Source organism: Rhipicephalus microplus, chromosome 5, assembly GCF_043290135.1.
Source record: "Rhipicephalus microplus isolate Deutch F79 chromosome 5, USDA_Rmic, whole genome shotgun sequence".
NCBI classification, from domain to species: domain Eukaryota; kingdom Metazoa; phylum Arthropoda; class Arachnida; order Ixodida; family Ixodidae; genus Rhipicephalus; species Rhipicephalus microplus.
In genome coordinates, this window is record NC_134704.1 from 23037337 (window position 1) to 23101220 (window position 63884).

At 46.9% G+C, this 63884-nt stretch overlaps 3 protein-coding genes across 3 annotated transcripts; 2 read left to right on the forward strand and 1 right to left on the reverse strand.

The window, feature by feature from the left end:
• Nucleotides 1-7367: 7367 nt before the first annotated feature.
• Nucleotides 7368-12320, forward strand: LOC119174895 (uncharacterized). Its single transcript, XM_075894975.1, has 2 exons — nucleotides 7368-7507; nucleotides 8347-12320. Exon 2 carries the CDS (start codon nucleotides 8403-8405, stop codon nucleotides 12108-12110), a length of 3708 nt encoding a protein of 1235 aa, XP_075751090.1. The 5' UTR covers nucleotides 7368-7507; nucleotides 8347-8402; the 3' UTR covers nucleotides 12111-12320.
• Nucleotides 12321-12725: 405 nt separating this feature from the next.
• LOC119174894 (prefoldin subunit 3) lies at nucleotides 12726-39130 on the forward strand. Its single transcript, XM_037426019.2, has 6 exons — nucleotides 12726-12912; nucleotides 13012-13136; nucleotides 13281-13347; nucleotides 13990-14088; nucleotides 24676-24814; nucleotides 38814-39130. Exons 1-6 carry the CDS (start codon nucleotides 12838-12840, stop codon nucleotides 38885-38887), a joined length of 579 nt encoding a protein of 192 aa, XP_037281916.2. The 5' UTR covers nucleotides 12726-12837; the 3' UTR covers nucleotides 38888-39130.
• A 2855-nt stretch (nucleotides 39131-41985) lies between these two features.
• LOC119173970 (c-Myc-binding protein) lies at nucleotides 41986-47758 on the reverse strand. The gene is made up of 5 exons (XM_075894997.1): nucleotides 47596-47758; nucleotides 47026-47107; nucleotides 45669-45717; nucleotides 44796-44922; nucleotides 41986-42989 (listed from the first exon to the last, which is right to left on the reverse strand). The coding sequence occupies exons 1-5, from the start codon at nucleotides 47608-47610 to the stop codon at nucleotides 42939-42941; spliced, it is 324 nt and encodes a 107-aa protein (XP_075751112.1). The 5' UTR covers nucleotides 47611-47758; the 3' UTR covers nucleotides 41986-42938.
• Between the last annotated feature and the right edge of the window lie 16126 nt (nucleotides 47759-63884).

The following is a 63884-nucleotide window of genomic DNA, read 5'->3' on the forward strand; positions in this document are numbered from 1 at the left end:
CTTCTTATCTTTACCGCCGGAGACCAAATGACAGTTCATTCTTGATTGATTGATTGATTGATTGATCGATTGATTGATTGATTGATTGATTGATTGATTGATTGATTGATTGATTGATTGATTGATCGGTAGGGTTTAACGTCCCAAAACCACCATATGATTATGCGAGACGCCGTAGTGGAGGGCTCCGGAAATTTCGACCAGCTGGAGTTCTTTAACGTGCACCCAAATCTGAGCACACGGGCCTACAACGTTTCCGCCTCCATTAGAAATGCAGTCGCCGCAGCCGGGATTTGATCCCGCGAACTGCGGGTCAGCAGCCGAATAGCTTAGCCACTAGACCACCGCGGCGGGGTGACAGGTCATTCTGAAGAGCATGCTATTGTTTCACTTCATTCTTGCATCCATTCCTGACCTTGTTTTCTTTCGCACTCGGCCAGCGGTAGGGGAAAGGTGTGTTGGGGGGGGGGGGGGGGGGGGGGGGTTAGATGACACTTTTCAAGTGACAGGAACGACACAAAGTGATGTTATAGTGCGTATAATATATACGTATATATAGTGACGTTCTGACGATTGTTGCCAGCCCGCTCGGCAGTGAAGTTGACACCTGCTGTAAACAGCTTGGCCACCCTGGAGTTTCTAAATTGCTACAAATTTATTTCACATATTCATTTTACAACTGAGAGTATCATTCGACTGCCGTTGTTTGAAAGTTGGCCACAGAGTGCGAAGAGAGCCGGCCACTCTCCCTCTGGTTTTTGGGCGCTGTTGTCAGATAGCAAGGAAACGCAATGCCCGGAGGCACTTTGCCCCAGTCTCTCGCGTAACTCATCAACCCATCATCATCCGTACGTCCGTAACAACGCCGTCCGGCCCCTCAAAGGGGTAGTACGAGACCTGTTCGTAGAACATTGCAAAAGTGTCCCAGTACGCCATTGCGAAAGCAGGCGCCGAAGACCCGAGCGAAAAGGGATTATTTTCAACTATCCCAAAAACGAGTAGGCGAACAAAAAAAATCACAGCATATCCATGGAGTGAATGATGATTGGTGGGGTAAAGAGTTCGTCAATCCGCCCGTGCTTTCGTCCACCCATTCGTTCTTGCTTCGTCCATGCGTCCGTCCGTCCGTTCATGTGACCATCGGTGAATACGTCCGTCCGTGCGTCCCTCCATTCGTTCTTACTTCCGTCCGTTCTTCCGTCTGTCCGTCCATGCGTCTGTTCTTGCGGCCGTCCCTCTGTCTGTCTGTCCGTCCGAACACACCTCTGTCTGTGCGTTCATCAGTCCATCCGTCTATCTGCATGTCCGTCCGTCTATCTAGTGAACACTCCAAGTACAGCCATCGCACATCTTTTCATCAAGTATTCATCATATACAAGTGCCGCCATCCAGCCGACATTGTAAGGACAACTTTTTCGTGTATGTGCCGCCGGTGGCTACATACACCATCAGAGGATGGACAGACCCACAGCCTAAAAAGCTTTGCCTCTAAAAGATCCGAGTACGAGTGCTGAATGACGGGTAACAGACGATTGAAGTTCATGGGATGGCCTCAATCGTCCACGTCCGTGATGCACCGGCGGGGGGGAGAGAAGTCTTAAAACAACCCTTCAAGTATTTGGTGCATATGAGTTAAATTCTAGTGACCGTATCCAGAGTGACATTCTGATGTCTTGCACGTTGAACGCACACCTTGTGCAACCTTTTACGGTTTAATGACCTACTTGTGATCTCTTCCGCTTTTTTTAATGATTACCACACGGTCGACGTGCGTGTGACATATCACGTTTGATGACGTTTTGAGCGCCCAAGTGTGCGGCTGTAGAAGTGTAAATAGATGTCTTAATTGCTGGAAAATAACGCCATGCGCCTTCTTCAATAGTGCGAGCAATAATTTAGTTCTGGAAAAATATTTATATAGCGATATATGTCAACGCCTCTTTTATTATTAGAATTGTCTTCGTATTATGACGCTGGGTCATCGGGGAAGCGATATACACTGATACCATCAGCATAGCTCGATAATTTATACAGCATCAGAAAACGCAGAGCGGAATGTGCCATGCAGCGTATACTATGTTTAGTGAGTTCCGTGCAGCAGAGCCAAGGCTACGTCACCCTAAGATCAGGTTGTTGCGCAGCGAGATGTAGCGCCCATTTTCGGAACCCGTTGTTTGTACTCGCAAGTGGTCTTGTCGGAAGAATTATGATCAACACATGTGCCAACCATAATTTAATGTATGTTCGTGCATGTGTTGATATGTGCGTGCGTGTATATATACACGTACTAACAAAAAAAACTTTCGGGCTAGTGGTTTGAATTCCTCCCCCTCCTGGCTACGCAGCCCCGCCGTGGTGGTCTAGTGGCTAAGGTACTCGGCTGCTGACCCGCAGGTCGCGGGATCAAATCCCGGCTGCGGCGGCTGCATTTCCGATGGAGGCGGAAATGTTGTAGGCCCGTGTGCTCAGATTTGGGCGCACGTTAAAGAACCCCAGGTGGTCAAAATTTCCGGAGCCCTCCACTACGGCATCTCTCATAATCATATGGTGGTTTTGGGACGTTAAACCCCACATATCAATCATCAATCCTGGCTACGCAAGTGCCACGAATGATTGGCCCTTTCGTACTAAATGGAACGTGATAGGTTACTCTCGCACTCAGTAACACCGGATTTACAAAGGGACAAATGTTTTCTTTGTGTGTCTATCGCCCGGCACAGATTTAAATATCTCCGACTGGAAGTCCTTCACGTGTCCTTCGCTTTCTCGAGCCTGTATTGCGGCCCGATGCGGTAATCCCTTTAAAATACCCTTTCTCGTATTTCTTTGTCTCCTGTCCGCTTCGAGCAGAAAACAAAGCGCCGCCATCGCCCAAGAGAAAGAAGCCTGCGCTAATGGCTTTCTGAATACTCGGGGCTGCGCCTCAGCGGCTTTAAGCCCGCGTGCGCACGTCCATCTAACCTCGCGTCGACGCGATCATTGTGAACGTTGCGTCGGCCGCAAGCCCACAACTCGGGTACGCTGCGTGCCGTGCGCGTCGCCGCCATCCGCGCCGAGCGTCGTGCCGACGGGAGAAAAGAGCGCCGAGAAAGCGTGAAGAGACGAATCGACAAACAAAGAATACCAAAAGAGCCGCAAACTTCGATGATGACGGCACGTTACTGCGGCCGCGCGGGAAAGAAAATGGCAGCGCTTCGACTGCGGCGCGCCCCGACGGCGTTCGGAGCAGCACGGCGTCGGGCCGTTAACCCTAATCATTCTTGGTCAGAAAATGATGCCGACGCCGTCGTAATATCCTTCCTGCCTCCGTCGCTCCTCCGGTTCTCTCCCCCAATCGCGAGTTTGAGAAAGACAACGTGACGTATACGTTGACATGCGCTGCAAGTCGCGAGCGAGCGTATCCAAAAGCCTATAGCGCCGGTTGCGGCCACGGCATACAGTAACATAGCCTCGGTGGTTTCGCACAAGGGCCGCGTCGTGGGCTGGGAGGAAGGAGAGCCGCGTTTTTCTCGGCGACGGCAAATACGAGCGGCGTCGCACAGAGCGTCGACCGTCGGTGGTTGATCGTCGTGAAGTGTGAGCGGGGAAATTAGCGTCGTGCGCCCGGATGTCGCCACCGAGCGCAGTGCATCAGCAATGACTTGACGACTGGTGGAAAGGAGGCTTGCCTCATTTCCGGTTACACAACAGTCTTATAGGGGCCTACGCTCCCCGGTAACCCGATGATGCACGCTGCAGTATTTCTCGTTCACTGTCTGCATTGTTACGCGTGACAGTAACATTTCCACAGGATGGTAGATGCCGTCCGCACTCTGAGCTATGACATCGGATGGCAAGACTGAGACCTCATGTACTTCCTATGTACATAGACCCACCAACAAACGTTTCACGGTACTTGCGCAAGATACGGCGGGCAACAATATCGGCCTCTGAATGAAAATTTCAGCTCTAATATATACAGGTTTCATTTCTATATCAATTGCATCATCTACAAAGTGCACTGGTTACGTCGCTTGACGGCACGTCTGAAGCTAAACGCCTTCATAATTATGCCACTAGTCCTAATACATTGAAGAACTACATCAAGGCGCGCGCCTGTGATCCGGGGGTGCGGATTGCCATGAGCATATATAGACGTGCGCACGAGGGGGGCTAAAAAGATGTGCGCACGAGGGGGGCACGAGGGGGGTGCTAAATTCGCCCCATACATTATTGACTTAACAGGGAGTGTAGCAGCTTCAACTAGTTGGTATGACATGACGATAGTTATAGCGCAAGAACAGAACGACGACAAAGAGACAAGAAGGACACGAGCGCTAACTTCCAACATAGTTTATTGCGCAGAGCGCGAAAACATATAGGGGAGACAGTAAACCATGTGGTACAAAAAGCAATAATGAAAAAGCGGAAAAAAATTGGCAGATTCCACGTACAGTGGGAGTCGATCATATGCGAAACACGAATGAGAAAGGTTTATATTTCACTTTAAAGTCAGCAGAACGATACGAGGTGGAGGTAAATGATGCCGTACATGACTTCCGTTTCATGATTATCATGTTTGGATGCGTCGTTTACCTTCGTCATCTATTCACGTCACGTGATACCAAATTTATTATGTGTGGTGCTAGCGAAACGGCTGCGAGCCCGCTATGAGCGTGGTATGTTGTCACGTTCTCACATGACACGCGTGTCAGGATTGTCATGCTTGCACCAGTAATATACTTTCGTCATCCATTGACGTCACGTACCACCAAAGTTGGTAAATGTGGAGCTTGCGAAACGGCCGCGAGTGCACACCGGACGCGCTGAAACTCGCATGCGTCAAAGCAACTCAGAGCGTCACGCGCCTGCGAGTATATGGCAGGAACGCCACCTGGTGTGGCAACGCTAGCGTGACGTCACGAAATGAACGCCGGCGAGCACGCGCAACGCATCACGTCGAAATGCATTGGCACCTTGACTGTGGCATGTAGTCATGTTCTCACATGACACGCATCTCGTGATTATCATGTTTGCACCAGTCACATACCTTCGTCATTGATTGACGTCACGTAATACCAAATTTGGCATATGTGAAGCTAGCGAAACGGCCACGAGCGCATCATGAGTGTGGCATGTAGTCATGTTGTTACATGACACGCATGTCGTCAATATGATGTTTGGATGTGTCATTTACCTGTGTCGTCCGTTCGCGTCACGTAATACCGAGTTTGGTAATACCAAGTTTGGTAAACGGCCGCGAGTGCATCATGAGCGTAGCATGTAGTCATGTTGTTACATGACACGCATCTCATGTTTATCATGTTTGCACCAGTCACATACCTTCGTCATTCATTCACGTACCGTAATAACAAATTTGGTATATGTGACGCTAGTGAAACGGCCGTGAGCGCATCATGAGCGTGACATGTAGTCATGTTGTTACATGACACTCATGTCATGATTTTCATGTTAGGGTCCATCGCTTGTGTTCGCCATGCAATCATGTCATACCATACCAGTTTTGCAACATGCCATGTGAACGAAACCACCCCAAGAGCTGCAGGACCATGGCATTTAAATCATGACATTCATGACATGCGTGTCATGATTTTCACGTTGTGACTAGTCAAATATGTTCTTCATTCAGCCAAGTTATGTCATACCGAGTTTGGTATCGATGCCATTATCGAAACGGCCAGGATAGCTAAAAGTCATATGCGGCTAGATAGATAGATAGATAGATACGCTCAATGTCGCCGAAGTTCGCAAATGAATGCTTGGCATTTAAAAACAAAAGCACAAAAAAGGGCAATGAAAAGTCTATAAGGAAACGAAACAGAAAAGTAAATGTAGTATAATTACTTGCACGCACCGAAACCTTCGAGGAACCTTAGTAACTTCTCGGACAGGGCACGGAGGGCTTGCTAATGCATGACACCTGTGCCCGTGCCATCTGCGCGGCCTCGACGATGACTCGGGTGCGCTCATCCCTGTGCTTGTACAGCGTCACTGTGTCCTTGAAAAGGAACTTCATTGGAAGCGACACTGCCTCTGCGCAAAGCTTGAAAAAGGGCACACAGTTGCACTCAGTGCAGTGCTGAGCAAGAAAACCATCCTTCCCGTTTCTAACATTGTTAGCGTGTTCTCTCCGTCGATCGTTTAGACACCTTCCCATCGTTCCGACATAACAAGCACCGCAGGAAAGGGTGGTAGTGGTTAGAAGATGAGAAAAGGCACCTAATTTCTGCAACCCGGTCGGGAGCACGGCGCAGTGCCTCCGCAGGAAAGGGGGGTCCTATATACAACTTCCCGCCATTGCTCTTTGTGCCACATGTTTTTTGTCACATGGTTTACTGTCTCCTCTATATGTTTTCGCGCTCTGCACAATAAACTCAGTTGGGAGTTAGCACTTGTGTCCTTCTTGTCTCTTTGTCGTCGTTCCGTTCTCGTGCTATAACCATCGTTAACAGGGAGGGCTGCGCCATGCCCCTTACCGGGCTGCAGAAATTAGGCACCTTCTTCCTCTTCTAACCACAGCCACTACCACCACGCTGCGGCTGCGATGAACCTCTCAACCCATTCCCCTCATTCTCAGCTCCTCCTCCCCCCCCCCCCCTCGATGGGAGACCCTCCGCAGAGGAGGTCGTGACCCTCCGCACGCCAAAGACGGGCGCGAGCGAGCCGCTGGGGGATAACGTGAAAGTTTTTTTTTTTTTCTTTACAGAAGCACCCTTGCCTACACGAAAGGCAAATGGCACTCCCCATTCTACTGGTTCCCAAGTCACGCACGTTTCTAGAGCACTGCGCCGTGCTCCCTACCGGGCGGCAGAAATTAGGCGCCCTTTTCCTCTTCTAACCACTGCGACCGCCACCATTCAGTTGTCTGCCCACTCATTGTGGTGGTTGGTTCTTTGGAAGGTGCGAGTCACCTCCGCCAGGCAGACAACCTGTCTGGCTGACGGCGCCGCATATTTCAGCCCAGCCTGCTAGAAAGACCTTCACCCTTTTCGTCCCCCATCGTTCCCTTTCGGCAAAAGCGTTGTGAACATTTCACTCAGTAGCTTCCGTCGTTACCTTTCCCCAAAAGCTTCCAGAGCTAGAGCATTAGATAACGTATCAAAACTACTGCGCACGTCTTTTGCTTCTAATTTTGTCGCACCAAAAGGCCCTACGCCGCCCCAGCTAGCGCAGCACTGAAAGCACCCAATAAGACCTGAGAGCACGCGTACCAAGAAGCAAGAACAAGTAATGAGGCAAGGATTCTGGTCATTTTGCTTGTTTGGCACTTTTCTGTAATCACGAAGGCAGCGCCCCCGCTGAGAGTGGCGCCGAAATTCAGAAAAACGAAAACACGATGTTGGTAGTTTCTTCGCTTCGACTGAGTGAACACACGTGTCATTGTGAAGTGTGCAGTATTGGTCGGCGGTGAATGCCGCTAGTGGGTGCTTGTTTCTTTTGTGTGTGGACAAAGATAGCATGAAGACACCGGTGAGCCTGTTCAAGTGATTTCGGTGTTCAAAATCAGGTGAGTGTGATGGTGTGAGAAGCGATAGACCAGCTTCGCGTGATTGCATATGAACGCCGTGGTAGCTATTTGGTGTCATGGATGACAGCTTCTCGCTGTCATAAATATTTTTCGCGGCCTCATCACAAATAGTTGCATGACGAGTAACTTACTGGGTGTGCTAAAATGTTTCTCGGGATTTTTCGTTTTACCTGCTGCAATTTTGTGCTAATGAGTGGTTACCGTGCGAAATCCGCCGCTATTCGGTGGTACGCGTTTTCATTTCTGGTCATGCCTTTCAATTTGGATTTGGGAACTGTCTTTGTCGTACGTATCAAGCGTTTGACGTTCACGCCTGGAGCACCTTTCTTAATTATCAAGTTGGCATTCTACAGTTGCAACAATTTGAAGCCAATACACGAACGCCTTGCCCCGCCGTGGTGGTCTAGTGGCTAAGGTACTCGGCTGCTGACCCGCAGGTCGCGGGATCGAATCCCGGCTGCGGCGGCTGCATTTCCGATGGAGGCGGAAATGTTGTAGGCCCGTGTGCTCAGATTTGGGTGCACGTTAAAGAACCCCAGGTGGTCGAAATTCATGGAGCCCTCCACTACGGCGTCTCTCATAATCTTTTGGTGGTTTTGGGACGTTAAACCCCACTTGTCAATCAATCAATCAATCAATAAATCAACACGAACGGCTTGCTGTGCGGGTTGCGTGGTGTGTTGTTGCTTGTCCGTATGTAAAGGTCGCTTACTGCGTGTTGACATGTTGAATCGAGATATACACTTTATTTTATTTTAACATAAAATTGAGGTAGCTTTATATCTGGTTTACCTCTTTTTTTTTTAATTTTCTTGCAGACTCACGAGTCACAACTTCAGAGCTGAAGCTGCAATTTGGGCCAGATACGTGAAACATGAACGTCGGACATTTAGGGACCCCATGCCGAAGGACAATCGCTCGAAGATTTTGTAGCACGCCAATCAGGACATCTGACACCGCGGACAGTGAAGTGGCTGATGGAGACGTTTCCTCGTTTCTTTCCACCTTAGACAGTTTTGTGGAACAGTGCGACAGTTTCCTTCCTGCATGCCCGCAAGTCACATCTGAAAACGATGCTGCTGGAGTACGTGTAGAAGATGGGGAATATGCTTCTGGCAACGCAAGTTGCTCTCATGAGTGTTTTACCGAGTATTGTGAAGGACAAAGCTTGCCGGTGCGCGCATCTACCGCTCCGCAAGGTAACTACGTAGAGGATGACAGAATAGGTCCTTTTGGAGATGCTGATGACGTTCTAGCTCTCAGTCGTGAAGATGAGTGCATGGAAGATACCCTGTTGGAACAATATTCCTCGTCTTCTCAGAATTCGACTTGTTCCTCAACTAGGGCTTGTAAGGGCTCCATTGAAGATGCCAATGAAACTCTGGCCCTCAGCAGTGAAGATGAGTGTACAGAATCAACCAGGTTTAAACAATATGCTTCAGTTTCACAGCATTCAGTTTGTCCCTTAACTAGGGTTCAGTGCAGTGAACAAGGCTGTGGTCCTGGTCAGGGCAGTGAACATAATGACGAGCATGTGTGCAGGCAGCATGATGCCAATTTCGTAATCCTTAGCGAGCTAAATTGTGAGGATTCCTTGTCTTCATCACCAGATGCGCATACACATTTATTTGATCAAGAAAGTTTGCTTGTTTCTGAGAATTGTAGAGCAAAAACAACAGAGCACCATTACAGACAGCAGTATAAAAGCTTTCATGGCAGCTGTGTAAAATCAGTGAATTTTGCAAGTGAAACGTATCAACAGGAACCTAAAGCTGGGGAACTGAGCCATCAAACCTGTACTCGCACAGAAAGTGCGTATGAAAGCAAAACGTATTCCGAGGCTCCTCAGGCGAACAAAAGCAAGCAGCAGTACGACCCATTCAATGCAAGTTGTCGGGTGCAGAATGCTAGCGTTTCCTGCAGCTCCGTCTGCCCAGAAAAACTGGAAGAGCAGCAATATCCGGAGTATGTGGGAAGTTTTAATGAAAGTTGTGTCATGGAGGATGCTTCGACATTTAAGAAATATGAGGATGAACCATTTAAAGCAGAAAGTTTTGATGAAAGCTGTTTTATAGTGGATGCTTCCATGTTTAAGAAATATAAGGATGAACCATTAGAGGCAGGGAGTTTTGATGACAGCTGTATTATGGAAAATGCATCTACGTTTAAGAAGTATGATGATGTAGAAGAGATGAGAGCTAAAGAGTACGCACAAGGGTACAATGACAGTGGTGTCATGAATGATGTTTCTGTACCAAGAACAGATGCTACGACAAGGGAGAGAAATTTAGCATGTTCAGATAGCTTATGTCATATTCGTCAGAGCAAAGATAGCTGTGTACCTGGAGGACACGTGGTAATGCCTTGTGCGAACAAGTTGGCTGAACAAGTTGCACAATGCCCCACAATTTCTTCTCCTCAAGGAGTTCTTGTGCCTGATCAGAAAGGACTGTACGAATATAAGACTCAGTGTAACAGTGCTTATACACTGAACTCAAGTCCACAGCCTTCAGGCTCCCTTGGTATCTGTGAGAATACGCGTATGGGTGACAAACCAGCATCATGTGTCACGCCTCACGAACAACGTGGTAACCTGGCATCTGTTGAATCATTAGAGGATGTCGCTTCAGAAATCTCTAGGAATTTGTTGCGTTCAGAAGAAGCCGATAAGGCAAGTGACATCACACCGAAAAATTGCACTGTTGGTGAAAAACCTGAGCACTGCTTCTCGATTCAGGACCTCGCAGTTTCAAGTGAGCGAGTAGCTAGCGATGCGATTTTAAAACAACACTTAGAACAACATGCCAGTGCTAACAGCCCGGCTTATTTCACAGATGTTGTGCAGTCTGTCCAAGATATCTGTACCACTAGTTCATTATGTCATGAGGACATTGTGCAGGCAGTGCCAAAGTTTGAGGAGGCAGATAAAAAACCATTGGCTCCTTTGTCAGCAGCTAGTAATGATTTTGCAGCTTCTTCAAGTTTTACAGAGCATAAGCTTAAAAGCAACAGCATTGAGAGTGTTGCCGAGAGCAGTGAAAAAATTGAAATTGTTGTTCTTCCGGGACCTAACTCTAACAAAATTGACAGTGTCGCTGCTGTAGACAAGGAGTGTAAGGAAACTTCAATGGCAGAGTGTTCTACCTCCAAGCCTGTGTTTCAATTGGATGATGGTCTGCAGTCCGAAGATATCTGTGAGGAAATTGAAATTTCTGATACTACACTGGTGGACGAAGCTGATGGAGCTGGAACTGATGGTGATACCTTCGTTCGTGAAGTGCAGTCACCTGTGGCATCACCAAAATCGGTAGAAGACCTCCAGCTAGTGCCACTAACTGCTGATAAGCCAAGCATGCTTCCTCTATCCAGCACTGGGGCATCTGGAGATGTTCTAGACCTGGATGTTGACACTGATGACACGCTTGTTGGTGAAGTGCAGTCACCTGTGCTATCAGTAAAATCTGTAAAACATTGCCAGCCAGCTTTGAAAAATGCAAATTCCTCAGTACCAGACGTGCCAGGACAACCATGTACGGATAAATCAGAGTGTGTCCTTCCTTGGGATTCTCCAATTCCCTCTACAGACACAAGCAGCCTTCCCCTGTGTGCACCTGTACCCCCTCTACTGGTATGTACATCAAGTGACGATGAGATATACATTCCTGAAGCTTTGGACATGCGTGAGAAACTAAACACTATTAGGCGGGGACTCGAACAGCACAAACCTGAAGGTCTAAATGCTCATTCGAGCTCCATCGTGCCGACCGATTTTAGCTCAGAACCACATTTGCCCATTGTGATGGCCCCAGAGACAAAAAACAGAGCCCCATTCACTAGTGAAGATCCCGCCGAAAACATGGACAACGAAAATCCAGATTGGGAAGCTGTTCGTCGCCTGACGACGGATGAGGAACGATACCAGGCAGTCCAAGCAGTCTGGCACAACGTTGAGATTCCAGACCCCCACAAAGAGCTGTCAACGTTCCACTATCGACAACGTACATTGCGCCTGAAACGTGCAAAAAAGAAAAACACGCCTTCCAAGTCTAAACGCCGAAAGCGCAAGGCATCACACAGCTCCCACAACGACCATTGTAGTAAACCAGCCAAGCGCCAGCGTTTGGACACAGACATTATTGACCTAAAGTTAAAGGAACTGAAACGAAAAAGGGAGAGGGATGTTACAAAAGTGCAAGAAACATTCAACGATGATATCAGGCAGCTCCACACGAGTTTGAGGACCCAGCAGGAGACGTACGCCTCACACGACCACGACGGGCGGTCTGACAGGCACCATAGGAGAGCGCACACAGAGCCATGGGACCTCCGCTACTTTTTGTCGCAAGAGCAGAGGATCTGCGAAGAGTTCAAAGCCAACGCACAGAACATAGAGAGTGAGTACATGACCAGGGAGCACAAACTTCTCAGCGCCAGAGAAGAAGTTCGGCGCGTCGACGATTTCTACGCTGGTCTGAGGGATAAAGACCCGCGACTGCTCTCCGAAAAACAAGTCAAGGAACACTTCAAGCTTGAAGAAATGCTGGGTCATTTTAAAATGGTTTACAGGGTACCGAATGAATGACTGCTGATGCTGGCGTGCCAGTGTGCTCTTAGAATGTTGATAGAAATGTGCAATGTGAAATGGTGCAATATACCTAATTTGGTTCCTGATTGTGCAATGACATCTGAAGCAGTGCTATAGCCAGAGGCTTAGCATTTTTTTATTTTTCTTATCGAGTCATTTTTTTTTTTTCTTTTCGTTCAGTTTGTTAAATAAAGCATCGAATCATCACATCGTTTTTGTTCCATTTGAATGTTGCATATTAATACGACGCCGTTGCTGGCAGTATATTTCTATATAAAGAAAGGTTCAAGCATGGCCTTAGATTAACTGCACTCTCAGAACTATCGTGCATTGAGGCGTTGATTCTTAGAGGCGCAGTTTTATTCGTTCATCCGACGGTTTCATCTATCGCACCGACTTAAATTACGCGCTCTTTATGGGTAGCTTGAATTTCGATTTCGGAGCAACTGCGCGACTGCAAAAAAAAAAAGAAATCCAGCTGAAACATCCTATAACTACTTTTGTTCTAAATTCGTTCTGTTTTGTTGTTTTTGCGCGGAAGTTTAATGTCACATGAAATAGCTTTGCAAGCAACGAGCTGCAGTTTGATGGCCAGGGGGCGCATGGGTCGTTTCTCGTTTCTTTCCCGATTGCCTTTTATCTCGCCGTCAACCACGCCTCGCGTCAAGCTGCGTTTAATTGCACCTATTATTGCTCGACCGGTGACACAGACTCGGTTTTCACAATGACGGACGCGGTAGACCCCGACAAGGCGACGAAAAAGTTGGTCCACGCCGGAATTCCTAAGGCGGAATGCCTGGTAAGTCTGGTCGAGTTGCGCCGGCGTGCTCTCTGACATCGGTGTTGTGTGACGTACAAACTGTGCTGCCGAGTGTTGTGAGTGTGCAATACGTTTCAGGACGATATGGAGGAATTCATGGCGAGAGAAGAGAACCAAACCATAGACGCGGCTCTTAGAAACCTCGACGAGCAGCACAGTAAATACAAGTTCATGGAGTTAAATCTACTCCAGAAGAAACAAAGGTGGGAGCTCCGCTCTTTTCTTTTTATACGTGACTGCTACACCGTAGAATTAATCGATGCTTGCTATTACCTTTCGTTCCTAGAAACATATACAGACGGCAAGGTTCTGTATCAAACTGCGCATGTGCGTGCAATGTGTTTCAGGTTAAAGACCCAGATCCCAGAAATCAAAACGGCGCTGGAGATCGTCAAACTGCTTATAACGAAAAGGGTATGGTGCTTAAACTTTTGTACGTCCGTTTGTTAAATTTTGAAATGCATAAATGAAATGAATGTTTCGGCTGGCACCAGTGCGTGCTGCATATATCTGTTGTTGCTGGCTGTTTAATAATTTGCGCAGTGTAGTGCACAACCCGCGACGTAACAAAACCAGTGAGATTGTTGTGTGTATCAGGAGAGCCGTGCTAATGTGCGTTTAATGTACTAGCTACAAGTCGTACTGCTGGCTGCACAAAGTGTCTTGTCGATGTGAATTGAAGTACATGGCAATTTGATGGCCTGGGACAAAATCGCTAGAAAAAAGAATGGCGTTTGTTGAAATTAATGTCGATTATCATTGATAACGTATCCTGAAGACGAAGGTGCGTTTGTGCATCGACTCTAGAAACGTGTGTAATATTACCTAACAGGGACCCTGTTACCACATGCATCAATTTTAAGAAAGCATTTCGAAGAGTTATAATTTGTAAAAATGTTTTATTGGCCTGCCCGAACTTGTGTGAAGGTCTCTGTGGTTGTCCCCATTCGAATGACTGCGTGAATAGCTTGTACAATACATGTGCCAGTTGGGCGTTTTGTTTACTATAATTTAATTTCAAAGCAGTCAACTAACTTTGTTGGTGATTGTCCTCAGGATGCCTCCGAAGACATGGAGACAAAGTTCATGATGTGTGAACAAGTTTACTCCAAGGCTGTCATACCTCCGACCGAACGAGTCTGCCTTTGGCTTGGCGTAAGAGTTTTGCATATTTTTTTTTAGTGTTTCTACACATTGTCGTGGCTTTGGTGAAAGCCCTAGCGTGTGATTAGTACTAGTATTTACGGTACATGAACACCCCACGGCAATGCGGTTGTGCATGTGTGGCTGTGTTGAGAGGGTTGGAGTTGGCCTTACAATCAGTTTTTTTATCTTTGTGGACCAGGTTTTTGCAAATCACTCGCACACAAACATGTTGAGTTGTGGACTTCACTGAAGGTCTTACAGTAGAATCTTGGTAGTACAAACTCGGCTGACACGAAATTCAGCCCGATACGAATTTGTAAAGTTTCTCAATTGAATTGTGTGTAATGGGGCCTAATTCAGATGATTGAAACACATTTTCGTGTCGTTTTGGGTGATACAAACTTCGGCACCAAAACTGTCAAGCGACGGCAAAATGTAGTGTGTAACAGAAGTTTCAGAGGTACACGTGTAGCCAGTGTACAAACTGTGAGATCCATGGTGGTTATAATTTCCCAGAAGCACTGTGTACAAACTCGCTGTCATCGTCAATGCGATCATGTGTGGCGATGATGAAACTGCGACTGTACACATGCATATAATGGACTAGAAGGGGGGAGGTGCCATCATGGCAGCTCATTGATGATACTGCTCTGCTCGCCTGCGAACACATAGCTGTCTATTGTGTTTCTGTGGTCATTTTTTCAAAGCATGGTTTGTTCTATTGTCAATATTGACTCGGACAACAAATAATGTTGGTCAAGTAAAAAGTGCCCTCACACCACGGGCCTCGGTAGAAAGTGGTAAAGGGACACTGCAAACAGCATAGCTTTCTTATGTTCAGACTCTTAAGTGCTGTGGGGAAAAATGCCCATCATGTTTTCGTGAAGAGCCCAGGCTCGTTTTGTTTTTTTCTCTCTCTACTTTTCCTATCTGTTCTACTTCTTGGCACACTTATAGTGGCAGCAGCACACATTTAATACTGTATTTTCATGCGTATAGCCATCACCTGCACATAATTCGCACCCCCACTTTTTAGATCACCGAGAAAGAAAAATTTATGCGTATTGCCTGCACGTTTTATATACAGAAAAGGGTGCTCAGAAGCTACTGCTCAAGCAGTAGAGAGCCCTTGTCGCTTCATAAAGCAGTGCAGACATCCGTGACTTGCACGGAATCGGGAAATTGGCCTGGCTCCCTCGACTGTAGTCGGCACGCTTCCACTTGTGCCATCTCGGTCGATACGGCGTGACCCCTGCTTCTCACATCTTCGATTGACTTTACTAGCTGCATCTCTGGCTCAAGATAGGCGCCAATTTTTGGTGGTGCGCAGCTTGTAGGCTTTCTTATTTCTCCACTGGCGCATGCAGGACTCGTCCACATCGCCTCGCCGCGGTGGTCTAGTGGCTAAGGTACTTAGCTGCTGACCTGCAGGTCGCGGGATCGAATCCCAGCTTCGGCGGCTGCATTTTTGATGGAGGTGGAAATGCTGTTGGCCCGTATGCTCTCATTTGGGTGCATGCGAAAGAACCCCAGTTGGTCGAAATTTCTGGAGCCCCTCACTACGGCGTCTCTCATAATCATATGGCGGTTTTGGGACGTTGAGTCCCACATATCTATCTACTCGTCCACATCGGGCCCTCTACCGACTGCGCGGTTCCCGAATTGCCCGGCGACCACGATGATCTTAAGCTTTTGGTGTGCGGTGAAGGACTGCTAGATAGTGACAGAGCAGATCGAGTTAGGCTTGGCGAACGGGTCGATATGTGGAGAACTAGTGATATCAGCGAGGTAGAAAGAGATCGCACTCAGAGACAACTTTTATTGACAGCACCGTGGAAGCAACAGAAATGAGATGAAAAGTAGTACTTAAATTTACTGATATCTCATTTGCCTTGCTGAAATAAATACTGCTCTATTTATTATGAAACTCAAACGGTTTTGGGAAGTCATTGGTAAGATACAGGTATTGTTCACACTGAAAAAATGCCTTCATTTTCTTTCTATTTCTTAGACAGCATCACCTTTTCGGCAAGCCCTTTTCCAAGGTAAACATGGCGTCCATGGTGTAGGGGCACGTGGAAAGTGGTGGAGGATCACTGTGCGGCTGGAAACATCCAAAAACATACCTGTAATGTGACAGTGAAGTTTACAATGAACTACCGAATTGTCTTTTGCCAAATGTTTCTCTAAATGCTGCAATGACGCAAGGAAGCAAAATCAAAGTTGGCCGTAAGCGGCCATACTACTTGCGGAGCAACACAAATTTTTTGTGTTGCTCTGCCTCTGCAGCCTTTGCTACACTGTGAAAATGCTTCACAGCCCAACAGGCATTGCTGTGAAGCAGCACTATAGGAAAAACGCCACATATGATTCACACCCCACTTGGCCACGAAAATTTTCGGGGTTTTAGTGCGGGTTATACGCACAAACATATGGTATTATATAAAGAACTAAAGCTTCGTGGCACCTTTGGGTACTTATTATGGTTGGTCTGGACATGTGCACAAAACTTTATATTGGCTGTAGATGATCCAAGGAGCACTTGTTACACAACATGTATGTTTGACTTCTCAGACTCCTTTGAAACGCAGCCTTTGTGAAAGGAAAGGTTTCATTATTTCCAGTCATGTGCACACTGTGTGATCCGCGCACCATTCTTGCTTGTTTTTCATGTTCAAACTAAGCGAGGGGTCCTTTAAGTGCTAAGCATAATGAGATTAAAGGGCGGCAACTGATTTTTTTTCCACCCAGTTTTTTTCTGGCGCGACCAAAAGCTTACCCGTCGCAGTGTTCGCAGCTGCAGTGGTTACTCCCAAAAGCCCGTAGTTATTTTATAAGTAGTATTTTTCGATTGTAAAGGCTCTGAATACCATTGTGCTTTTTTTGTCCAGCAATGCTGAGAATTGATGGCATTGCCAGTAGCCCTTCTCGCTGCTTGTGCATGCTGTCATTGTTCTGCATTCGCAGGAGTTCCTGTAACTATGCTTAACCACATTTATTCTGAGCCTTACAACAATTTTTTTTTAAATAACAAGCCATTACAATGAAACAATGTGGCTTTATACAGATTCCCTGTATATGTACCGTGTTGCATGTGCCTGCACTCAAGGTACATGCGCCTGTATTGTGGATGGCCCGTCCCATCGTCGTTACTCTCTCGACGCATGAGCCAAGTCGAGTAACCAAAAATGTCACTGGACGTAATTTCTGAGACAATGTGTAGGTAAAAAAACCACGTCGCTCCAAATCTTAGCGACCTGAAAACTGCATGCACAGTTTCATGAGCACGTAGAAGAGTTGCTCAAGACACGCTGACGAGCACGGGCTCATTACGTCATGCGAAGGCAGCGCCTCTTTATTGTGCGCAACTAACGCAGGCTTGTAAGTACATTTTTATGGAGTAATATCTTTTACTATAAAGAAGCAATATTTGAAAACTAACATATCTACATATTTACAGGTGTGTTCAAACCAAACTTGGTGTGCAGACGCACCTTTAGATCTGGACAGTGCCGAAACAAAGACCAGAGAGAGAGCACCCAGCTCACATGAAGTGCTCCTTTTATATTCCCCGGTTCGTGTAAGCGCTTCTCGTCAAACGCCGGCTGCATGTGCCAGCGACGTCGTACGCGCTTCCTGCAGCTACCGCTCGCGTTCCTGCAGGACAGGAAACGCGTTGGAACGGTACGCCAGTGAGCGTCTCTTGCGGGCCGAATCCTTGAATTGCTAGTCGTAACAGCCCGTCCACCGCCCGGAGAGGTCACCGAAGGGCTGCAGTGTCTCTGCTCCCTGAAGTGGCTGTTGTACGCCTCCTTGGGCATCACACTCGCTATCCACCACAACCCAGAGACGCACACCACACAGCAGGTCTCACGCTAGGCACACCCTAGCATCGCAACCACTTGTAGCGCACAACAGACGCTTCGTCACAGCAGGCAACGTCCACAGCTGCAGAGACTGGGCACCACTGCTTGGTTGTTCCCTGGTCGGCCATGGCATGAAGCGACACACTCCACCCAATACCAGAACCCTCAGCTCTTCCGAGAATCGCCAGGTGTCAACTTACTTCAAGGCTTCTTCCTTAACTTTTTGCGTAACGGAAGCTTACACTGTAGTGGTGACCAGTTAACTTGACGCTTTAGAGATTGCATCCCAATTCTTGCGAGAGAAACCTTTCACATGCTCAACAGACCCTAGATAGGGATCCTTGAAACAATTTCTTTGCCACGCATGTCCCAAAACTAGCGCCAAACCACTCGGACGCCCCAAGAATTTTTTCTGCGGGTTGGAGCAAAGAAAGGGTGATATAGCCACGACCAGTGGCCACAAAACAATGATCGCTTTATTCTCGAGCGCATGCATTTTATAGCCAGATGTGATGTCATACATGCGGCGATATCTGCGTGGCAGCATGCGGTGCAGGTTGTCACATTCCTTCCCTCTCACATTTTGCAAGTTTATTTTGCTAGGTCTTTGTGCTAGAAACGATCCGATGGTTTGCGGGTTCGTGTGCTGCGCCATAACGGTTGGCTTTCCGCTGACGGTGAAGCTGACCGTGCCTCCGTTAGTGACGTCGAAGCTGCTAGCTCTGTTGGGCAGTTCACGTTGACAGGTGGTATAGGCTGTTGAACAGGAGGCGTCAGATCAGTAGCCGCCTGTTTATCTGGAACGGACATTCTGGCTGAGTTTCCTGCGGCCGACGATTTCTCCTCTGTGACTCGCTGTGCGGCGTTAAAGGGTGTCCGAGTCCGGACTTGGGATTCAGGCTTGGTGTCGGGTCCGCATGGCGCGGTCGCATGTGGTCGGCATGCGTTAGCCGAAGTTGTTCGCGCACTTCACCACGTATGTCGCAGCACTCACAACCTGATGCACCACACCTTCCTCCCACGAGGAAGGTGTGGTGCATCTTCCTCTGCTACTTTGTGTGCATCGATCTCGAAAAGTATGGTTTCAACAATGCAAGTTTTGTTCGTGGTTGTCGCTTGAAAAAAGCTCGGCGGGTGTCTTTTCCGTCACGCTAAGGTGTGTTGGGTATGTCATCCAGAAACTATCAATATTTTCCTGGAACGAATGACACGTACCTGACGATTTGCTTTCCAACAGTTACTTCGTCAGAGCACATTTCACGGTCTGTACGGTTTGTTCAGCCGCACCATTCGAAGCTGCATGGTAGGGGGGAGTGCGAATATGTTTAACGCCGTTGGTGGCCATGAAATCCGCGAACTCGGCCGAGATAAATTGTGGCCCATTGTCGCTCACTAGTGCTTCCGAGAATCCGTAAGCGGCAAAAGCACTTCGAAGCGTTTCAATTGTCTTTGTTGTAGAAGTAGAGAACATTGGCCAAACTTCGACCCACTTGGAATAGGCATCCACAAAAACAAGAAACACATTTGCACTTGTCTGCGCAATGTCTATATGGACGCATGACCAACATCTGGCTGGATAGTTCCAGGGTTGAAGTGGTGCTAACGGAGCTGCAGGTTGCACTGCTTGGCATATCTTGCACTTTTTTACGTAGTCTTCTATGGCTAGGTAAATTCCTTGCCACCACACAAAACTGCGGGCTAGCATTTTCATGCGGCTTGCCCCAGGATGTTCAGTGTGCAGAATGTCAAGCACGCGATGTCTCATTACTTTAGGAATAACAACCCCAACTCCCCATGTTAAGCACTTCTGTTACAGTGACAGTTCGTCTCTGCGTACATGATACACCTTTAGGTCTCCCGGGCACTCGCCAGGCCAACCACTCAGAGTGAAATCAGCTATACGACTTAGACATCGCCTGGACGCTTTGGCAATTTCATCGGCTGTCAGTGGAAGACACTCAAATAATGACAGGCACTCGGCTGATTCTACTCCTGCTGGCACCGCTTGAGGCAATCTGGACAAGGCGTCAGCCACGTCCATGTTCTGTTCTTACCCTTACGGTACTTAAGGCGGTACCTGTATGCTGCAAAAGTCATTGCCTAACGTTGCATGCGCGCTGCGGCCAACGTTGGTATAGGTTTTCCTTCACCTAAAATGCCAAGTAGTGGCTGGTGGTCTGTGTAAATTGTGAAGTCTCTACCATAAAGATAGCGGTGAAACTTCTTAAGACCAAATATCAGCGCCAACGCTTTGCGTTCACACTGTGCGTACTTCTTTTCCACTGCTGTGAGGGTTCGCGAAGCGAGCGCGATAGGCCTTTCTTCTCCGCTAGTTTCATGGAATATTACCGCGCCTAGCACTCCTATCGGTTCGTCAACATCATAGAAGGTGAGGACTTTGCTGCTAACGAGCAGCTTTTTCGTATCTGCGAAAGCATCGCTACATTCCTTCGTCCACGACCATTTCGTATCTTCATTTAGCAGCCGATACAGTGGCTCAGCAATTTTCACACAGTTTCTCAAGAACTTTGAGTTAAAATTCAGCATGTCCAAAATACGCTTTTAGTTCGGTGACGTTAGTGGGCTCACGCACATCAACAATCGCCCTGATTTTTGCTTCCGTGGGATAAATCCCTTCTGCTGTAACTGTGTCGCCCAAATACGTCATCGATTGTTGAAAAAACTGGCATTTGTCGATGTTCAACGTGATGTTGTATTCCCGTAGCCTTTCAAGAACCTGCTTTAGCGTTTTTTGGCATGAAACCATATCAGATCTAGCCACGATCACATCATCGATATAGCACCCTACGTGTGGAATGCCCTTTAGCACTTGATCCATCAAGGACTGGAAGATTGCGGGTGCACTAGCCACACCATATGGAAGGCGCTGAAATTGGAACAACCCCAAACTGGTGTTGACCGTCAAAAATGATGGTGACTCGAGGCTCAGTGATACCTGCTGATACACCGCCGATAGGTCGAGAACGCAGAACACCTTACCCCTTGTAATTACTGAATATAGGTCCTCTGGCCTGGGCAGCGGGTAATGGTCTGTTGTTAGGACCGTATTAATTGTAACTTTGTAGTCACCACAAAGCCTAAGGCTGCCATCTTTTTTCCTGGATTACGACAAGTAGTGTCGCCCAGTCGCTATGCGATACCTGCTGTAGCATGCCTGTTTTTACCATCTCACGGAGCTGTTCTTCGACTTTTTCTTTAAGTGCAAATGGAACTGACCTGGCTCGACAGAATACTGGCGTAGCATCTGCATTCAAAGATATCTTTGCCTCAAAACTCTTTACGGTGCCCATTGTCTGTGAGAAAACTGCAGGGTATTTCTTCATCAATGACATGGCTCTGTCCTCCGCGGTTACTTGACTTATTGCGCTCCAGTCAAGCTTGAGACGCTCAAGCCGATTCCGGCCAAGCAATGCTGGCAGTCTCCTTCCGTTATCCTTAACTACTACTATTGAAAAAATCATGCTCCGCCCTTTGTACACAACTGAAACCTCACACTGTCTCTTAAGTGGCATTTGTTCGCCGGTGTACGTGCGAAGTGTCACTTTGGTGGGCTGACATGTAACATAAGCGAAATGTGAATCATAGACATACTCTGGCACTACACTAACAGCCGCTCCTGTGTCAATCTGAATGTTCAGGGGTTTCCCTTCTACCTAAATGTTGACATCGTACGAAGAGCGTGTCACATTTATGAAATGGTATACTTCGTGCTCAGAGTCCTCGTCTGAACATTCTAAGGCATTTGTTCTCTTTGTCTCCACAGCTGTGCACATTTTTCTCAAGTGTCCCACTTTCGAGCAGTTACGGCACTTAGAGTTTTTATACCAGCATACGCTTGAAGAATGCCCTCTGCCGCATCTGTCACATCGCTCTTTCTTAGCAACGTGGCTCTTTTGAGCCTTCTTCATCCCTTTTTTCGGCTGACTCCTAACCGCATTTAATGACTCCTCTTTGTTCTTTTCTTTCATTAGCGCTGCCTCTCTTGCCGTCATTTCTCGGTCCAAGGGCAATCTTGCAGGTGCTGTCAAAGGTTAGGCTTTCTTCCACAAACAAGGCTCGCTGCGTCTCTTCATTGCGCACACCTGCAACTAGCCTGTCGCGAAGTGCATCCTGTAAGAAGTCGCCGTAGTTGCATTTCCTGGCCAAGTGCTTCAGCTTGACTATGAAATTTTCTACGCTTTCCCCTTCGCACTGAGTCCGTTTGTCGAACCTGCAGCGCTGAGCGATTACCGAGCTCTGTGGGCTGTAATGTTCTGTCAACAACGGCTTTGCTTCCTTGTAAGTTTTCTCACATGGGGAAGCCGGCACTACAAGGTTCTTCAAGACCTCATAAGCTTCTGCTCCTATTACAGTCAGGAAAACCGCTAGCTTCTTTTCCTCTTCTATGTCATTCGCGTGCACAAACAGTTCAAATCGCTCCAGGTATGACTCGAAATTCTGTGACTTAGGATAAAACTCAGCGATCTTTCCTAAGCGCGGCATTCCTGTCGGCGAGTAGAAAACGTTGAGTCACCTCTGTGCTGTCTTGTTTCTCCGTCTCCGTCCTTTGCTCAGGTTGCCTTCGGTCGCCCTTCAGCCTGAAGCTCCGCTCACTGTCACGACGTCAATGCTTTCGGTGCTTGTGTGGGGCGTTGCTCGAGGGGCGTTGCTGTCTGCTTCACGTTGCAGGCTGCGGTGTCGTACTCCGAAGCACGTACATGACCAAATGGCTTTTTCAGACGCCGAAACGCGCCTACTTTTTCGCCATGTAGTTCCTTTGCCGCACCTGCCCACGGGATTGGAGCTACCTCTTTGCCAGTGATATAGCCACAACCAGTGGCCACAAAACAATGATCGCTTTATTATCGAGCGCATACATTTTATAGCCAGATGTGACGTCATACATGCGACGATATCTGCGCGGCAGCATGCGGTGCACGTTATCACAGGGGTTCGAACCAAAGATTTTTTTCTGCACGCACGAATGCGGAAGTGTCTGAACGACCCTGACGTGCATGCACGCGCTTTCCTTTGGCTCAAAATCTAAACGACTAATTAGTGTCTTTGAGTAAGTGTTCTCTGTAATTGCAGAAGCCGCAGAAAATGCCTCAGTCTTCTCGCCACTGAAAAAGCATTGCACTGGCAATCTGTTACTCCCTTTGTCTTTTCCTACAGTTTTAGCATTGTATGCTACACAACTGAGTGTTTCAATTTGGCTATCCTGCCCATCCAAGTCGTTATTTACTGACCATGGCACCTCTGGCTGTATGCTTTTGGGTTGCGTCTGCATACTCTTTCTGCTCAGTCGAAGATACCGCATCTGCCCTAAGCCGATAAAAAACTTTCTTTACGAACGAGTCATCTGGCATTCTGCCATGCTTGGGACACCTGTCATCTCCGACTGGCAACGGAAGCTGCACTTACTAGCTTGCTCGGCCGTGTGTTCCATGTTTATTGTGCCTGGTCTATTATAAATCTCTGCATTTAGTGTACCCTGACCACCAACACATTTCGCCAAGACAATCCGAAGCTCAACCCTAAATCGTTCTATTTTTCTTTCATGAGCCGCAGCTTCCTTTTTACGCCTGGAGGGCTCTCAAACGCAAGCCGCTCTCGTTCTTTGGCTTCCTTACGCCTGGTACGAGCTCCCAACAATCGCAAAGCCTATCCTCATTCGTGCCAGAATCCTTGATTGCCTGTATCAAATGTGCCTTCCTTTGTATCATCCCCATGTCAATACCTAGCTCCTTGCACGAAAAAATTAGATCCGGTTTTGTTAACCTGTTCAAATCTCTTGTCACCTAATGCAAACTTCTGTTGCTTAAGCTGCTGTGAAGGCACCTCTAATAAACACTAGCATTCGGGAAGCTATGACCCATCTACCCCTTTGGATAAACATCACAATCTGTCCAAAACGCCTGGTAGAATCTCTACGGAAAGTGAGCACTCGCCAGGGTCGGTACCAGGAAAGAACACCACAGAATCCCACCGAATCCCGCTGCTTCCAACCAGTTAATGTGACTGAGGAGGGGACACAGGTTGTCATCCAGGCGCCGGAGCAGGAGGAACTCTTGCTGAGAACACGCGTTTTATTTGCATATTTACAGGTGTGGTCAAAGTTGGCGTTCAGACGAGCCTTTAGATCCCAGACAGTGGAGTCGAAACAAAGGCCAGAGAGATAGCACCCATCGCACACGCAGTGCTCCTTTTATGTTCCCCGATCCGTGCAAGCACTTCTTGTCAAACACCAACAGCATGTGCCAGCGGCGCCTATGCGCGTTCCCTGACGCGCACACAGGCACTGCTCGTGTTCCTGCAGGACTTGTACCGCGTTTGGATGGTACGCCGATGGGCGTCTTTTGTAGGCCAGATCCTTGCATTTGCATTGTTAGTCATAACTATATATATATATATATATATATATATATATATATATATATATATATATATAACCGTGACTTTTTTCCTTGCCCATGAAATTTTTTGCGCTACTGCCTGAATTACGACACAGGGAAGCGCATTAGGATGTGTGCCCTCCACTGGTTGCACCACTGCTGCAGTTTGTTAACCCTTACCGGTGTCACACGATGCCTGTATATATTGACACCCAAATATTTGCGACGTGATTTGCACAAAGGTGGTGCCTATGCAACTGCAACATTCCTTATCCCGTCTTGCTACTTGGCTACCAAAGGCACCTAGCGAGAATGTGTTCCTTTCTTTCTTGCAGGCAAATGTGATGCTGGAGTACTCGCTAGAAGCGGCGGAGGAGCTGCTCTGTAAGAATTCGCAGACTGCTGTGAGGAACCTCACAGAGTTGAACAATGACCTGGATTTCCTCAGAGATCAGATCACAACCACTGAAGTCAGTATCCTTAACACTGGTTGTGTCATACGGTCCCCTTTCACCGTAAAAAAGAGGAGCGCAAGTGTTGGCGGGGTCTCAGCCTCGGATACCTTGCTTATGCATGGCAGCCCTGTGCATGCACAAGGTCGTCCATGTCTACACCTCATTCAAGACATGAGCTGATGTTTAGTACATAATTTGAAAATAATTCGACAGCATGATTAGACATGTAACGGAGGAGTAGAAAGAAATGCTTGGGTTTTTATTGGCTTGAATACTAGTGAGGCGTTCACTTTATATATATATATGTGTGTGTATGTGGGTGCGTGCGTGCGTGTGTGTGTGTGTGTGTGTGTGTGTGTGGTTGACCCTATATTTATTTTATTTTTACATAATTACGGGCGAAAAATTCGGCTGCAGCAGGTGTAGAAAAAAAAAACAATAGTATAAGAGAATGAACCATATCAGGAAAAAAAAATCTGTACAAAAAAGTTTGAACGAGATAGGGAACAGTGTATAGAGCATGATAATGTCGAGTTTTGGGTGAGGCTGGAAATGAAACAGTCTTGTAAAGAACAACATGGTGAATTTGAACAATTGTGCAAGTGTTTCGGGTAATCAAGATGGCCCTGTTTCAGGAGTGGAATCGGAATAAGGTCTGGGAGGTTAGAAGAGTGTAAGAAACACTTATAAGGACGACAGATAAAGAACTTTTTTTTCTGCTGATTGTAACAACTTGATGTTCCTTCTTATGGTGGGGTTCCTTTGTTATTGATGCATACTCCATTATCATTCCTGTTAAATGACACATAAAATGCAAACTGCAGAAAATGGAGCCTTACTCCAGGAGGCTTTTGTTCTGTACTGTAGTGCATGCTCTTCTCCCATCAGTGTCTTGTTAAATATAGTTGTGTGCGGAGAGGCCCCAGCTGGATGACTGCAGCTGATCGCCTCTGTGACTAAAAAAGTAGTCCTGTTCTTGTACCCTGTAATGTTCTTCAAAGGAGGGGGGGGGGGGGGGTCACTGGCCCATTCGGTTCGTGACATCAATCAGGAGTGTGAATCTATGTGTATGTGCTGTTTGTGTATGTGCACATATGCCTTTGTGGAGGAAATGCCATAGACTTTAAAGCTGTATTCGACTATCAATATTTATTAACCTTAGATTTAGTAGCTTTCTATCATCAGCAGGTCCATCTGTGCAACTTGGCGAAGTATGGGAAAGCGACAGACGTGCACTTTTGGGCTTTGCTTCTTTTTATCAGTACCGTAGTACTTAATTTTTTTTATGGACTATAGCAATAGCTTTCACGAACAAGACTCCAGACATGTTCGCATATAAGGAAATGAAAAGTGTATACTTTATTGACATGTTTATCCAGCATGAACATTATCATGTGCTTATTATCATGTTCCCTAAAGAACAAAGCCCTCTGCAAGATATCTCCAACTCACCCTGTGCTGCACAAAATTATTGTATCTTATGCCCATGAATTTCTTGAGTTGTAATCGAATAGTCCTACTATTAGTGTGTGATGCTTCACAAATCACATGCGACAAAAATGTTCCGTACTCGTAAAGTACGAGTGGAGAGAGAGAAAAAACTTTATTATATCTATATACAGGGAGTATGTGGGTGGTGGCACGGTGCAAGCCACCCCTCACAAACACTAACTGGGCTCCTCATCACAGAAGCTTATTGGTGTCCAAAGCGATTTGGGCTCGGTTGACCTAGGCCTTCTGGCTCGCCAGGTCGGAGCAGCTGAGCAGGGCCGCCTCCCAGTTCTGCTGGGTAGGGTTCGGTTTTGGGGTGAGGCGAGGGGTTGACTGGCATGCCCACACCATGCGGAAGATGTCCGAAGACTTTTCCGCACAGTACGGGCATTTCCCTGCGCAGGCAGGAATGAGATATTTAAAAACTGCCGGGCACAGCAGTGTTTTGGTGTAAAGGCGGAAGAGTAAACACTCCTCTACCTTTGTAAGACCCTTAAAGGGTTTAGGATAAATTGAATGGCCGAATCGGTAAAATTCAGCAATTTCTCGAAATGTTTAGGTCGGATTGTGTTCGAGATCCATTTCGGCAAAGTCTGGAGGCGTTACCCAGAGAGTGATCGGGCGGGCAGCGGCGTCAGCCGTTTTATTGCCTTCGAAGCCCATGTTAGCTGGAGCCCATATGATCCTTCAGGACGTGGGGACCCTGATGTAATTGCTGTTTTGTCATATGCGGTACGTCAGGTGTGAGACATACTCGCATTGAATATTTTGGCAGGCCTCTCTCAAGTCTGTAATGACGACGCATGAGTCACGGTCTGCGGCAGCTAGTGCGATGGCGTCTTCCTTCGCATATGTTATGTCCTGTGCTTTGAATGTGAGGCCATTCACCGCGACGTTTTGGTGGACGACTGCAGCCGTGCACCACCCCCCGTGGTGAGGGCCAGAGGCGTCCGCGTAAAATATGCCGTGTTTGTTCCCATGGTGGCGAGTTAGTGCCTCCGCCCGCGCAAGGCGCCTGCCACTGTGGTCGTCACGTGTCATGTTGGCCGGAAGAGGGTGCACATGCAGGGCGTATCTCCAGACTTCCGGAATGTGTACGCGCTCCTCCGTCTCTGTTGGATGGTGGATGATTAGTCGGACTATTGGGCGGCGACCCGACGGAGTCTTTGAAATTCTCGTGTATTGATTGGTCTAGTGTGCCTCCCGGAGCTCTGCAAAAGTGTTTACCATCCCCAGGCCCATAAGGGGGCGTTTGGGCGTGGTTATAGAGAGATCAAGAGCACGCTTGTACATCTTCCCGAGAATCACTTCAAAGGCATTCTCGTCGAACTTGCGCAGGTAGAGGTAAAGAGCTGAGTAGAGGACTCTACTAGTTACGAATGCATGCGCCAGTCGCAAGGCGTCTCTACAATGTAACCCCCCGCACTTTTTGGAAACCCGGTAGATCATACGGCCCATCTGGCTCCCACCTTACGCAGTTTTGTCAATGTTGTATCGACTCGGCGATGTTTGTGAATAAACAAACCCAGTACTCTAATCTCATCATGTTCTCGGATGGGTCCCCTTTGCAAGGACAGTTCAATTTTGGTAGTGCACTTTGCCGAGAAGTGAATGTGCACAAATTCCGATTTGGTCGAGGAGCATTGAAGGCCGCAGCGGTGGGCTAGGTATCTACGATCTCCGCCGTTTGCTGCAGGTTGGCTTCTATGTCTTCTATCGATCCGTGTTTAGCCCATATGGCAATGTCGTCAGCATAAAGTGCGTGTTGTATGCCTTTAACACTCTCCAGCTGAGCCGGTAGGTTCATCATAGCCAGATTAAACAGTAGGGGTGAGAAGACCGCGCCCTGTAGGGTACCTCTTGTTCCTAATTGGTAGGGGCCGTGTTCTTCATTTTGTATTCGGATGTATGACTGTCGGTCAAAGAGAAATTGTGTAAGTTATGGAAACGTGTTGTGTCCACAGTTGGTTTGGGAAAGGTGCGTCAGAATGATGTCATGTGTGACGTGTCGAAAGTTCCTTTCAAGTCGAGGGCGAGTACTGCCTTGTCATTGAGGGGGTAATCGATGGGATTTAGAATTTCGCTGTCTAAATGAAGCAAGACATCCTGTGCGGACCGGTGCGGGCGGAACTCGGGCATGGTGTCAGCAAATTTCTGTTAGTTCTCCAAAAACTCGGATAGCCATCTCGCACCATAGTCTCCATCAGCTTTCCCGCAAAAGACGTGAGAGAGATGGGGTGAAGGTTATCCATGTTTATGGCTTTGCTGGCTTTTTGAATGAAAGTGACCAGGGCAGTCTTCCATTCGATTGGGAGGGGTGTCCCACCAAGCCAGATAGTGTTTATGTACGCGAGGAGTGCGTCGTACGCCTGGTCGGGGAGAATGGCAAGTAATTTCACTGTTACTTTGTCTCTTCCCGGTGCCATTCGTTGTTTCATTTTAGCCAAGGCCGCCTTCATGTCATGAAGCCAGAACGGCTGATCCAGCTCCGCGTTCTCGGAACCTGCATACGGGTACGCTGGCCCTTGTATGTCACGTCGGACACAGAGGTATTGATTGCGTAGTTCGCATGCTAGTTTTGAAGTGTCTTCATCGAAGGCATTGATAGCCCGTTGGAGATGTTTTTGTGTCTCCTCTGGTTTGGGTCGGATCAATCAAGGCACGAAAGAGATGCCCCGGCCGGATGACTAAAGTGCGGCAGCTGATCGCCTCTGCGACTAAAAAGTAGTAGTCCTGCTCCTGTACCCTGTAATGTTCTTCGAAGGAGGAGGCGGGGTTCACTGGCTATTCGGATCTTGACATCAGTCAGGAGTGTGAATCTATTAGTGTATGTGCACTATTGCCTTTGTGGAGGGAATGCCATGGACTTTTGAAGTTGTATTCGACTATCAACATTTATAAACTTTAGATTTGGTAGCTTTCTATCATCAGCAGTTCCATCTGTGCAACTTTGCACAGTATGGGAAAGCGACAGATGGGCACTTTTGAGCTTTGCTTCTTTTTATCAGAACTGTACTTAATTTTTTTATGGACTATAGCAATAGCTTTCACGAACAAGACTCCAGAGATGTTCGCATATAAGGAAATTAAAAGTGTAAACCATTTAAACCGGACTATAGGTCAAGTGGGAATATAGGTCAACCCCCAAGTTCAGATTACCGGAAAAAAAAAAAAAGGAAAACAACCCAAAACTCTTAAACGACATTTATTTGCAAATTGGGCGCACCGCACCCCAATCGTCATAGCTCTCTTTAACCACAACTGCAACTGTTCCTACTCGTCAGACGAACCACCACTGTCTTCTGAAGACGAGAGTTTGTCTCTGGTCGCCTCCCACAGTGCGTTATCTTCCGTGCCATACAGCGAGTTGCTGATGGAAAATTTCTTAAAAGCATTATCCACCATGGAATCTGGCTAGGAATGCCAGGCGGAAAGCACCCAGCTACAAACAATTGCAAGCGGAGGCCTCTGTAGGCGGCCCGTCGGTGTCTTCGGGTTTTCGCCGGACATCCACTTTTGGTACTCCAGCCGCACTCGGCCCTTGAATGGCTTGTTTAGCACAACATCGATCAGTGATAGGGTGGACGTCATACCACCTGGTATAACGGTGAGGTCCGTTTTTTCATTTCCCAGTGCGCACTTCACAGCGTCTGTTAAGTGACCACGAAACGCATCTAACACCAGCATGCTGCAATGACACAGTGGTGCAGCTGTCAGACAGTTCCAGACTACTCGTATCCATTCGAGCATCGTGGCCTCGTTCGTGTATCCTTTTTTGTTGACGCGAATGGCAACACTTCCTTTGGCATCGTCTTACGTTTGATAATGATGAAGGGCCGAAGCTTTCTACCATCTGCCATGCCAGCCAGCATGACGGTGAAGCACGAGTGCTCATTGCCAGTGGACAACAGCTTCATATTCTTGGCGCCACGCTGCATGATCATGGTCAATGAAGGCATGTCAAACCACACAGGGATCTCATCGGCATTGTCAATCTGCAACATCATTCAGTTGTTCTGCTCCCGAAGCCGGTTCACGAAGCCCTGAAAGTTTATAAGCTTGTCCTCGAACTCCTTTGGAAACTTCTGACACATAGATGCGCGCCTCCAGAGAGAAAATCCTTTGCCTCTCATGAATCGACGCACCTAAGAGTTTGGTGCACGAAGCTCTTCTCTCGTGAGCCCAGCTTCTCGAGCGAGTTGCATAGCTTTCTTCCAAATGGTATCCACGGTCACTGGGAGCAAGCACGCGGGAACTTCCCACACAAAGTTTCCTAGCGTATCTTCCAGCTGCTGATAAACCGCACTTCGCCCACGAAATGACATTTTCCGTGGATTGCACATCTGCAGTTTCCCTTTCTGCACCCTCCAATAGCGCACGCTTTTTTCTGATACACTGAAGCGGTGCTCAGCAGCCATATTCCCATTCGCTTCTGCGGACTCGACAACCTCTAGTTTAAACGCAGCTGAGTACTGCCTTCTCGTACCGCTACTCATATTCAGTGAACGAAAAAAAGACCACTAAAAATGAAACGCAATGTCAAGCGGAGCGAAAGCTTGAAACAGAACGGAGGCAAATCACGAACACAAAAAAACCAGACAAGAAAGGAAAAAAAAAACTGCTATTGGATTTGAATGCGAATATGGCCGCGTCAGCTTCTAATGCACATGCAAGCCACATGTTGCCAGACAGCGGTGCACTGTCGGCTAGACACCGCTATATAAGATGAGGGGCGACTGTAGCTCGTTGTTTTATCGAAAATATCTCGACTTATATTCTGGTTTATACGATACTTGTATTGCCGTGTTTATCCAGCATGAACATTATCATGTGCCTATTATCATGTTCCCTATAGAACAAAGCCCTCTGCAAGATATCTCCAGCTCACCCTGTCCTGTAAAAAATGATTGTATCGTATGCCCATGAATTTCTTGAAGGGGTCCTTCAACACTTTGAGTTGTAATTGAATAGTCCTACTATCAGTGTGTGATGCTTCACAAATCACATGCCACAAAACTTTTCTGTACTTGTAGAGTACGAGTGTATTTGGAGGTATTTCTTGCACACATTAAATGCTTTCTCTCTTTTTTCATACTAGCACATGTGCTAAAAGCTGCGTGTGGCGGGAAAAGACAAGGCAGCAAGAAGATGCCTCCCTTTGTCAGCGCACGTCATGATATTGAGCGTTTTTTTCTCCCTTTTGTCATTAGTTTTCCTTCTAACACACGGCTTACTTTGAGTGTGACAGTGATGTTGCCACAGCGCCTATTGTGCCAAAGTATGCTGGTTGCTACAACATCGTGCTGCATTTGCTGAACATTTGGCTATTCTGCGCCGAACCTGTGCCAATCAGACTCGGAAACTACTTACGATTCCTCTATTAAAAGCAACATTGCGGAGGACCCTACGTACGATGTATCCGGGTCATGTTGAATTGATCAAAAAGGTCACTGTTGCAATACAGTCAATTTTGGGTTTCATGTACTACAAATGCAGCGTGAAATAATCTGAAAAGGTGAAGTCATGTTTTTTTTTTTTTTTTTCATCTCACGCAAACAGTCAAATTACAGCTGAAATAGTTTCAGTGCCTCCCAGTAGACTTATGAGGGATTTTAGTGCACGGCCAGGCTTTCGTAAATGCTTTCGAGACTTGCCACAACTCCTTAATCATGTGCCAACCACCAGTTGCAAATTTGCATCTCATTATGAGTGCCTTCGATACCAGCAAAGCGTGGATTAAATTATGGCTGTCGCGCATATAGAGCATTTGGAAACAATTCGGCATTTTAGGAGGGTAAAAGCAGACTAGTCATTCTAATTGTTCCGACTTCCCTGATGCGTGTGTTCCAGTTAACGATGCAATATCTCCGTCGACACGCAGCATTTGCTGCTGCGTGATGCTGATTGTTTCTAGTTGTGGGAAGCACATCGCAAACCCATTTGGAATGTACTGCCGATGTGCTTGCTGTGTCGTGCACTTGCTTTTGTCATGTAAGTGTTCCTGATGCCCGCTCTGCTCTTGACAGCACACGGACGTGGCGATGACGATCTGCTTTCGTTAGGGAAGCAGTGTTGCACGAAGAGGCAGCGTGAACCGCGGCGCAGCGCTTTCAGGTTCTTGCATATTAAAAGCATGCAGTATGCTTACAACTATGCCACGCCACATATACTACCAAGCAGTTAACTAAAGATGCTTATCATAAAGGGATGTGAGCTAACAAATTGTACTAATGCATTTCCTGCATTTCCACCATCCTGCCTCTATGCATCTCCAGTGCTTATCACTAAAGACATCGCCACACTGCGCTGTGATCGAGCCCCTTTTAATTTTCGGTCTGCTTATCCCCATACCACATAGGAATTGAGGCAGACCTGACTTTCGGGTATTGCTGCGGTGACAAGAAAGCACACATTCAAGCCCATGAAACGATAGACGTAGCAGGGGTGGGGCTTTAAGTAAGGCTTATTTTGGATCTGAAATGTGAGTGGACAGTTCTAAAAACCTAGCACCTAAGAAATTCCAGAGGTCCTTGTACATTGCTGTGTAGGGGGCTTGCGGCTATCCCACGAGAGCATTTGAATAATTAAGCGTGTCTGAAAACTTTGGCTTCCGTAAAAATTGGCATTTCTCTGTACTTGCGAATATTGACGTGGCTGGTGCGCACGTTGCTTGGTGCTCGCCAAGAAGGCTACTAGACATCACCGAAGTTCCTCGCACATGCTGTGGCTACCAAGGTCCTTGTAATTCTCTAGTTAGGCAAATTTTGCGGTTGGCGGTCATGCATCAAATACATAGACTCTGTTTTTGCTTGGGATGACATGAAAAAAATCAGATGTATGGGTTTTGAAATTTTCGACATCATGCCAGGAAATGTTGGCATAGAATTCAAAAATGAAACTGCAAGGTTGGTTTTCCTTGCTAGTAACGAACTTAGTGAAATATATGGCTTTACAGGTTTTCAGAGTATAGTCTGTTATTCTAAACCAAGTCAATGTTTCCCTTTAGTGTCCCTCTTCAAGCCACACGTGTTTTCCTCTATAGCTATTGATAAAACTCTCAGGTGGCATCACAGACGTTTCTGTGATATTTTTTCTGTTCAGTGATGTACAAGCTAATCTGTGATAATCATGTCACATAGAGTCATTATATAACAAGGTGCTATAGTTTAATATTTTACCATTAGCTTCTTTTTTAGGTCATGTAAGCCATAGATAACATTTACAATTCTGTGCATTTTATATTTTTGTTATTCTTTAATAGTGTGCAGCAAATTGTGTATTTATCGGTCGTCTGTCAATGATGCAGTACACCTCTTAAAATTGCTGCTACATAACGTATTGCAAAAGCCTGTTCCACTGCTTCAAAATGCATTTTTGTCTGCCCCAAAACAGCTTAATTAAGCCGGTGGCATCACTGGTGTGATCACTAGCATGTGATCGCATCCCAATGCAGTCACTGTAACTATGCAACTCACTATGCTCAAATCTCAACGGTAGTAAGCCTTGGGTCTGTGGCATCATTTGTTGAGCCAAGAGGAATCGGTTTCCAGCTGAATTTTAGTATTAGAAATTCCAGGCAATAAGCTCCGCTATAATGTTTAACTCGCATTTCCTCGGGAGCCGCGACTACCAATCGGTGACGTTTTTTTTTACCATGCTCAGAAAGTGCTACAAGGCCCATTTATTATCGATTTCGTTTGCCGACAAAGGCGGTGCTTCCCATCTTAGTCTTGATTCCTGTGTTTTAACTAACCATGTGTTGTCTTTCCTTCTTGTGACATGGCCTGCTCAAATTATCGCCTTTTAAAATATATTAAAAGATCAGCCTTTCGTTTGTTGTCGAATCCACGGTGCTGTTTTTCTATCTCTTGGAGTTATGCCTGTCATTTTTCGTTCTATTGTGCGCTAGGTGGTCCTCAGCTTCTTTGTTATTCCCTGGGTTTCTGCACTATGTATTATGACTGGCAAAATACTAAAATTGAACACTTTCTGTTTTCGTTGGATTACATGCCTAGACTTCTCTATAGACTGTTTTTTGTGCAGTGGCAAACGGGCGCTGTCCCGTTTGAACACGTGATCTAACGACCTCCTTTCCACTTCACTGTTGCCAATGGCCGACTGATTCGCCGATCCCGGGTTGAATGCCAGAAAAGCGGGCGCAGTGATTATTGGTTTAAGTGTTGACATGGCAGACAGAGCTGCGAGCGTTGATCGCCCGGCAGCGCACCGGGCTCGGCAAACTGCTAACAAGACATATTTTCTTGCTACATTCGCACGCGCCCGCATAGTCGGCGCTGTCTGTTTCTCGCCGTAGGCTGAAGGGCAATGTCCATCACACGCCACATCTCGGTAGCATCGCCAAGAAGGAGGCCGTGGTGTTTCGATGCAGTGGTGCCATCTAGATTTGCTTAGAAAAACTAGCTGTTGAAAATTTTCTAGCCTAGGCCCCATATTGTTCGGAGGTTGCATTTGTCTGTCACGAATTCTCGCTCTTTCATCATACTTCACAGCATTCATCTTCAACCCTATTTTGGCACTTTCTAGGCTTAATTCTTGGAACGTATTTGCAATTCATCACCGTTGATGCTGGCAAGCACGATGTTGACGGCAAAGCAAGTATTACATAGGTATTCTTTGTTTATCTTCACTCCGTCTTCCCAATCTAATCATTTTATACTACTTCTATCCAAGCAGTGAATAGCTTCAGAGGCATTGTGTCAGGCCCCTGTTTGTTTTTATTCTGGAGGAGCAGAATAACTGTGCAATATCTGTATATATAGGCTATGGTCATCACATGTCATTTATGTTTCAACCCCACAAACTTCACTCACTACTACCAACTGTTTATTGTTAATAAAAGAACCAACATATAAAAATGGTAATGCACATCTGCATAGGCCACCAATAAAACATCCAAATACGGTTTTCGAGTCAGTTATGCAGAAGTCAAGACGGGGAACACGCACACACAAAAAAACTGCTTGTGATTTTTTTTAAATAATAGGCCCCAAGTTATGCTTCACTTTCACGGGCTCTGCCACAACGTAAAGAAGGTCGCTGCCAGACATGGCATGCTGCCGGTTTTTTCGGTGCCTGAAAAACTGAAAACTGTGCCCATGCATATGCAATGATAGGAAGTGCGAGTGACAGAACAAAGCTTGAGAAACCTTCGTGTTCTGCAGAGGCTACGTAGAGCCTCTGTAAGACACACTACTGATGCATAGATCGGCAAAACCTGTGGAGCTCACTCGGACTCGCCAAAAGTTTTCTGGGCCAAACTCACTCGGACTCACACCCACGAAAATTTTCTTCAACTGCACTCACTCGGACTAAGACTCTCCTAACTATTACTCGCCCAGACTCACTAAAGTCCAACTCGTCGATTCATGCAAGAGTTTGCCAACTTATGCACTGATGTAACTGACCATTGGGTATGAGAAACACCAGTGTGCCTTAGTTGAAATAAGGGGTGATGAAAACGCATACGTGGTACTCTGCTTATAAGAGAAGTCTCCATATAAACAACAAGAATTGTTGCCTGGGACAAGTCTCTTATAAAGGGGCTTAACAGTACTCCATACTATTATTCTTTCAAAAAAGTTTATTTGAAAAAACAACCAAAAAATGTTTGAACGACTGGCAAATGAAGAATACACAAAGACTCTATATATATATATAAATAATTAATAATAACAATAATAATAAAGACAAGTACAGATGTGCATTTTGTTGTGCATGTTGCAGAATGTGGACCATCATTTTCATAGGCGCATGTGTCGCTTACCGCACATGCGTTGCTAAAGACCTACTTTATCAAAAAGAACAAAAAGACTGCAGTTTTTATGAGAGTGCACACAATGGCCCTGCTGAATCAAAATGGCCTTTTCTCGATTTTCAGAATAGGGGCGGAGCAGCTGCGCCGTTGTGCGCCAAACTTGTGCATCTGTGCCATCCCGTGCCAAATCACCCCTGCTGCGCCAAACTAGCTTATCAGGGCCATACTATGCTGCAGCATCCGAATTGAGCCACATGGTGCGAAAGCCATCAAGCCTCTTTTTGGAAGTGTGTTTACGAAACGTCTTCTTTTCGGTTTCATTGAAATGGCTTTAGCTTTGGTTTCGTTACGGCTACGATTATTCCAGAAGCAGCCGTGAACTTTGAAGGGCGTAGTCACCATATATGGCAGGCATCACAGAGCGAATGGCTTGTAAACACCTCCATGTGATGCGCTCTGGACGCAAAGAGACTGCAAGAAGAGGATCTCTACTTGGCACGGCAGTGTTCTCCTACGACAATGTTTTTTTAGAGTTGCGGGATATCGGATCTATTAAAGAGTTAGCTGCCAGCCTTGCAATTTGTTCATATATCAAATTCATTGCTTTGCCCTTCCAGTGAAACTGTCTTTTTTTATAACTTGGCGGCAGCGTGCGGAAAAAAAGAGGGCGATGACAGTAACTGTGCTAAAAAAAAAAAAGCAATCGTGGTGTACAGTTCCTAAACAGGCCTAGCAAAGACAGGTGAACAAGACTGTGCATCGAGCATATGCACGTATTCTCGTGAATTTGGCTGCTGCGCTTCATTATACAGTGCTTATCGACGCGGCAGTTGATGCTCGCACATTCAGGTTTTAAAAAATAAACGGCTGTACATAGCTAAAAAACTCGCAGTAAGGGCGAAGCAATGAATAGAATAGCAACGAATACGACTCTTCTAAATCCGAAATCTTGCGTAGCTCTACAAAATGCTGATGTACAAGAATACCGCCACTTCAGAGAGAGCAACACTTTTCGCACAGTTTCTTCGCGATGAGAGCGATGAGAATGTAGCGCATATAGAAGTATACGAGAGCCGCCCATTTATGAGTGCCGAGCTGGCATCATGGTCGCCAGCGATTGCGACCATGACCTTGAAGCAAAATCCACAGTTGTTGCTTAAGCAACACACCCCTCCCCTCCCTTGCTTTCTTTCATGCTCTCTTAAAACGGGCGTAGTGCTGCTTTCACTACAGGCATCCCGGGTGAAGGGATGTTATTGCATGGTCTCTCGTGACAAAAATGGGCCGGCTCGTTTGATCTCTACTTCAGCCGTGTTCGTCGCCCCCGCTCGCTCGCACGCTTTTACTCTTGGATGGAACATACGATTAAGCTATCAATTTGAACTTAATACGGGACGTGGCGGCAGCAGCAAAAACGCGTCGAGAGTGTCCATACAATCCCTGTCGCAATAATAAGGCACAATTTAGCTGAGTGTTTGAGGAATGCAGCATTGGATGAATGTTTTGCATGTGCTGTGTTACAAAGCTTCATCTGCTCTGAATGTTCTGACTGCTCTAAACTTGCTCAAAACGGCCCTTCTGGCTGCTCCAAACTTCTTTTTGGCTGACCCAAGCCTGCTACGAAATGCACCATTGCTTGCTCCCAGAACTACTTCCATACCCATGTATCCTGTTCCACCCCGGTCAGAAGCATGTAGTCATTATTAGTTTAAGCAAGCAGTAAAGTTTTCAAATCATCACAGAGCTCCTGCAACATCACAAGCATGGCAGAAATTCTGAACAGGAAATAGCGATTTTCCTGAGGCCAGATGGTCAGTTGTGGTTAGGAAGAGGGCAGTGTGCTTACTGTTCAGCTGTATCATTTGTAAGTTGGTGAAAAGGGGGAGTCAACAAGCATTTCCGAAACAGCTTTTCATTTAAAGGTATCCTTTCATTAACAAAACTTTAGCACAATCTACAAGCAGTTGACTGGGTAGAGTTCGTACAGGCACTGCACTGCAGATGCTACTGTCGGACCTTTTCCTTTGTAATCGAATATAACTTCAGAAGTCCATGGCATTTCCTGCTCAGAAGCGGATGTAGACAAGCCTGCACCAACCGGCACATACTTCACACTAACACCATGAGCCGAACTGCCAGTGACCGTGCCTTCGGAGAACATATCCGAGTGCATGAGTTGGACTGTTTCTTCAGTGGTGGAGGCGTTTGGCTGCTGCACTTCAGTCGTCGGGTCAGGGCCTCTATGGACTGCTTGTTGTATTCGACTACAGTAATATAAACCATATGTGTTAAATGTAGCTTTAAAGTGAGGTTGCTGTGTCTGATCACTGCTTAGTTGAGCTAGACTAATGCAATAATTCACGTAGCCTAATCTTATTTCTGTCACGGCCATTTGATCTGTTCCTGGCCAGTCCAAGTGTGGTGATGAGGTAAGTGGAGCAGTGTTTGGGCCATTGATGAAGCGCAAGATTAATACTGTGTAGCACTAGGACTATTTTGTTATGACTGCTATGATCTGCCAATGTATTGTCCTTAAAAAAACGAAGGAAATAAGTATTACATCTATCAGGTGTACTTAGTGCTGCTTATATCTGTACCCATCTTTAAGCCGTCTTTTGACGTCTGCATTCGCTTAAAATATGTCCCAGAGAATGTTTCACTAACACGACATTTATTTGTTTATTTACTGGCTACTGAGAACATGTCAATACATGTTTATGCTGTTACTTGTACTTGACTGATCGCTCTTCAGATATGGCAAGACTCCACAACTGGAACGTGAAAAAAGTGCAGGCGGAAAAGCTGAGTGCCCAGATGTCGGCTTGAGTGTCACGGACACCGTTATGCAAGCAACTTTCTTATTGCTAACAACTTCTTCAGTGGTGGTGTTGCGGAAATCGCCAACGAATCCGCCTAAACAGTTGACGCACAGCCGTCATCTTGTGAAGAGTGTCCATACACTGTGCTGCGGGCTTGCACCGATGCGCTGAATATAAGTTATTGCTACATTTGTAAGACCTGACCAAAGGTTTAGAAAATGGTGAATAAAAAAGGATTTGTTTCAACTAATTGTGTGCATCTGTACCTCTTTGTTCTCGTTGTGAACTCGCACATGGGCCGCACTACCTGTGCTCATGAAATTTCACTGGTGCACACAGGGGCACCATTGCGTCATTTCATCCTATTGTCACAGTGCCTGGGTGGTTTAATTTGCCTAAAATGGCATAAATTGTTCAATAAAGAACACATACTTGTATACATTTGCACACTGCAAACCAGAATACTTGCTTTGATATCACGTTGTGCCTAAGCATATGCCATGACGAGCGGAATGGGCAGTACTCTGCCACGCTTATAGTTGCATTTTGCTATTGTGAAAGTAACTATGTTATAGCACGATACGGTAACATACAGCGACACTGTTTACATGTTGTGCACTGCCCTTAGTACGAAGCAAGCTTCCACTCTTTTCCGGCAAGTGTAATGGAGTAATTCATGCCGATACTTGTCTGTTTCCCACTATCAGCTAAATGCAACGTCTGTTACAGAAGTATCTGACTTTATTTTTTTTCCGAGCACCTGATGGATTTGAAACAAGCGCGCTTGCATCAGTCGACCTTGAACATTCGTGCGCGTGCGTGAATTTTTTTCCCGCCTGCCAACAGCGTCAGTCGCAGAGACGCAGCGTTTGAGTGGGGTAGTGCGCAGTGCTCTCGTCGGTTTTTCATTGCAAGTAAAATGACGGAGCAAATGGAGCAGCGCTACTGCATCAAATTTTGCCAGAAACTGGGTGACAGCCAAGTGGAAACCATAGGGAAGATCAAGATTGCTTTCGGTGACGACTCTATCAGCCGCACACAGATTGAGGAGTGGTACAACTGGTTTAAAGACAGCCGCTCATCGGTCGAAAGCAAGCCTTGTTCCGATCGGCCATCAGCATGCCGAAATGACCAGTGAACGCTGTGGTGATGCAGGACCATAGTGCAACTATCCGGAAATTGCAGAAGTGGGCATCAGCACTGTCTCTGCGCATTCCATTATGACCACATATTTGGCCATGCAGAGAGTTGAGGCGAAATTCATGCCAAAACTGCTCACGGTAGAGCAAAAGCAACTTCGTGTTGAAGTCTCACATGACATGCTGGGTTTCACAAGCAGTGACCCTAACTTCATGGGCACTATTATCACTGGTGATGAGTTTTGGGTGCACGGGTATGACCGGGAAACCAAATCCCAGTTGTCACAATGGAAGCGCTTCATTTCACGTCGCCAAAACCAAAGAAGGCTTGCCAAGTTCGCAGCAACGTGAAAGTGATGCTGAGCGCTTTCTCTGACTCCGGCAGTGTGGTACACCACGAGTACGCATCACAGGGTCAAACAATCGCCAAGGAGTACTACAGGGATGTGCTCCGTCGCCTACATGATGCTGTGAGGTGCAAGAGACCCGAGTTGTGGTCAACAGGAAACTGGCGCATTCATCGCGACGATGCTCCTGCACATTCCTCAGACTTGGTTCAGACTTTTTTTGTGAAAAAGTCAAGACTCCCGTAGTTCAACAGGCTCCTTACTCTCCTGATATGGCCCGCTGCGATATCTGGCTGCTTCCCCAACTCGAGAGAACATTGAAAGGAAAGCAATTTAAAGCAAGGGAAGACATCATAGCTGCAACGACAGCTGAGCTAAACTCTATCCTAAAGGAGGCCTTCTCAGAATGCCTCCAACAATAGCGACACCACTGTAAGAAGTGTCTGCAGTCCCAAGAGGACTACTTTGTAGGGGATTAGGTTTTCAACGCTCCAATTATGCCAGCTTTTTTTCTGCCACCAAAGGTCCTATACTTTCCAAAAAGGACATCGCATGTCAGCGCTTGCTTACACTGCATTAATCTGCTTGCTTTATCTCGGGCTACAAAAATCATTCGCATCATTTATTTTAACAAGATTGGCTTTTCTAGTGAATTGTACTGCAACTTTCACAAAAGCTATGTGTTACGTCACACTCGTGTAAACTTTGCTTGTAGCTCTGAATGAATTTCGTATTTAGTTTAGCAAGAGGAATGTTCTTACACTAAAAGCCATGTGCATGCCCATGGCTTTCACTGACAAGTGCCTGTAAAGCTAGCATAATCTTTACCGATTTATTTTGTTCATGGGCTATTGCATCACATGACGAAGGACTAGCTGCTGCACAAGCTCTCAAAGTGCTACTTGAGTCCTCTGTTCCTGGTTACACAGAAAAGCTAGAAACTACCTGTGTACTAGCCAAAAAAAAATCCAAATTGTTGCTAGCTTTCAGCTATGGCTTAGTGTCTAACAGCATTCTGCTGCAGATCAAGAGGTCACATGTCTAGTTTTAAGGCACAACACAGATGCTTGCAACGAGTGATGAGTACTGCATATGCAGAAGATTTTCTGAAAGGTGTGCTGTAGTTTTGGCAGGCACCACCCATAGATTTAATGTTGCTAACAGGAATTTAGGAGAACACCTCAGTGGTTTGTGAGGGGGGGAGGGTTGCATATAGGAAATGACAAACTTGAAACATTTGAGGCATGCCGTTGTTGCTTTTGCGCACTGCGATTGTGAAAGCACAACATTTCAGAACCTCCACCACTGTGTTTTTGGCATCTGCAATCATTTCCTCCACGCCCGCACTCTTATCGCTCCGCGTCCTTACACTTCGGGAACGTTTTCCGAAACAACGGTCTTGCTTTGTCGATAGTTATAGCGCGAGAACAGAATGACGAGAAAGGGACAAGAAAGGGTCGTTCTGTTCTCGCGCTATAACTATCGTCGTGTCATACCAGCTAGCCCAAACCGCCACACTCCTGCTTTGTCACTTACACTTAGCGGCAAGTTGTGTTCCACAAGAAATGTGACAGACCTGCATTCAGCTCGACGGGAGTGTCACAGAAAATAGGCCGACGTCTCATCACAATCCAAATTTATTGTGCAATCAAACATAAAAGAGGAATGACTTGTTGCTTATCAACTTCAAAAGAGTGTACGAGGACAACCTAAATTGCACACATCACATATTGCAGTCGCCCTTTGCTGCAGTAAATAAAAGCAAAATAACACTGATCTCTTCTAACAAACATGACTACCACCAAACTAAGTACTGTGGGCTCCTCACTACCTTAGCTAGTTACGTATGAACACGTACAGAGCCCCTGATGAGGCTGATTGTAAATAACCGGTTTCAATAACAAAATAAATGCAAGGAACTAAAAGATAATGTTCAACACTTCAGGCTGACTGAATACAATACATGCATCTCGGGGAAAGAAAAACAGAAAGGTGCAATATAAGAAGCTTCTGCATGCTAACATTCAATAAATTCTCAGCTGAGGTATCCATGCTGCTAAAAAGGCTTGCTTAAGCATTTTTTTTAATGATAAAACCTTTTGAAAGAAAACAGTTTTGAATTATTATAAAGCAGCCTGCCCCCAAAAATGATAAAGCAAACTGCACTATGAAGACAACATATTTTTTTTTTTAAATTACAGTGCCAAAGTGCCAGAAAACTTCTAGAAAGTAGTAAAAAGTTATGTCACTACCTCTCAGAAGTTTTATCCAAGTACTCCTCATGGCTGCCTGCAGCGTGTGTATGCAAGCCGGTTGGGGACCAAACATTTGGTGCCTGAACAATAGAAATAATCGTCAGGAGTGCTGACATGGTGTACAGTAAATAGAGGGAGTCATGGTCGGAAAGCCAAACATCAAAGAGAGTCTTCTTTTAAGGTGCTGAATGAGACGAGACATACAGCATTATCAGTCTTCAAGAACCAAACAAACGTAGCCAGGAACTAACGTTGCCATCAAAATAGCAAAAAGGAGACGTGTAATAATTTCCATTCAGCATGCCACACGGGGATGACTACTGTTCAGGCTCTGCAACAACTGCCTCCTCCACAACACCCTTGGCCATCTGGAGGAAAACAAAAACAAACAAAACAAATTCACCAATAAATGCACACATACCCAGGCCAATGTTTTGAAGCAATCATGCGTTCACTTTATAAGGAACTTTAAGTACTAAATTAAGATCGAATATTTTTGAACTCTAAACAATGATAACATACCATGAACATTGTGCTTAGAATCAATTATGTAATAGTAATTCTGGGGTTTCATATGCCAAAACCAGAACGTTAAAATCGCTACAAACCAACTCTGTTATTTTGGAGGATATTAAAGCTGGGTGTTGTTTCAACTCGCCAACAACTTTACAAAGATTGCACAAAAGCAAAACACAAAATGCTCCTTCACACTGACAACAAGCACCGGTTGTGCGAACACTTGCGACTGGCGGCCAAAGGGTAACTCAAGGCACCGGCTAATGGCCGCTACTTGTTGCTGCACTGAATTCTTGTCTGCCTGTAGTGTCACAGCCTCGTAAGATAAGCTAATGTCCTGCTCCTACACATATGTTGTGTTCAGATGTTTGCAATGGCAGTCGCGCAATTTAAAAATTGAGCAGCGAGCAACTAAGCCAAAGCTGCCATTGGCATCCAACTTGGTCGCATAACCAGTGCCAGGCACCAATGTGAATGAGCTAGAACTGTTGAATTCACCAATATCCAAAAGAACACATTCCAAGTACTGAACTTTCATCCTCGATATGGAGCTAAGTGAAAGACACTTGAATGCATAGCTAGCTGTTAGTACTCTCGTGGCCATTTTTGACAAAAACTAGGGAGCATGGAGACATTACCGCCCCTCAAGTGCTTTGACATCTATGTTGAACAGGAATTGAAACAGGCTGATATTCACATCTATGGAGCAGTGCACTGTGTGGTGTGAAGACCCGCACATAGTGAATCGGGGCGTACATCTGTGCACTGGACAATGTGTATAGAGTAGCCACATGTACAAGAGTATAGGTACCATAGCACAGTTACCTGAAATCAACCTCTCCCTAGCACCGTGAGGATTAGCAGGCTGAAAACTCTCTCCAGGCTCGCCTCTCCTCCTTTCTCTCTATTAAACTGTGCAGAAGCCCCGCCTTTCTAGCCTTCACTCCAATGTCAAGATAAGTTGTCGCCGAGTGTAATGGTGCCAAGCCTGAAGGCACAGCAGAGCTGGACGGCCTTCCTTGTTTCTTTTTATTTTCATTTGTCTTTTTTTTTTTTTTCATCTGTCTCTGTTTCCATCTTTTATCTTTCTTTCTCTGTACTCATTCTCTCTTCATTCGAGTTACAGCATCCCATGCCGGACAATCGGCACACAATGGGAGGGTGCATGCCAGCCGCACATGTTTGTGGAGCAAAGCAGAAGATGAAGAACAGAATGAAGAGAGTGCATACAGTTTGTGATGATAGTTTCCAGTACGATCTATGCAGACCAACAAAAGGCTTAACAGCTATACTGTAAAAGGTATTACATATCACACATGATGAGAACCAACAACATGCAAAGCGTTCTGCATGTTGTCAGCTATCTGAACTGACTTGAGATTGTGCATATGATGCGACCTTGTGACAACAGTAGCTACAATATCCGCTTTAACATGAAACATAGATGAACACAGTGAAACGCTGACAACCATCATGTGGTATCACCAACACCAAGGCACGATGGCACTAAACTGCCACTTACAATGGGGACCGTGGGCATTACCTTTCTTACAAGGTGAAAAAGGCGATAGCCACAATATGCAGGGAAAGCAATGAATGCCTCACATCAAAAGTTTTTCAATCAATATATTATAGAAAGGTGTTTAAAAATCTCATACCTGCATTTTCAGAAGATTGTGCTCTATCTGCAGTTCTTCAAGTTGCCTCCGCACCTGCTCCAGCTCCTTCTTCATAGCTTCATTGCTGGTTTCCCAGCTGTCAGGATCGAAGCGAGATTTGAAGTAGCTGTTTGAAAATGCAGTCAAGGACAATAATTGCAGGAAAGCAGAGCTTTCGGGAAAATAATAAACCATTACTGAGAAAGACTATAGTAAAGTGCCAAAGACATTCAGGCACTTGGAAAAGAGTTTTGCAGCGTAAATAAAACATGATTATACAAACCTTGTTGCTACATCATCATGTTAAGAATGCACACACTTGATGCAATGTGGTGAGAACCAAAAGAACCATGGCGCACAAAGTTCAGTCGTTAGGGCAACAGACACAAAATCTACAGGTTGTGGGTTCAGCCCACATTGGCGAGAGGTTGTTTTTTTTTATTTACTATGCCCATACTATTATACTTGCAAATAATGCCGAAATTTTTTTCCTTTGCTTCCTTAGGTTGTGTATAACGGGGCAATTGGCCCCTTGATTCATTTTCCATCATTCGTTGACTCCCATTAGGTTGTGCGATATGGAGATCACCGTTCGTAGCAAGTAGGTGCCCATTAGGGTATAAAAACTTGTCACCCCACTGACTCATTCCGTGTATGCAAGGAGTTAATGAATGCATGCCCACATATAATATGTACTGAACAAAATGGTTGAAAGCACCACTACTGTCATTGCTAGTCTTTCTTTAGCTGTAGTATGTCATGCAGTGACTAGCAGCTAAACTAAGTTCATCTTGGTTCCGTAAGCTCAAGAGGTCTTACAACCCGGCCGAAAGCACCAAAATTGGGGTGCAGGCTTTCATACAGAAAGGATACGCAATCGCGTTTTCCGGCCTTTCCTGCTCTTCAAAGAGGCTCACAAGAGCTGAAAAAAAATATTGAACAAGAAATTTTTAGGCAAAAAATGAGGCATGAACAAACTGCATTCAATCTTATCAATCAAAGGTACTGTCAGCACTTCTACGAAAAGAGTAGAAACTAGTTATTTATGAGTTAAAGTACATTTATCACTCAAGGTATTTATCACGCAATGAAAGTAATGTGGGCAAAAAGGTGAGGTGCATAAGTTTCAAAGCATGATGGCTTTATACAAATGTAAAACATGTTGAAGTTTTCCAGCAAGCATCGATCATAGTACAGCATGGTTTAAATTCGTTAAGAGAAGAAACACTGACTAGATAACCTAGTTCAGTCCCCATTTGCAGCAAGTTGTTTACCTACTAACTAATCACTAACTGATCAAGTGTGACCATACAACAGAGTGAACTTCAGTGCTCAAGCTGTACTCAAGTTAGGCTGCACTAACAACCAATTATCTGAGTCCACTGGGTTATGATATTACATAGGAAGATTACTTTTCATATCATTTGCAGCAGTTCACAGCACATTCTTGGATATTGCGCATTCAACACCCATGAAAACTGTGAGCCATGAGTCAGCACTGAAAGTTGTAAAATTCACAATGCTTCTCAGACTTCCGTTAGTTTGAACTTTGATACAATTGCTATACAACAGCAAAAAATTAACATTTTGTGTGGGAATGTTATTTACTGCCATGCTCAAACTGCAAAACCGTGACAGGCCTTTCCAGCAACTAACCTAGTGAACACTATGTGCTTCCAAGAAAAATTAACTTTCCGAAACAATGCAGGGGAACACAGTCCTTGTGCTGCAACAATCGGTTTTCAGAAAATTAAAGCCCTACGAAAAGCTTTAGAGTTGAAACACAGCAATGCCACCAAGAGAATATATATGAACAAGGTAGCTCGTCTCCTTACTGTGCAAGTTTCAATGCAAAACAAGGGAAGGTATACACCAAAATAAGCCGAGGCCAAACACTTTATTAGGGGGCAACTGCTTCATAGTTGGGATGCTGTTGGTTGCCCTGGCCAAGACAAGCACTTTGGTCAAAGCGCCGACTCTGAACAATTCTGTTCGTTTACTGACTTTTCAGCAGTCGTAATAACCTTTCACGGCTGTCGTAGTGATGATCTTCAAATAAGACGTTTAGCTGAAATGGCGCAACTTTTTGTCGGCAACTTGGAACAATGTTCACACAACTATAGGGCATCGCCAAGTCTGCCAAGTTGCACAATGTTCTACCAAGTTTCGATGACAATTTTTTACGGATGCCGCAAGTTAGCACATCCAAATCATGTGAATGTTAGTTCACCTAGAGTCATTCTTTCCAGCAGTCCACTTTTTTCAATGTATTTCCGGAAATCCTCTTTCTTGGAGTCCACGGGTGCGAACGTCTGCAAACGAGAAAGAAGAGCCAAATTATGGCTACTTTGCCCAGTGACCTAGCCGTGGGTGAATTTTTTCTTCGCCACACATGGCGCAAAAGGACCGTCCCCCACTCCTCCTGAATTCTTTGAATTTGAATTCTTTGAAAATAAATTTCTGCATACAACCCGGACTTTGCCAAGGAAGGCGGGTTGTTTTGCAAACGCGTTACGAGATGTAACGGAGCCTGACAACGTCAAAACACAAATAACTCGAGCCACTTGTGTCAGTGGCAGCTAATCCTACTTCGTTTCACATGCAGCCGAAAATTAGAACGAAACGCGGCCACATATCACCATATAACTACAAGAAAACAAGGTCTGCACTTGCATTTCGCGTCCTTCCAAGCGAACTAACACGTGAGCATGCAAAGCAACCCAATAATGCGCAGTGAGAGCTGTCAACACTTCTGTTTACCTGCATGGGTGACAGCTCAACTAGAAAGAATAATACGTACACGATAGGATGTCATGAGGGCGGTGGAAAGGTGGGCGAGGTAAGCGCTCGCCCAAACTTTCAATTGTCGATTGCGATAAACGGTTAACAGGGAAGACTGGACAGAAACCGAGGCACCAGACGACGCTGGCCTTTCAGCACCACGTGAGAGTGGGGGCGATGTCGATTGTGTTCTTGCCAGAAAAATGAGCTCAGCACGACCGATAGAGCTCCGCGGGAATGACGTCACGAAGCGGGTGTTCAAATGGCGGTGCATCACGACGAACACGCGTACGTGGGACTCACTGGAAGCACGGGTTACCGCCGCAGCGTAGTAGCACAGGCCACCTACAGCAAAGGTTCGTGTGCATTCCTCCTCGATGCCAGCACGATTTATCTCATGTACGTGCTAGGCGTGCGTGAAAAGTGGCAAACGCTGTAAGTAGAGGATGGCAAACGCTATTTACTCGAATCATGGTCCATGCCTTAAATGTAACCTTTATGAAACTGCATTGCGTTGCCGCAAGGAAACCAGCAGAAATAATCTTATCTCATTTTCGGTAGGCATCGCACCAGCTCAATTGTTGTGAAAATTAAAACTAATCATGTGTTTTCAGCTTCAGGCAATCTCTTGAGTAGAAGATGACGGGAAAATGCCTTCTAAATTGAGGACTTGGCCACTGTAGTATGTTGCTGTTTGGCTTACCTAAATTCCATATTTCATGCCCGCTATATACCTGAGAACAATGTTTAACCGAAAATAAGCGTCATGTTTTCTACTATATTTATTGGTTGTGGTACGAAATTCTGTCGAAACGACTTTTGAACGGGGTAATCTTCGCAAGTTTTCGTGCACGGACGGGTCTCATCACTGTTTCTCAGTACCAAGATGGAGAGAGAGATGAGAAAGGCCGGGAGGTTACCAGATATTGGCGTCCGGTTTGCTACCCAGCACTGAGGGGTGGGTAAATAAGCGCAAGAAAAAAGGGTATACAAAGAGAGAGAGAGGAGGAAAAATAACGCACGTGCGCTTCTATCGGAGGAAAGAATTTTACAATATCGCCAGGATGCAACGTCACAGAAGAAGGCCCTGAAAGCGCTACTGCGCTCTTTGCGATCGACCGGCCTTCCTGAACGGTTGTAGCCGGAACGCTCTTCCTGTGTGCTGTTGCGACGCGCACCACCGACGACGTTACGAAGGGCGCTACGAATCTCACCGCTGCAACCACTGTTTCGAAAGACGGCGACGCCAACACGGTCCCGAAGGCGCCACTGCTTCGAACTCCGCCGGAAAGGTCACCAGCCGTTTGGTAGCGTAGGTTTTTCAGCTCGCGACTGCTTCTGCGCAGAGCTGATAGACGAGCGGACGAGACGACGGTGAGTTAAACAAGGTTTATGTACAGCATATTGTCACGACGTCAAAACAGAGGTCTTGCCGTAGAGAAGCCGACCAGAAGATCGACCAGAAGATCTAATTAAAAAGATCGACCAGAAGCAGGTCGATCTTTTTAATTAGAACGCGTGAGTTCTTCTTCTTCGTCCATTTCGTAGTCCTTCGTGGCACATGCACAACTGTCATCGTCTTTCTTGCGCAAGCACGTGACATTTGCCTCCCTCCGAAAGAAGCATCGTCCCGATGCGCAACTTAGGTGCTCTACCAGGCGTATGAAGTGGTCGTACGAAAACGGTAACCGGGAGCTAATTAACTCGATAAATATGGTTTCATACGCACGACGTGCACGACTTCGGGCAAACGCTTTTGGCACTTAGAACTACAATTAGTGTCGGGAACAACTTCGTAGTTCACGTCGTTCAAGCGTCGCGTGACGCTGTATGGACCAAAGTACCGTCTTAGCAGTTTCTCAGACAGTCCACGTCGACGTATCGGAATCCAGACCCACACTTTGTCGCCTGGTGAGTAGCTAACAAACTTGTGTCGGTTGTCGTAGCGTTGTGCATCTTGATGCTGCTGATGACAGATGCGCACGCGCGCGAGCTGTCTGGCTTCTTCGGCACGCTAAGTGAATTCTTCGGCGTCTACATGGATGTCGTCACACTCATGCGGCAACATGGCGTCCAATGTTGTCGTGACTTCGCGACCATAGATCAGACTGAACGGTGTCATTCCAGTGGTTTCTTGTCGAGCGGTATTATAAGCAAAGGTCACGTACGGCAATATCTGATCCCAGTTTTTATGTTCTGTGTCAACGTACATACTGATCATGTCTGTGAGGGTCCTATTGAGGCGCTCCGTCAGTCCGTTTGTCTGCGGATGGTATGCAGTTGTTCTCCGGTGAGCTGTACCGCTGAGTCTGAGAACCGACCCCAAAAGCTCTGCGGTGAAGGCAGGTCCTCTGTCTGTGATCACTGTTGTCAGAGCGCCATGCCGAAGGACGATGTTTTCGATGAAAAAATGAGCGGCTTCTGCTGCTGTGCCACGCTGCATAGCTTTATTCTCTGCATAACGGGACAGGTAATCAGTGACCACAATAATCCATCTGTTCCCTGTTGTGGAAGTTGGAAAGGGACCCAGGAAATCCATTCCAATCTGGGTGAACGGCTTTTCTGGTGCTTCGACTGGATGTAAAAGACCGGCTGGCTTGCTGGGAGGCGCTTTGCGTCTTTGGCAGTCGGTGCACGTTCGCACGTGATGGTTAACCGCAGTAGGTAACTTTGGCCAGTAGTACTTGCATCGTAGTCGGCACAATGTTCGGGTGTAGCCTAGATGACCAGAAGTTGCTTCATCATGGCACGCTTCCATAATTTCTTTTTGAAGAGAGGCAGGCACGACGAGCAAGTGCGGGTTACCAGTTGGTGAGAAGTTTTTCTTATAGAGAACATCGTTTCGCAAGCAAAAAGATGGCAGTCCTCTAGCAAATAACCGCGGCAAGTCTTTACGTCGTCCTTCTAAATATTCAATGAGTGGTAACAGCTCAGGGTCACTGCGCTGCTCTCGTGCAATAGTGGCTGTGTTGACAACTCCCAAGAATGCCGCGTCGATGTTTTCGTCATCAGGAGCGACAGTTTCCACTGGCGACCGTGAGAGACAGTCGGCGTCGGTGTGCCTCTTCCCAGATTTGTAGACGATGGTCATGTCAAACTCTTGAAGTCTTAGGCTCCAGCGCGCCAAACGACCAGATGGATCTTTAAGGTTGGTGAGCCAGCACAAAGAGTGATGGTCGCTAACAACCTTGAAGGAGCGGCCGTACAAATACGGACGAAATTTGATGACTGCCCACACCACGGCGAGACACTCCTTCTCGGTGGTCGAGTAGTTCTCCTCCGTGCGAGAGAGAGTTCTGCTGGCGTAGGCTATTACTCTTTCACAGCCGTCTTGCCACTGCACCAGAACGGCACCTAGACCTACATTGCTGGCGTCAGTGTGAAGTACTGTAGGGGCGTCCCGGTCGAAGTGCGCAAGGACTGGAGGTGTTTGCAAGCGTTGGTGCAGTTCATTGAATGCCATTTGCTCCTGTTCACCCCAAAATAAGGGGACGTCCTCACGTGTGAGTCGTGTCAATGGCGCCGCAATAGACGAAAAGTCCTCGATAAATCGCCGGTAATAGGCGCACAACCCCAAGAAGCGTCTCACAGCCTTTTTGTCACGGGGTGCAGGAAATTGCGCTACGGCGTCTATTTTGGCTGGGTCAGGTCGAACACCCTCGTGACTGACGACGTGGCCTAGGAAGCTGAGTTCGTTGAAACCAAAATGACATTTTTCTGGTTTTAAAGTCAGGCCGGCCGAGCGTATGGCTTGGAGTACGGTGGATAGACGGCTGAGATGTTCCTCGAATGATGCTGAGAATACAACAACATCGTCCAGATAGACCAAGCATGTTTGTCACTTCAGGCCCGATAGTACGGTGTCCATGAGACGCTGAAAAGTGGCTGGCGCCGAGCACAACCCAAAAGGAAGCACCTTAAATTCATAAAGGCCATCAGGCGTCACAAAGGCCGTTTTTTCACGATCTCTCTCGTCGACTTCTATCTGCCAGTAGCCGCTTCGGAGGTCCATTGAAGAGAAATAGCGCGCATGACGCAGCCGATCGAGTGAATCGTCTATGCGAGGCAATGAATAGACGTCTTTCTTCGTGATTTGGTTCAACTTGCGATAATCAATACAGAAACGCAAGCTGCCGTCTTTTTTCTTGACCAAAATCACGGGGGACGCCCAAGGACTTTTCGAAGGTTGTATGACGTCATCCACGAGCATCTTCTGTACTTGCTTCTGAATCTCCTCGCGTTCTTTCGGAGCCACACGGTAGGGGTTCTGCCGAATCGGTCGCGTGTTGTCTTCGGTGATGATGCGGTGCTTGGTCAATGGTGTCCGCTGGACCTTTGACGTACGCGAAAAGCAGTCTTCGAATTGGTGTATAAGTCCAAGCAGACGCTTCCTATCAGAGGACGGTAGCGTGGAGCAGATGTCCACCGACAAAGTTGTCGAGACAGGGACTGTCGCGTCATCTGGTTGCAAAGCACAGCAATCCGCGGCTTGGTCTATATCGTCGAAGTAGGCAATTGCGGTACCCTTCTGGATTTGACGGCGCTCGTTGCTGAAGTTTGTAAGGAGCACTTCTGCCTGTCCACCAGTAAGCGTTAGGATGCCTCTCGCGATGGAAATGCCTTGAGTGAGCAAAAGAGCGACTATGTGCTCCACTATCACATCCTTATAGGAAGGCCACCCACTGGACACAGGCACAAGGCAGCAGGATCTCGGTGGGAGCGTCACATCGTCGGCTATTCGCAAACTGCCGCGTAGTTCGTCGCTGCTGTCGTCGACATACGGATGTGTGCAAAACGTCACCATACGTTGAGGGATGTTGATAATAGCGCCATGATCTCGAAGAAAATCCATGCCCAAAATTAGCTCTTTACAGCAGTCTGGCAACAGGACTAAAGTGGCCACGAAGCTAGAATCCCCAATGCGAAGTCGAGCGGTGCATTTACCCGTGGGAATCATCAGCTGACCACCAGCACTCCTTATGTGCGGCCCTGTCCACGGTGTCTTTACCTTTCTAAGGCGGTCGGCGAGTTCTTGTCGCATGATTGAGAAGTCGGCGCCAGTGTCGACCAGTGTTGTAACGTAATGTCCGTCAATGAAAACGCCAAGATCAGCACGTACAACTTCACCGGCATTAGTATTCGTCGTCGTATTCGTCGTGGTTGTCGTCATACCTTCTTGCGATGATTGGGGGAACTTTTCGGTGTCTCGACGATTGGCAACCTTGCCTCCGGAGGTCGCAGCAGTTAGTTTCCCCGGCGCGGGCTAGGCGAACAGCCTCTGGTGACGTCCGCGTAGCTCTGAGGGAAGTCACGGTGACGCGCAGGAGATGGAGATCGCCAGCGACGCGGTGTAGTTGCTTGGCCAGTCGACAGTTGATCGGCATCGTGGGCACGACGGTCTTCAGAGCGGAAAGAAGCGGGACGAGAAAAGTTCCCGAAGCCGGAATCGCTATGACGGCAATAGCGAGCAATGTGACCTGGTTCTCCGCAGCGGAAGCAAATAGGTCGACGGTCGGCCATGCGCCACAAGTCAGTTCGGCGAACTGGTGGTCGTCTCATGGAATCCCGTTGCCACCAAGGTACGGCCGCGGGTCGTGGCTGGAAGGATGTCGCCACAAATGATGGTGGAGGACGACGGACCACATCAGCGTAGCTCGCTGGATGTGGCTCAGGACTTGGCGCCGGTGGTGTAACGGCTTGCCTCAACTCCTGGCGGACGATTTCGGCAACAGATGCGACGGGCAGTTGGGTAGGAGGGATGCAGAGGGCCCGAAGTTCCTCACGCAGTATTTCCCTAATCATTTGTCGCAGGGAACTTTCACACACGGCAGTGTTCTGAGCTGCAGCACTTACTGCCGTGTGGTTCGGCAGGCGGTCAAAGTGTCGGTATCGTTGTCGCAGTGCGCGCTCGATGACAGTCGCCTCTCTTATGAATTCATCTACTGTTGTAGGTGGATTTCGTACGAGGCCCGCAAACACTGGTTCTTTGACACCCTGCATTAGGTGACGCACCTTCTTCGCCTCGGGCATGTCAGGGTCAGCTCGTCGAAACAGACGGATCATACCCTCTGCGTACATGGCGGCTGTTTCGTTGGGTTTTTGTGCGCGAGCCTCAATCAGTTGCTGTGCGCGATCCCGTCGGTCCGTGTTCAAAAATGTGGCGAGGAGCTTTCGGTGGAAATCTTCCCAAGATTGGAAAGTAGCCTCGTGGTTCTCGTACCACGTGCGAGCGTTATCTTCCAGGGCGAAATATGCACGGCCAAGTTTGTGCTGTTCGTTCCAGTGGTTAGATACAGCGACCCGTTCGAACTGTTTGAGCCAGTCCTCGACATCCTCGTACTCTTCTCCATGAAAAACTTCAGGAACGCGAGGATGTTCAAGAGTCACCTGGGAGGGAAGTGTGGTCTGCGATGGAAGGGTAGCCGTGGATGTGGTAGGAGCTGCCATGCTGGTTAGAGGCGGAACAGGTACGGACTCCTGACTTAGGCCTAGTAGGCGCCGACTGAATCGGTGCACCGGAGTCGTGACGAGGGGCTGGGTCTCTGGACTAGATGAACGGGTCCGAGCAAGACTGTCCTGCATCCGGTTGTACCCAGCACGTCCACCAGTGTCACGACGTCAAAACAGAGCTCTTGCCGTAGAGACTGACACACCAGAAGCAGGTCGATCTTTTTAATTAGAACGCGCAAGCGAGTTCTTCTTCGTCCATTTCGTAGTCCTTCGTGGCACATGCACAACTGTCATCGTCTTTCTTGGGCAAGCACGTGACAATATACACAGAGGCGTTACAAATTCGGCACTGGGGCCGACAGAGACTATAGAAGAGCCGAGCTCTCCTCACTAACACATCGGTCTGCTCTAAAAATGGGTCCGCTATAAGAAGGGGTCTCTCTCGACGCGCCGCAGGGCTTCTTTTATATGCCCCGGGTCCAACCCAAACGTCCAACCAGAAGCGCCGCTGGTCGCGAGGTCAGAATCCTCCAATGAGGTCGCCGCTGGGCCGCGTCCTTCTTTCTCATCGAATCTGGAGAGGCTGCGCTGCAGGTGGCTGCACCCAAGGACGAGTGACGTCGCAAGGCATTTTGTCAGACCCGCCAGACAGGAAGACGCCAGTTGTTTACTCGACGGGCTCGCTTGCTGAGGTGACTCACTGCACGTGGGCGACAGAAAGGCGCCGCGCGTGTTTACGCCGTTGAGTTCGCGTCAGGCGTGCTCGCAGGCTGGCCTTGACACAGATTGCCTTTTTCAGAGGCACGGACGTTCGCTGTGGACTCGCAGGCATAACAGTGCCTTTCTGTTTTCTCCTCAGTGTTATTAGAAATATGTATGGCAGTAGCACGGATAATTGGCTCTATGATATTCGTTCATTTTGGACAGAATGAAGTGCAAAATAAACTCTTAAAACTTAGGACACACCCCTTTTCTGTCACCGAGAGGGCACGGAGGCCCGTTTGCCCCGCCGCGGTGTTATTGCGGCTAAGGTACTCGGCTGCTCACCCGCAGGTCGCGGGATCGAATCCCGGCTGCGGCGACTGCATTTTCGATGCAGGCGAAGATGTGTAAGCCTGTGTTCTCAGATTTGGGTGCACGTTAAAGAACCTCAGGTGGTCTAAATTTTCGTAGCCCTACACTACGGCGTCTCTCATAATCATATGGTGGTTTTGGGACGTTAAATCGCACATATCAATTAAGGAGGTCCGTAACGACAATGTTTTTTTCGCTACTTTCCCCGAGGCGGAAATGTTGTAGGCCCGTGTGCTCAGATTAGGGTGCACGTTAAAGAACCCCAGGTGGTCGAAATTTCCGGAGCCCTCCACTACGGCGTCTCTCGTAATCATATGGTGGTTTTGGGACGTTAAACCCACATATCAATGAAATCACTTTCCTATCAAACCCTGGGCGCAGTGGCTGCTAGCGGTGATATGGCCTGGCGTCAAAGCGCACAGCCACAACCAATCAGGCTATGCAGCTACAAAGATATCGGCTGTGACGCAGCCTGCCGCGATGCAAAAGCTATGCTTTTATTACGTCTAGGTGGTGTTCGCTGAGCATTTTGAAACGCATCTTTCACTCATTCTGCTTTTGGTGCATTTTATTTTCGTGTTATGGTTGCTTATGGTCGATGGCACGCGATCACCTGCCGTTTCACTGTCTACAGCGGCGATCATGCGGGAGTGCCAACAGTCAGCGGAACAGCGCCCCCCTTTTTCCTCCAATTTCAGTAGCGCCATCCACGAATCACGTTATCTCGTTTTTGAGGCTATTTGCCACGCGCTCGCGTGTTCGAGCTCATAATGCCCATGATATAAGTTTGACAGCTATTCGCAAGTTTCATCGCCTATAGGGGGAACGCAGGGTGGTTCAATATGGCTCTGTTCGGGCTGTCACGGTGGATGGACGTGTTTTTCGAGCGCTCCGGATCGACTGTGCAGATAAGTGTTTTTGCATGTTTTGAGCTTGTCTTTATAATTATAAGGCAGCGGTTTAAATCTTCGGAGCACTAATTTTATGGTACGGCTTTTCGGGGGCCAGTCACCAGGTATTTATTAGTTAGTGCGGGTGTGTGTGTTTGAATTTGTTTTGTTTTTTTTTTTCTTTTGCCGCCCCATGGGGGAGGTGCGCGTACATTGAACACGCAAATTTTTGTAGTAGAGCTTAGACTTTCTGTTATTTTTTTCGTAGTGCACGGATCGAGTTTAGTAATTATCGAGTATAGGGACAATTGGTGTCAGAAAGACATGGTTAAAAAGACTGTAAAGTGTTCAGGATGTGGAGTGGGTTTGAAAGTGGACTCAAGCGTAGAAGCGGATAGAGGAGAGGCTCACGCGAAGTGTAGGCAATGTGAGGTTGAGGAAAAAATGGAGAAAATGATGGTTGCCCAAAATGAACTGCTGGTGAGAATCGATGAGCTCGAGACTGCGTTGGCGACAGAGCAAGAGAAAACGAGGGCAATTGGAGAAAGACTGAAGTCCACCGAGGAAGCACTAGCGAAGCTGAACAAAGAAGCGGCCTACGGAGAGAACAGTAGAGAACCGGCAACCAGAACGGTGCAGAAGGAAGAACAAGCAAGTTTGGAAAAAACAGGTTTAGCCGGTTCAACTGTCGCAAGGCCCAGCTTCAGCGAGGTAGTGGTGGGGCTGGGAGGGGACAAAGCAGCCGGCGTCACAGGTGCAAGTAGCCCCCAGGTGCAGGACGCTCCAGCGGAAAAGTCACAGCATGTGATAATCGCCGGGGACTCGAATTTAAATCGATGCACAGAAGCCATCAAAGAGAGGGTAAGAGGTGACAAGAGGGTTGCAGTAGGGGCGTTCCCAGGACGCAAGCTTGAAGCAGTCATGAGGCAAGCGAGCGCAAAACTCAAAACTACAGCTGATAGACGAAACCTCGTGATAATTTCAGGCGGTTTAAACGATGTCTTAAATGAAGGTACAGCAGGACTAGCAGCCACACTGGCGAAAGGCGTCGATGACATGCGCGCCACTTCTCCTAAGGTACAGGTAGTGATATGCGCGATACCGGAGGTACCGGTGCGTGATAGCAACCTGCAAAGAGCGGTTGTCAACGCAAACCAAGAGATATGGCGGATGAGTCGAGAGAAAGGCTTTGAGGCGGTGGAAATAAACAGAGAGGTGCATAGGTGGGGTGGTTTTCAACTAGACAGAATTCACTTCGATGGGCGACTAGGTCATGAGGTGGGTTGGCGACTTGCAGGACGCGCAGTAGCTTTTTTGGGGGGCAAGCAAGCCCTTCGGGGTGCAGGATAGCTAGTAACGAGGAAAACAACCAGGGAGACTCTTCGACAGGTGTTATGGACAGATACGATTCCAAAGTGGCACCAATGTCTAAGATAGGTAGAGTCTGGGGCATAAATAGACGTAGCCACGAGCGCCGAGCCCATTCAGACATAGGGTATATTAACATGCAGGGTGGTAGGAACAGGCTGAAGTGGGAAGCGATAGAATAACAGCTAAGGGAAGAGAGGCCGATGGTACACGGTTTTGTAGAAACACATCTCAGGGACATGGAACAACCTCCGAACAATCCGGACTACGCGTGGGAATATTGTAATAGAACAGAAGGCAGCAGAAAGGGGGGTGGTATTGGGGCATTCATTCATAAAAGTACAGACTGGCAAAGGGTCAAGCAGGAGTGCAAGGAACATTTATGGCTAAAAGGGAAAGTGGCAGGTCAAATGACACTCCTTGGTTTCGTGTACTTGTGGACGAGAGCAAAGGCCACAGAGGAAAACCAGGCAATGGTAGAGTGTATATCAAAGGACATTCAGGAGTTAGGAAGAGAGTGCGAGATACTAGGAGACATGAATGCGCACATTGAAGATATAGATGGGTATACTGACCCGACAGGCAAAATGATCATGGATATGTGTGAAAGGCTTGATTTGATCATTTGCAACAGTACCGAGAAGTGTGAAGGCCAAATAACATGGGAGGTAGGAAGGCTGCAGTCGACGATAGATTATGCACTGATGTCACATAATATGTATGATAAGCTCAGGGGAATGCACATAGATGAAGGTGGCTCCAGAAGTCTGGGTAGTGATCACAAACGTATCAAGCTAAGTTTTGGAAGAGCAGTGAAAGTGGGAAGGAGACAAGATGAGCAACTACAGGAAAATTTTTGTTCAGAAAGGCAAATTGAAATAGCCACTAAACAAATTGAGAAAGTAATCACGGAGGATAATAAGACAGTGTGGACATACATGAATCTAATTAGACTCTTTGAGCTAGAGCTTGCTAAGACGCGTAACAAGTCACCCCGGAAAAGAAGACACAAACCCAAAAGTTGGTGGGATGAGGAAGTTAAGAGAGCCATAGCAAAACGTCAGGAAGCCTCTAGGGAACACAGACATGCTAAGCAGCGGGGTGAACTGACAGATGATGTTGAAAGAAAATGGGAAACCTTTCTAAGCTGTAGAAGGGCTGCATCCCTTCTGATCAATGAAAATATTAGAAGAAAGGGAGCTCAGTGGCTGGCAGAAGTACATAAAAAAGATAGAAAGGCAGCTGCGAAATTTTGGAACCATCTAAACTCCCTAAGAAATGAGACGAGCCTAGAGCAGAGTTTTATAACTACAGCTCAAGGTGCCAGGCTAGAAGGGGACGAAGCTATTGAATATATAAGAGCAAGGGTGACAGAAAAATTTCAACAAAGTACTTTATGCAACACAATAGACAAGGACGAATCAAGTGGTGCAATGGCTCCATTTTCACGACGAGAGTGGGAAAGGGCTGAGAAAAGGGTTCCTAGTAGTACACCAACAGGCCCAGATGTCATTCCAATTAGGCTGATAAAGACATTAGGTCCGAAGTCTAAGCAGGCTTTGAGAGAGGCAGTGAGCAAAATTATAATCGATGGTGAAGTTCCCGATGGATGGAAACTTAGCAGGATGAGCATGATCTATAAAGGAAAGGGGGACAAAGCTGACATAAACAACTACCGTCCTATAACAGTGACATCAGTGGTCTACAGGCTGGCGATGCAGATTATAAAGGAAAGACTGCAGGCATGGATAGAAGATGAGGGGGTGCTGGGGGAACTGCAGAATGGGTTTCGGAAACACAGGAAGTTGGAAGACAATCTGTTCTCACTGACGCAGTGCATCGAAATAGCAGAAAAGGAACACAGGCCCCTGTGGCTAGCATTCTTGGATATCAAGGGAGCGTACGATAGCGTGGTTCAAGAGGAATTGTGGGGAATACTGGACACACTAGGCGTAGAACTTGTAGTCACTAATCTTTTAAAGTGTATCTATAAAGGTAACAAGGTAGTTATAAGGTGGAAAAAACAGGTATCCAAGCCTGCAGAGGTAAAACGGAGGCTTAGGGAGGGGTGCCCCCTGTCACCCTCATTATTCATGATGTACCTACAAGGATTAGAGGCAAAATTAGAGGGAAGTGGGCTGGGCTTCAACCTCTCTTTAGTCAAACAAGGAAAACTTATTGATCAGGCACTACCAGCATTAATGTACGCAGATGATATAGTGCTAATGGCCAACAACAAGGAAGATTTGCAGAGATTGATGGATATCTGTGGTAATGAGGGAGATAGGTTAGATTTTAGATTCAGTAAGGAAAAATCAGCAGTCATGATTTTCAATGACAACGAAGGTAGTGAGCTTAGGATACAGGGCGTCACGCTAGAGATAACAGATAAATACAAATATCTGGGCGTATGGATAAGCAATGGGACCGAGTACCTGAGGGAACACGAAATATACGTGACGACTAAAGGTAACAGGAATGCAGCAGTGATGAAAAATAGGGCACTGTGGAATTACAATAGGTATGATGTTGTGAGAGGAATATGGAAAGGGGTCATGGTTCCTGGTCTGACGTTCGGCAATGCGGTCTTGTGCATGAGATCAGAAGTTCAAGCAAGATTAGAAATTAAGCAACGTGGAATAGGTAGGCTTGCTTTAGGAGCTCACGGGAATACACCAAATCAGGGAGTACAAGGTGATATGGGATGGACATCATTTGAGGGCAGGGAAGCTAGCAGCATGATAAAATTTGAGAAGCGATTGAGAGAAATGAAGGAGGAGCGTTGGGCTAGGAAGGTCTTCAGCTACTTGTACATGGAGAATGTCGATACAAAATGGAGGAAGCGAACCAGGAAGTTTACTGGTAAATACTCAGAAAACAGCAGGTGGCCAAACCAAAAAGAACTATCGGTTAAGAAGAAAGTGAAGGAAACGGAGACTGACATGTGGAAAATGGGCATGATTAAGAAGTCCGCACTAGAGATCTATCGAACTTTTAAGCAGGAAATTGCCAAGGAAAGGATCTATGATAATACTCGGGGGAGTTCTCTACTGTTTGAGGCAAGGACGGGAGTACTGCGAACCAAGACATATCGGGCCAAATACGAAGGGGTAGACACAGTATGCAGTGCGTGTGGAGAGGAAGAAGAAACTGCCGAACACTTGATAATGTTCTGTAAAGGGCTTCACCCTATAGTTCAGGATGATGGCGCAGAGTTTTTCAAAGCACTGGGGTTTAGGGACCGGGAGGGCAAAATAGACTTTAAGCAAGTAGACTTAACTAGAAGGAGGTTATCTGATTGGTGGCTAAAGTCAAGGCACGAGTGAAAATTAAACTCTTCACTGCAAAGTACGAATCGTCAAACTCACTTTTTAAGGAAAAAATAAATAAATATAGTTTTGAGTTCATTAACTATTACGGCTTGGTGGCGCTAGCCACCGCCCGATCTAAAGGGTACCGCCATATCCATCCATCCATGGCACCCACAAAGAGTATCGGTTTGGGTCGGAGTCACTGAGCACATATGCGACCTGCACTGTTTTTTTTTAATGGGCGAAGCTCCTTAAGTCCTCACGATGTCCACCGTCTCCCCCCCCCCATATAACCTTCAACTTATAAGCAACAGAGGGCGCTGTGGTTAATTGTAGATGTGATGGCGCTGCTGTCAGCGCTTTATATATATATATATATATATATATATATATATATATATATATATATATATATATATATATATATATATATATATATATATATATATATATATATAAACCACGTTCCATACCACACATTCTCTTCTCTCATATGGACGAAGACGGACGCAGGAAAGCGCGACGTGCTGAGTATCAGCGTCGCCGTCGACGGGAAGCTACCGCGGAGACAAAAGAGAAGGAAGCGGATGCAAAGCGGCGACGGCGACAACAAAGTTCTACACCACAGACTAGGGCTAAGGAAGCAAAGGCTAAGCGGGAAAAACGCCAAGCTGACGCGCAGTTGAGACAACCCGAAGCGGATGCAAGGCGGAAATACCGACAAGAAAATTCTACACCAGAGACGATAGGTAATGAAGCTGTGATTATGAAGTCAAAACGTAACCCGGAACTCGGAACCTCATATCAGCTATAAAGAAGAATCACCGCTATATCACAATCGGTCTCAGCCCTATCTCTTTGAATAAAAAAATATATAAGTATCACAACCACAATCAGTCTCAGTACTATCTCATCTTTAATCACAATGATCACCTCCGAAAGCTTCGCTCCATAATTAACTCTAAGCAGCTTGAAATAAAGTGATTTTTTTTTTTTTGCTTTGTGATGGCTCTACCTTTTCTGCAGTCGCATATTATGCGCCAGAAACTCGGATACTTAGATGCTTCAGAAACTCGGATACGATGCCTCGAAGAGGTCGTAAATTCCAAGCACATCACTTGTGGCGCGAAGGTCTGTAACCGATATTTTTTACGCATTCTTGAAAAAAAACGTCACAGCTTTGCTGCAAAGGCGAAGCAATGAACGCGATAGCAACAAATCGGAAGGTCACGCGCCGAATGACAAGCAGATCTAAACGTGCGCCGCGTTTCTCACGCAGGAACGAGGCTCTAAACGTACTCACATGTACAGATGAACGTGATTTGGCGTCTCAGTTGTCACTTCGCTGTGTCTGAAAAACGCACCCTTTTCGCAAACGGAGACTGTGCAACGGCTGCGGTGACCTGGTGGTGGCAAAAAACATTTATTTCAGAAAAAGTCTACTAGAGAGGGACGACGCGGTGACCTTTGTGCGCGCGGTAATCACAACAGAAACGTTCCAGTGAAAGCCTAACGCTATGAACATGCACATGCTATGAACGCCGCTGCCCCGCCGCTACTCCAATACTCTTTGAAAAAGTTACGCTGGCGGCCGCGGAGCGGCGTGACAGTCTACGGAACTTGCGAATGTGGTAATTAGACGCGCAATCCACTCGCACCTTTTACAGCGCCCGAGCTCCGTGCTCCTGAGTGAAAATCTTGTGGTCAGTGCTGTTGGCATACGCCTCAGTTCTCTGTGGTTTAAAGGCAGGGCCGCCGCTGGCGGGAGGGGGGTCTGACGTTCCTCAAACTGTTTTAGATGCGAAGCAGCCTAGGGTGGTGGTGGTAGTGGTTACAATGAAGAGGAAAAAGGCACCTAATTTCTGTCTGCCTTCAGGCGACACAGCGCAGTGCCTTATATAGGGGTGGGGGGAAGGAGGGATAAAAAGAATAGAAGGAAAATAGACGGAGAAGAAGCCAGCCAAGCGAGAGAAAAAAGAAGGAGATAGGAAAGTGGGGATCCGGTCGAAGCAGTCCAAGGGCGGGGCGCCACAATGCGAGAGCTGCACGGCTTCAGGAGACCGCGGAGGGCGAACCGTCGGCGGGAGCTACGCTGAAGTCGGAGATCGCGAGGGCACAACCGTCCAGCTTGAAATCCTGCGAGCGAATCCAGCCTAGGGTCGAACTCAATCCGGTGTGCGGTGTGACCACCCTTACTGTACACGTGCGTCCGCTCCTCCTCTCTCTCCTCTCCTACGCTGCCCCCTCTCTCGCAACGCCGACGCAGGCAGCGTCTGCTAGCGAGTTTCTTGACTGAAATAACCGACTGCTCACTCTGAACAACCGTTCACTGACCACCCCGTACGTATATAGGCACTGGATCTTTACCCCCAAGGTAGTGACAGTATGATGTTTCTACTGTGCGTTGTTGAACAATAAAAACCCACAGCGTGTGCGTTACTTAAAAGCGGACTGCGGGTCTCTGTGTCCGATCGGAGTCTTCTGTCTCTCATTGCTTATTAGAAGCGATTGGCACGTTCCAGTAGGAAACACCGGTCCATCATTGCGTGTTTTGCGCCTCCACAGTTCTCTCTCCTGCGCAACGTCGCCACGCCGAGTGTAAGCGTTGGCACCCGCTGCCTTCATTTACTCGTGGCTCCCTTTAGCGGGAAATAGTGTAATTTTTCTCATGCTTTACCACTGGGGATGATGCTAGCGTATTTACACACCTCTACGTCGACCTTCAGTTGCTGTAAGTAAGCCGTTGTACTCATGAACACCCTCGAAAAAGTTTCCTCGGTACACACTTGTTGAAAAGTACGGTTTCTCAAGCAACTCATCAGCATGCACGGGCACTGTGAATACAGCACATATTTCCGTTCTATTCGGGACTTCTCAAGCGAAGCTTGTAGGGACTGACCTGTTTAGCTGGTGATGTTACAAGAAGACCTCCTCACCAGAAATAGCGTGTACCAGCGAAATAATAAATAAAACAGAATAAATTTCTTTGCCGGGCTGGGTTTTTTAATCGGCTCCCCGAGATTTGTAAACGAGTGTCTAAACAGGCGACGCGTCCATACCCCTCTAATGCGTACTGAAGTGAAGCATACGAATGTGTTCTGCCGACGACGCAACTTCGGGAAAATTAAATTCCCAGCCCACGTTTCCGCGATCGTGTGGTGGTCCATGGGGTGGCACATTAAGTGCTTGTCCTCCCCTCAGAAATATTTTTCTGC

Excerpts from the sequence above, each read along its gene's own strand:
- LOC119173970 (XM_075894997.1), bottom strand. Across the intron at positions 44,923-45,668 it reads AGGCCGGAAAACGCGATTGC|CTACTTCAAATCTCGCTTCG; the intron begins GTATCCTTTCTG and ends ATTTTCAAACAG. Across the intron at positions 42,990-44,795 it reads ACAATCTTCTGAAAATGCAG|ATGGCCAAGGGTGTTGTGGA; the intron begins GTATGAGATTTT and ends GTTTTCCTCCAG.
- LOC119174895 (XM_075894975.1), top strand. The coding sequence starts at position 8,403 with ATGAACGTCGGACATTTAGGGACCCCATGCCGAAGGACAATCGCTCGA.
- LOC119174894 (XM_037426019.2), top strand. The coding sequence starts at position 12,838 with ATGACGGACGCGGTAGACCCCGACAAGGCGACGAAAAAGTTGGTCCAC. Across the intron at positions 12,913-13,011 it reads TTCCTAAGGCGGAATGCCTG|GACGATATGGAGGAATTCAT; the intron begins GTAAGTCTGGTC and ends AATACGTTTCAG. Across the intron at positions 24,815-38,813 it reads GATCACAACCACTGAAGTCA|ATATGGCAAGACTCCACAAC; the intron begins GTATCCTTAACA and ends ATCGCTCTTCAG.